The sequence below is a fragment of the Silene latifolia genome, chromosome 9 (genome assembly GCF_048544455.1).
Source record: "Silene latifolia isolate original U9 population chromosome 9, ASM4854445v1, whole genome shotgun sequence".
Lineage (NCBI taxonomy): Eukaryota > Viridiplantae > Streptophyta > Magnoliopsida > Caryophyllales > Caryophyllaceae > Silene > Silene latifolia.
The window spans coordinates 175535255-175607343 of NC_133534.1; the positions used below are offsets into that span (position 1 = coordinate 175535255).

General features: G+C 38.0%; 2 protein-coding genes across 3 annotated transcripts; one reads left to right on the forward strand and one right to left on the reverse strand.

Moving 5' to 3' along the window:
* Positions 1-5372: 5372 nt before the first annotated feature.
* Positions 5373-6104, reverse strand: LOC141601923 (uncharacterized). The gene has a single exon (XM_074422228.1). It carries the CDS (start codon positions 6102-6104, stop codon positions 5373-5375), a length of 732 nt encoding a protein of 243 aa, XP_074278329.1.
* A 25890-nt stretch (positions 6105-31994) lies between these two features.
* LOC141600236 (uncharacterized) lies at positions 31995-33148 on the forward strand. Of its 2 annotated transcripts, none has more exons than XM_074420424.1 (2): positions 31995-32150; positions 32414-33148. In XM_074420424.1, exon 2 carries the CDS (start codon positions 32471-32473, stop codon positions 33041-33043), a length of 573 nt encoding a protein of 190 aa, XP_074276525.1. In that variant the 5' UTR covers positions 31995-32150; positions 32414-32470; the 3' UTR covers positions 33044-33148. The 2 variants fall into 2 exon arrangements, with proteins under 2 accessions (XP_074276525.1, XP_074276524.1); XM_074420423.1 differs by having other exon boundaries at positions 31996-32307.
* Positions 33149-72089: the final 38941 nt, after the last annotated feature.

The window sequence follows — 72089 nt, forward strand, 5'->3', positions numbered from 1 at the left end:
TTGTTTGATCATATCTTCAACAATAATGTGCATGCATATGATATGTGACTAAGTTCTAAACTATATGATATGAAGTAATGCAATGATGTAATAGGAAAACAATATGAAAATGCTTAAATTAGTCTCTATATATGCACATGATGCCTCGATAATGCAAGTTGTACAGTATTGCTTTCAATATCCATGATTCAGAAGGATTTCGGGTTTATGAGCTCATTAATAACCATATATATGTCAACTTTTATACGGACTTATAAAGTCCAAATCCAATTGGCAATTGAATATTGGGCGCAAATGTGTATCCTTTTCATATGGATATACTTTTATGATCATATAATAAAACTTCTTTTGTTTTACCAACTTTTCACTTACTTTCTCACCCTAAGGTGGTAAAAAAACAACTATATTCAAGATAGATTGCAATCATTCACTTGACCACCTTAGAATGCGATTTCTCATGTTATATGAGATCTCATGAGTGAGCATTATTGATTATGGGGAGTAGTGTATAATGCAATTAATTATCCATTTGTTGAATAAAAATGCCCAATTAAGAAGATCAATTTGTTAACATAATAATAATCAAACTGCGGATTTTAATGGCACAAAGTACTCATATTTGTGTTATGTGGCTTTCAAACCACTTAAGATAAATATCAATTCATACAATTGAATTTACAAGGTCTTTTCGACTTTGAATACTGTTGTGCAAGTTCATTGTTTAGATCTTCTAATATCAATCATACGCAATTTTAGCGTAGGTACTTGCGTGTAATAAAATGTGTAGGCTATACTCAAAAGAGTCTAAGCACATTACTATTTGTGTACAAATTAAGGCTTATAGGAAAACAGGTATATAAGAACCCCGCTGGCCTCAATTTTATATCAGAATTTTTTACTCGTCCTTTTAAGCCCTTGTTGAACATATAAGTTCAATCATATACGAAGTTAGCTATGTCTCAATATATGTGCAATTGTGCACCCAAATGCCAAACTTGGATGCTAAAATCATGATTAGCTATTTAATATCATATATGCTCAAAATAATTTATTTCCATCTGATCAAATATATGATTTGATATAGCAATGTAAATAGCACACCTCTAATATCTCATATAAATTGGCAAGATTGATCATATATTAATATCCGTTTGGTAAATAGGACAAGTAAGAACTTAATCACATAGCACCATCCCCGGCAACGGCGCCATTTTGATGTGGGTGAGGTCGTCGGGTCACATCCAATCAAACACATTTATAATACTCAACATACAACTAGTTAGCGGTAAGTCGAGGTCGATCCATGGGACGGTGTGCTTTGGGTTCTAAGTCTATCTATCTCAATTTATGCTAGTGTCACAATTTGTTTGGGTTTGTAGTTGTGTTCAAGACTAATAAAAGCAGTAAAGTAGACAAGCAATAAAAGGAAGGATGTAAACAAATGATTAAAAGTGCTAGGATATCATGGGGTCATAGGGGATTCATGGTGTTGATCATACAAACATGTTTACAAAGTTGCAAGCAATTAATGTTGTGGAGGAACCGAGTTGGTTTATGTCTTACGGTTCTTAGTAAAAGTTGGGTCCCGGAGCCGAATCGATTAGATTGTACAACACCTACAAGTTGACTTACTTTCCTCCTAATCAACTTCTATGCATGGTCTAACAAGACTCGAGTTCGTTTATATCTTACAAGTCAAGTTGAGTAGATAAGAGATTGTTATAAATGCAAGGATTCATAGGCTTAGCATTTCATCAAACATAACATGTGCATAAAGTTGACATCACAACAAGCAAGCAATTTAATTATGAAAACATATTAGATTAAGCATGAATCTATCCCATGTCGATTTTCCTTAATTACCCACTAATCCTAGCTAAGAGACTACTCACTTATTATCATGGTAAACATGTCATTAATGGTGTCAATCATCACAACAAATGTAAACATGATAAGAGAACGAGGAAATAGACAATAAAGAGTAAAGAGTAAAGGAATTATACCGAACTTGAGATGATGTAAATAGTAAAGCAAAGAATAATAGAAGAAACTTGATTGATCGGTGAAGGGTTGTCAATCCTCCAATAATAACCCAATAATCTTCAATTACCCAAAAGTAACAAACTTGAACAATAATTAAGGAAAGATTAATGTGTAATTTGTGGAAAGATTAAAGAGCAATCTATTCTAATCTACTCCTAATTAAATATAAGAGGAATTTCTAATGTGGAGGCTTAATCTAATCTCTCACTCTCTCCCTTGATTATTTTCAAGGGGGGTATAAATAGTAGAGCTTCATTAGGTTAACTAAGGCTAATTTAGTAATTACATCTTTCAGTTTTAAGCAGGGAAATGCTAGTCTTTTTGGAGAGAAGAGCATCTCGGCTGAAGACGTTGCGGTCCGTCCGTCCAGGAAGGGAAGACGCTCGGAGTCTCGCAGGGGTGGACGGGCGTCTTTCTGCAAATCCGCTCGGATTGTGGCAGAGGAATCCGAGCGTCTTCGTGGCTTGGACGCTCGGATTGTCACCTTGGACGGGCGTCTTGCCTGTTTGGCCGCTCGAGTTCTGCTTCAGAATCCTTTTTCTTCACTTCCTTCTTATTTTTGTAGGATTGGTATTTAGTTCTCGCTTCCTCTTCATACTAGTCCATCAAATATCGTCAATAAACTCTCAAATATGCACGAAAGACGGGAATTTTCGCCTAATTATCTTCTTTCCTACAAAACATACGAAATGCACTAGGAAAGCAAATAGGAAGGTTTTGACGGATAAAATGGCCATGAAATGCTATAATAGTATGCAAAATAGGCTCAATTAGGGGACTAAATGTGCGCAAATAATGTTCACATCAATGGATGCGTCAATTCTTACAAGGACTTACGATAGTTCCTAGTTCGAATGACCCGATCACCATCTATTGTGACAATAGAGGTGCCATCTTCCAGGCTAAGGAGCCTAAGTCTAGCAACAAATCTAGACATGTACATCGGAAAGCTCACCTGATCCGTGAGTACGTGGAGCAAGAAGAGATAGTGATTGACAAGATAGCTTCGGATGACAACATCGCGGATCCTCTCACTAAACCGTTGAATCATGATAAGCATGAAAGGCACGTTATTTCCATGGGAATTAAACGTGTTCCTGAGTTGTAGTAGTTGATTATGGATTTGATACATTATCTTTTTCATATACTATTTATAACTTCATCGTTTTTATAATATTTTGTTTTTCATGTGGATTGTACTGACAACATTGAATGCCACAAAGTGAACTGAATTACATTATATTTGTTTTGGTCCATAATCGCCTTAATGAGCTGATAACTCTGGCTATTATATTGTGCAGTCGATTGATGGTGGCTTCAACGAGCCATAAGTCAATCAGTTGGCTGATCGATCATAAATACGGGTTATAACGATACCTCGTAGGACATTTTTTTGTGACAACGTAACGGAGTCCTAAATGTTTAAAAACATTCGGTGCCAGGTCGTGGATTGGACGTCCATTGTGTTCCTAGAGTCGATTCTTTTGACTATTGACTGTCTCTTGAGAGTAAGGCAGTTTTTGGGTGACTTTGGTTTCTTTCTCATGGTCTGCCGTAACAGGAGACTAAGTAGATTTTTTCTAAGGTCATTTCATACTTGTGCTTACATCTCAGGATTCGAGTTGAAGAAAATATCCAACCTTTATCAGGTTTAGTTATTTCTCAGGGCCACTCGAGGAGTTGTAACTGAAATGCATGGCCATGCTCGAATGATGATTCGTTTATCAGTTAAGTTACTCTCTAGTCGGGGAAACCACTCTTGATATTGATCACTTGTAAAATACGACCTTTGTGAATACGGATTTTGCAAATTGTTTTACATTGAGTGGGAGAAATTTTAGGATATAAGAATCGGTTATCGCACATACACTTGTGAGGACAAGTGGGAGTTTGTTGGAGCTTGTGTCCTCCACAAATTAGTGTGATAATATTTATAAATCTCTTATAGGTTCACAAGGGTATACTTCGTATTTTATCAGTTGATTAACGATTACCTAATAACGGTTGGCTTGCTAGAAAGTTTGACGTTATTATCATACTGATGGCGGTGATCAACTGGTCCCTAAAAGTCACACCTAAAGGATGTGTTTGAGAGATGTGATTATGGAAGTGTAATCACATTGATGCCTTATATGACTAAACAGTTAGTTAATGTGATGATGAGACGATTATTTAATGCCGATTAAATAATATTAGCTGAGACGAATTAACTGTCAATTCGTAAAATGAATATAATAAGTTATATTTAATTAATGTATATAATGTAAGCTTGAACGAATTAAGATGTTAATTCATAACTAAATATAATCGGTTATATTTAATTAGCAAATTATAAATATGCGATATTTATAATTAAAGTATATATTATACGATATTGACATAATAAATTATTACAGACCGGCATTAATAAATCGACTGCAAGCTGTTGTATGTAGACTTATTAATACGGAATAAAATAAATGACAATTTATAAACTATACACTTTATATTCATTTTGTGAGCTACCAAAATAAAAAGATTTAATCACCTTATCTTGGTAGGTAGGAAAACCGAAAATAAGGAGAGAATACTCCTTATTATTTCGGTTATATGGGCCGAAAAAGAGGAAAGAAAATTCTACCCTAATTCACTCCTCTTTCACGGTTTAAGAGAGTGAAGGTAGACCATTTTTTCTTAACCTAATTTTAACCTAGCACACTCTCATCAAAAATACACACAAAACCCTAAAAATTAATCAGTTAATTGTGGGATCTATTCTAGCAAGAACAAAGGCATATCTCACATTATCTTGGGTGCAACTGATAGGTGAATATCATTGCGATATTGTTCTTAGGCCGATTTTGCTAGGACTAAAGGTTGAATCTTAATCCTTTACTATTTTGTTTATGTAATTTTCATTTATGACTAGTTATCATCTTTATAATTTCGTTATAATCCTTACAATTTAAAGGGAAGTATACTGATAATTCCTACACCTACAATAACACACCGTGATTACACCACACCATAGCCTCTATCCTACCCATCGGACCTTCTATGTCTCCCTTCTTACGTCGCCAAACACCATAAGTCAAGGCAGTTCCGATTTTTTTTTGAATTTTTGTTTTTTTTTTGGTGCAAAAATTGCACACACAAATCTATGGGTTGCCTCCCAGAAGCGCTGTTGTTTAACGTCGTTGGCTCGACATCTCGCGGAGTGGTAAAACCACCTCATATAAGCTTGGAGAGAAAATTTACCTTGACTTACCAACATAAATACACGATGAAGAACGAAAGCAATATTTTACATGGATAGTTTGCACACCTTTCCCGGAGCCCTTCCGGCGAATTTATTTATCAAACCAAGCCTTCTTCTTACCTCTAGATGCCCCTGCATCCTCACGACGATCCCATAAGATGACACACCTTTGTTCTTTAGGAGGGGATCTCTGCAAAACCTCAGACACCTTGCTCGGAATAGGAGATTTTTGACACTCTAATAAATCATGGTTAGCAAAAGTGTCTATAACACACAAAGAATGAACCACAGGAGAGTGGGAGTTAGGTTTATTGATTTCAAATTTAACCACAGTCCCATCAAATTCCATGGTAAGAGAACCTTTAGAGACATAAATCTTAGTTCCTGCAGTTCTAAAAAATGGTCTCCCTAATAAGACGGGGATAATATCACTCTCACTCTTCATGTCAAGAACATAAAAGTTAGCCGGAAAGACTAACTTACCAACACCAACCATGACATTCTCTACAACCCCCTTAGGATAGACACTAGACCTATTAGCTAGTTGAATTACTACACTAGTGCCTTTTAAAGGTCCAAGTTTAAGTTTTTCATAAATATCATAAGGGATGACATTAATAGATGCCTCTAAATCTAACATGGCCTTTTCAAACCTAAGGTCTCCTATGGTACAAGGAATAGCAAACATACCAGGGTTACTACATTTAGGGGCAAACGTATTTTGAAATAGTGCATAAACATACTCACTAACCTTCCCCTTAGGACCCTTACCCTTCGGTTCATTTTGCTTTCTCTTATGGGTACACAGTTCTTTCAGAAACATAGCATAACGAGGTACAGACTTAAGAAAATTTAAAAGTGGAATATTTACCTCGTAATGGCGAAAAGTCTCATAGATATCACTATCTTTTTCAATCTTCCGCGTGGACTTGAGAGCTTATGGAAAAGGAACTTCCGGTTCATACGTTGGCAATGGTTGCTCATCCACCTTTTCATCGATCTCTTCAACTACCTTCTCTTCTTCTTCATGGATAGTAGGAGTTTTTATCTTCTTCTTCTTCTTTTCCTCTACCTCCTCCAACTGTCTTCCATTCCTCAAAGAGTCAGCACTTACACTCTCCCTTGGCGCACCGAGTCTCTTGCCTTTAATCTATTAGTAGCAGTAGCCATTTTGTTGGGGCTGGTGTCCTTTACAGTTAGTTCAATAACATTTAAATCTCTAAAAGGATCAAAGGGTATACTTTTGTATTAATATCAGTTGGTCCACGTTTATCAATAACGGTTGGCTTGCTAGATAAGTTTGACGTTATTGTCATACTGATGGCGGTGATCAACTGGTCCCTAAAAGTCACACCTATAGGATACGTTTGAGAGATGTGACGGTATGAAAATACAGTCATGTTGATGCCTAATTTGACTAAACAGTTAGTCGGAGTTATTGACTAATAATTAGTCAAACGCGATGTTGAGATATTTATTTAATACAGATTAAATAATAATGGCTAAGACGAATTAAGCGGTTAATTCGTAAATTGAATATAAACGATTATATTTAATTAATGTATATTGAATTAATTATACAATATTGTCATTGTCGGACAAGTATTAATATATCGACTGAGTCATGTTACTAGTTGATATTTTAATAACCGATAACCGATGACGATTTATAATAAAAACCCGTCATATACATTTTAGCATTTTCGTGTCGGACCATGGGTTAAAAATAAGGAGAAAGTGGAAAGCCCACTCCCTCCTCTTGAAGCTCACGGCCGAAACACACAAAGGGGGAGCTTCTCTCCTTTTGTGACCTAATGATCTCATTTGCAAAACAAATTAGGGTTTCGGGGTAATTTTCTCTGAAATTTCTAGATCTCACATCGAAAAACCTCACAACAACTCTCTCAATATTGCAAGTCAATTAGAGAGTATTTCTAGCACAAGGGGCATAGTCTCAGACGGTCTTGGGTGCAACGATTAGGAGGAAATCTACTTTGATTTCTGTTCTTAGGCCGCATTTCAAAGGACCCGAGGTTGATTCTTGTTCCTTATCATTTTCTCTTGTATTTTTGTTTTATGACGATAATCACATGTTAAAGATACGTTATAGTCCTAAATTTTAAGGGTTTTATACGGATATTATCCCACAAGTGGTATCAGAGAGAGGCCACGTAATTTTTTTCATGTTGATTTTCATTAAACAAATTGAATCGATAATTTTTTGCATAAAAAAAAAACGTGCGGCATCAATTTTTGTCTCGGCTGAAATTTTTTTACTCGGCTGTTGCGTTTTTTTGTCTTGGAAACCGTGCCATACGGTTCATGTCTGATCAGACGGTCTTTTGTTTTCGATTTGTTCTTTGCATATTGTTATTTTAAACGATTATTATTGCAATATGTTTATGTTTTATCAATTGTAAATTCATTTCTATACGGATTAGGTTAATTTGCAATTGGTTTTATCAAATCGATTTTTGTTTGGGACTTTTGTGGCTCACGGTTTAGCTGCTGAATTTTTTTTTTTTTTTCTTTCTTTTTGGTCTCGGTATTGCTGCTGGAATTTAAAAAAAAAATTTTTTTTTGGCTGTTTGTCACGGTTTAACCGTGAAAAGAAAAAAAAAAATTTGTGTTTTAATTTTTTTTTTTTGGCCATGTTTTGTGCATAATACGGATTTTATGCATTCGCTTGATAGTGAAACGGTTCACTCACGTACCATTTAGTTTTTTTAAAGCGATTTAAAGTAACGGATTGTAATGAATTAAAATTAAGTTGATTAAAGCGGTTTAGTCACATAATTTTAATTGTTAAAAGGTGGTTTGGATAAATTTAACATAATTACGGAATTATGTCACGAATAAATTTTATTTTAGTTGATGCATTTTTATTTATCGTTATTTTGAATGCCTTGAATGTTTTATTACGTATTTAATTTTTACAATCGGTTGTAACTTAGTGTGGCCTTAGTAGAACGTGTTACCGTAATGATGGAACACGGTCTTGGTTGTATTTTGAGATCTCGCATCTCCATTTTGATTTTTCCTTGTAATTACAGTTTTAATTTAGAATGTAAATAGGTTTTTTTTTGTAAATTTTAATTGTAATTTTGAGAAGACCAAAAATGGAGATCGGATGCTCACTCCCGCTGCATGGACAAAGATGGAACATCAAGACAAGCTTCTCGGGTCCAACGGTGGATTCCAAAGTTGTATTATGTTCTTTTTACTAGGATAGGCCACACTAGGAATTTTTATTTACGTTTTGCATTCTTTCATTTATTTTATCGTAACGATAGATTGCATCATATTCCGCCTAAAACCAAACCACCTAATAATTGCATGAAAACTGACTCATATAGAGGTCACGCGTTAGTTTTCTTTGATATACAGATATCACACGTTTTTATAAGCCATCACCTAAATTAATTCATTCACGCAATGCTTGTTTTTTCGTTCACTTAAAATGAATTAAAACTAAGTTGATGGGATCTTCCTCGTATAACCAAAAATTGAGAATAGTCTTTATAGGTCAAACTCCAATGAATCCCTTCTTCGTCGGTAGGCATAATATGACCCCTTCTACGTCGGGTAAGTTGGAACTGATTGACCTATTTTATCTCAACACTATGGTCACTCGTACGATCCTGTGATTATGGCGGACTATAGATAGGACTTACGGAAATCTATCGACCAAGAGTTCTAACGATAGAACTAGCTAAACAGTTGGCTTATCAATTTATGGAAATTGAGTCTTGGGATCACTTGTATTATTCTTGAGGGAGATCAATTATGCAAGTGCAATGAGTCTACACGATTAAAATGAATTTTAAATAGACTTAAATCACCTCGATGAGTTGCTTATTTCGTTTTGTTTTTCCTTTCTTTTTCAGTGTAGATCATGATCACTTAAACTGCTAATAACAAAATGGCTGGCCGTGCTGACGACCCAATGCCAAGTGCCACATTGGACCGTGAGTCCTGGCTTCGGATCTTCATGAATCAGATGAATCGGTCTACTCGATCAAGAATGATGGATCAAACTTCGCGGACCGGGAGGCGGCATTACGGAATGCTGCGCCGCCGCGACGGAAGCTCAAATATCCGACAGCCCATCCCGTCAAACCCAGGCCCCACGGCTGGAGCTAACGAGATCGCCAAGTATAACGATTTCGTCATGGAAGCGGGTGCGATTAAAAACGTACTCATTTTTGCAATGGAATCCAATTTGCAGAAACGCTTCATAGCCCAAGGTGCAAACAAGATTTTCACCACGCTCACTAAGGAATTCTCGAAAGCACCGAGAATCGTGACCTATGAGCATACCACTCGCTTCTTTGATGCGAGACTCCAGAAGGGCCAACCGGTTAGCCCACACATTCTCAGCATGATTGAGAATGTCGAGAGACTGGAGGCGCTTGATTGTAAAATCAGCGAGAACATCGTGATTGACCGCATGCTTCATTCACTCCACGATGGTTTTGCGCTCTTTAGAGCGAATTACTATATGAATGATTTGAAGAAAAGTCCTCATGAACTACACTCCCTTCTCGTACAGACCGAGAAGGATATGAAGTTTAGTGGGAGCTTGAAACAGGATGTTCTCGTTCTGTCAAACAAGGGCAAGGGTAAGGGCAAAGCTCAGGCAGACGTAGCGGTAGGTAAACCGAAGGTTAAGAAGTCGGGATCAGGTAAGAGTGGGCCTGGTGAGTCGAGCAACTCATCAGGCGCGATAAAGAGCAAGACCGAAAACATGGAATGCCATCACTGCCACAAGACTGGGCATTGGAGGCGTACATGTCCTGTTTACCATGAGGACATAAAAGCAGGTCGCGTTAAACCTGTTGGTATGTCTTCTTCCTCTTCTACTTTTATTCATATGATTGAGATTAACCACGTAAGTTACGGAACTTGGGTACTAGATACTGGTTGTGGTTCTCATCTCGTGTAATCATGTGCGGGGGCTCAAAACATCGAACCCCTCGTAAAGGGTGAGGTGGACCTGCGTGTCGGGAATGGAGCACGAGTGGCTGCCGTCTCGAGGGGAACATACGTGATCCAGCTTCCTAGCGGATTTGAGTTATTTTTATATAACTGCTATTATGTACCCAGTCTTTCTAAAAACATTATTTCAGTTTCTGCACTTGACAAACTTGGTTTTTAATTTGTAATAGAGAATAATACTTGCATTTTCTCATTACACGATATGATTTATGGCAAGGCAGTCTCCATGAATGGAATTTATGTTTTAGATCAGACCACCGAAATATTACACGTAATGAATAAGAAGTTAAAGGTTGGTGACAAAGATCAAACGTATCTATGGCACTGCCGTATGGGACACATTAATGAGAAACGCGTAAAACAGCTCATAAAGAATGGAGCTATCTCGGCCTTTGATTTTCAATCATTTGGCACGTGTGAATCATGTCTCATTGGCAAGATGACTCGAATTTCCTTCAAAGGTGTTGGAATGCGCGCTGCTGACCTATTAGGACTCATACATACGGATGTATGTGCACCTATGTCAATCACCGCACGAGAAGGCTATAGGTATTTCATCACTTTCACGGATGATTTAAGTAGATATGGCTATGTCTACTTAATGAAGCACAAAAGTGAATCCTTTGAGAAATTCAAGGAATACCAGAATCGGGTACAGAACCTACTGGGTAGAAAGATTAAAACACTGCGCTCAGACCGTGGTGGCGAGTATCTTTCTCACGAGTTTGATCAACACCACAAAGACTGTGGGATTTCCTTGCAGTTAACTCCACCTGGAACACCTCAGTTGAATGGTGTGTCCGAACGGAGAAATCGAACACTAATTGATATGGTTCGATCCATGATGAGGCACACCGTGTTGCCTGACTCATTGTGGGGTCATGCTCTTTTGTCAGCTGCTCTAATACTTAACCGAAGTCCGTCGAAAGCTGTTGACAAGACTCCATATGAACTATGGAAGGGAACGGTCCCTAACTTGTCCTTTATACGGGTTTGGGGCTGCGAGGCTTATGTCAAGTGGAGACACAAGGATAAGCTCGGCCCACGATCGGTCAAGACATACTTTATAGGTTATCCTAAAGGAACGCTTGGTCATTACTTTTATTCGCCAACCGAACAACGTGTATTTGTTGCGGCAAGTGCGACATTCTTAGAGAAGGAATTTCTCGAGAATGCAAAGAGTAATAGAACCTTCGAACTGTCGGAGATTCCAGAACCAAATACCGTGCAACCATTGGAGGAACAAATTCCTTCAATCCCGGCTGCGGTTAATATTCCTGAGGAACCTAGGAGGTCGGGAAGAATCTCTATTCTTCCGGACAGATACATTGGTATGGTCGAGGAACATGACATAGATGACATTCTACTCTTAACGAGTAGTGAACCCGCAACCTATAAAGGTGCCATGACTAGTTCCGACTCAAAGCTATGGCTTGAGGCCATGCAATCCGAGATGGACTCTATGTATGAGAACAACGTATGGGATCTTGTTGACTTACCTGCTAAGGTTCGTCCCCTTCAATGCAAATGGCTTTACAAGATAAAGCATTCTGTGGAAGGTCAACAAGATATCTATAAAGCACGACTAGTTGCTAAAGGTTTCACCCAAGTGCCAGGTTTGCACTACGATGAAATATTTGCACCCGTAGTCATGCTGCGTTCCATTCGAATTATCTTAGCGATTGCCGCTTTTCATGACTATGAAATTTGGCAGATGGATGTGAAAACCGCCTTCTTAAACGGTTTTTTGGAGGAAGAGTTGTACATGGTACAACCCGAAGGTTTCATCGATCCAGAACATCCTAAGAAAGTGTGCAAGCTTAAGCGTTCCATTTATGGACTTAAGCAAGCTTCTAGGAGTTGGAATCATCGTTTCGACCAAGTGATAAAAGAAAATGGATTTACTCGATCGGTCGAGGAACCATGTCTATATATCAAGTCGAGTGGGAGCAAGATTGTCTTCCTAATATTGTATGTCGATGACATACTCCTGATTGGGAATGACATACCTCTCTTAACTTCGGTAAAAGTATGGTTGAAGAACCATTTCCAGATGAAAGATCTGGGTGAGGCACAAAGAATTTTGGGCATCCGTATCTATCGAGATAGATCACGTCGGATGTTATCTCTCGATCGAGAGTCTTATATAGACAAGATACTAGAGAGATTCAGCATGACTAACTCCAAAAGGGGTTTCTTCCTATGGCTCCAGGGGTGCATTTGAGCAAGTCTCGGGCACCGAGACACCGAAGAGAAAGAGCGCATGACACGGATTCCTTATGCCTCGGCTATAGGATCAATCATGTATGCCATGATATGCACACGTCCGGACGTGGCATATGCATTGAGTATGACAAGTCGATTCCAACACCATCCAGGTGAATCACATTGGATGGCTGTCAAGAACATTCTTAAGTACCTACGGAGGACTAAAGATTGGGCATTGACTTATGGAGGCGATCAAAAGGTATGCGCAACCGATTCTGCAGATGCTAGATTCCAAACGGATCGAGATGACTCGAAATCTCGATCTGGATTCGTTTTTACTCTTAATGGCGTTGCGATCACCGGAAGAGTTCCAAACAAAGTGTTACAAATGCTAATTCTACGACTGAGTCCGAGTACTATGCCGCGTCTGAAGCTGCAAAGGAAGCGATATGGATGCGTCAATTCTTACAAGGACTATCTGTAGTGCCTAGTTCGAATGACCCGATCACCATCTATTGCGACAATAGAGGTGCCATCTTCCAAGCTAAGGAGCCAAAGTCTAGCAACAAGTCTAGACATGTACAACAGAAAGCTCATCTAATCCGAGATTACGTGGAGCAAAAGGAAGTAGTGATAGAAAAGATTGCTACAGATGATAATATAGCAGATCCTCTCACTAAACCATTACGACAAGATAAGCATTAAGGGCATGTTAATTCCATGGGAATTAAACGTGTTCCTGAGTTGTAGTACTCTTTTATGGATTAGATTCATTTTCTTTTGTACTCTATACGACATCATCGTTTTGATATTTATATATTTTGTTTATCATGTGGATTTGTACGACAATTTTGAACACCACAAAGTGAACTGAACAAACATTATATTTTTGGTCCTTAATTGCCCACGTGAGCTGATAACTCTGGCAATTATTTTGTGACGTTGGTTGATGGTGGGTTCAACGAGCCATAAGTCAAAAAGGTTGACCAATCACGAGAGGCGAGTTATACGGATATCTCGTAGGACACAATTGTGACATCGACGTGGAGTCCTAAATGTTTTATAACATTCGGTGCCAGGTCGTGGATAGGACCTCCATGGTGATCCTAAGAGTCGATTCTTTTGACTATCGACTGTCTCTTAAGACTAAGGCAGATTTTGGGTGACTTTGGTTTCTTTCTCACGGTCATCCGTAACAGGGGGCCAAGTAGATTTTTTCTGGGTCATTTCATGTTGTGCTTAGATCGGAAGGAGTCGAGTTGAAGGAAATATTCAGCCTTTATCGTGTACTCGATATTTCTCGGGGCCACTCGAGGAGTCAGAATCGAAATGCATGGCCATGCTCGAATACGAATTCGTTTTATCAGTTGAGTTACTCTCTAGTCGGGGAAACCACTCTTGATACAGATCGATTGTAAAATACGACCTTTGCGGATTCGGATCTGCAAATTGTTTTACATTGAGTGGGAGAAATTTTAAATGAATATGAGAATCGGTTATCGCACATACACTTGTACGGACAAGTGGGAGTTTGTTGGAGCTGTGTCCTCCAGTTAGTGCGGATAACGTTATTGCACATGCACTTGTACGGACAAGTGGGAGCTTGTTGGGGCCGGTGTCCTTTACAGTTAGTGCAATAACATTTAAATCTCTAAAAGGATCAAAGGGTATACTTTTGTATTAATATCAGTTGGTCCACGTTTATCAATAACGGTTGGCTTGCTAGATAAGTTTGACGTTATTGTCATACTGATGGCGGTGATAAACTGGTCCCTAAAAGTCACACCTATAGGATACGTTCGAGAGATGTGACGGTATGAAAATACAGTCATGTTGATGCCTACTTTGACTAAACAGTTAGTCGGAGTTATTGACTAATAATTAGTCAAACGCGATGTTGAGATATTTATTTAATACAGATTAAATAATAATGGCTAAGACGAATGAAGCGGTTAATTCGTAAATTGAATATAAACGATTATATTTAATTAATGTATATTGAATTAATTATACAATATTGTCATTGTCGGACAAGTTTTAATATATCGACTGAGTCATGTTACTAGTTGATATTTTAATAACCGATAACCGATGACGATTTATAATAAAAACCCGTCATATACATTTTAGCATTTTCGTGTCGGACCATGGGTTAAAAATAAGGAGAAAGTGGAAAGCCCACTCCCTCCTCTTGAAGCTCACGGCCGAAACACACAAAAGGGGAGCTTCTCTCCTTTTATGACCTAATGATCTCATTTGCAAAACAAATTAGGGTTTCGGGGTAATTTTCTCTGAAATTTCTAGATCTCACATCGAAAAACCTCACAACAACTCTCTCAATATTGCAAGTCAATTAGAGAGTATTTCTAGCACAAGGTCTCAGACGGTCTTGGGTGCAACGATTAGGAGGAAATCTACTTTGATTTCTGTTCTTAGGCCGCATTTCAAAGGACCCGAGGTTGATTCTTGTTCCTTATCGTTTTCTCTTGTATTTTTGTTTTATGACGATAATCACATGTTAAAGATACGTTATAGTCCTAAATTTTAAGGGTTTTATACGGATATTACCCCACACATTTGCCCCATCTGATTCTCCAAGTTTTGAATGCTAGCCTTGGTTTCTTGTTGATTTTAAACCATAGTCGATTGAAGAGTATCCTCAGTTGACATTTGATTGCTAGAAAGAGGTCCTTGTGTAGGAGCCACATGTTGAACTGGTGGTCGAGGTACAAATTGGACCTTTGGTTGACCGGATTGTCCACCTTGTCCAAATTGCTGAGTGTTTTGAGAATTTCCCCACCTAAAATTTGGATGAGCATTCCACCCTTCATTGTAAGTGTTAGAGTAAGGATCCCACTTCTTTTGAGGTGTACTCTCCCATACTCCATTTACCTCTTCTTGAGAACCTTCTTGCATGAATGGACAATGCTCACTAGGATGTCCTCTAGTGGAACAAATTCCACAGACCATCGCCATCTTCTGTCCCGTCATCATCTCCTTGAAAAGAGTGGTCAAGGTGTCAACTTTTTCTTCAAGATGGGAAGAAGATGAAGAACCCACTGAATTTACTCCCCGCTTTGTATATTTTCTAGCAAAATACCGTGAGCTCTCAGCTAACTCACCAATGATCACCCAAGCCTCATCCGGGCTTTTATTTATAATACCTCCTCCACATGCCGCATGCATGGTACGAGCATCTTCCACACTCAAACCACTATAAAAATACATAACAAGGTCTTCAACAGTGTACCCATGATAAGGGCAAGTAGCACATAATTTCTTAAACCTCTCCCACTATTATACATTGTCTCCCCATATTATTTCTGCATTACTGATCTCTTTCTTCAGCTGAGATGCTCGGGATGCAGGAAAATACTTTTCTATAAAGGCTTTCTTCATTTTGACCCATGTATCAATGCTTCTTGGTAGTAAATAATAGAGCCAATCCCTCGCAGCATCTTTTATGGAAAACGGGAAAGCTCTCAGTTTTAACTGGTCATCAGTCACTGTAGCCGGCTTCATACTAGAGCAGACAATATAAAAATCCGACAATTGTTTATTTGGATTTTCATTGCTTAGACCATGGAAAGATGGCAAATGATGAATTAGCCCTGACTTTAGCTCAAAAGTTGCGTTCTCACCTAACGCAGGAAAAGTGATACACAATGGTTGTTGTGTAAGATCAGGAGCATTAAGTGCTTTAGTCTTATTGTTTGCCATGGTGAAAGAATTATCAGTGGCTTCAGATATTTCAGAATATTATCCGACTCAGATTGGAAATCCTCAGAATCGTAACCTTTAGAAACAGCTATGATTACACCTTTCTTGTTCTTTCTCAACCTGAAAAGAGTATGCTCAATCTCTAAATCGATTGGCTCGAGATTCAAGTTAGAAGAACGAGTATTATGCATAAAATAAACAAAGCAATAATAAACACTCTACACTAACACACAAAAATTAAACTATTGTCTTCCCCGGAAACAACGCCAAATTTGACGGGCTGAAAGTCGTATGCCTATCAAAGTAAATTTATATCACTTACTCGACTACACTACTAAAAATAGCAATATAATGGAAGTAAGGGTCGAACCCACAGAGAAGGACTAAGTTAACTAATGTGTATAATAATGCAGAGTAAAGTAACTAATTTGGGGGGATTTGTTTGTTTGGTCAACTAAGACTAAATCAAGTAATAAAATTAGAGTAATTCAGATAATTAAAAGTCTTAAGTCAACTTATCTCCGCTACCAATTAAGTCAATTGATCATCGAAAGTCTAAAATACCAATTTACCTTCAAGTATCTATCGTGAAATAAATATGCAATATTAATTTCTGTTCCTTCTTAAGGGTAGTCAAATAATTCGATCAGCGATATTATAAGACCCTAACTATCAAATAATCTAACACACACGTGCGAGATTCAACCCAATAGCAGCAATAATGAATAAAGGAACCAATAGAAACAATAATTACAACCACGCAGTTATAATTCAATTGTTTGTTTAATCTCTTCCTAACCACAAATAATGATAAACTGAATCAATTACAAGGATAAAGGTTGCTACTTTAATTTAGATACCAAGCAAACTGAGTCGATAATCTAAACTAGCAAAATATTGATAATTACTAACACTATTGATCAGATAATGAAAGTAAATAAAAATCAAATAAATAAAGAACAAGAGTTTAGAACAATACTTGAAAGATAGAAGGTAAAGACAATCTCACAATCGATTAATCGGTAGCTTCAAAAGTTAAACCAAGAAGGGAGGAATTAGTTCCTCATACTAGATCTAAAATAATTAGGTTTTTTTCAAGAATTGCAAAAGTAGATTTCTAAAACTGAAAAATAAAGAGTTTAAGTACTCTCCTAAATAAAGTCAACTGAGTAACCAAAGTCAAAACAAGTCTCGGAACAAACCGAGTAAACTAAACAAATCTCGAGCCTTTATAGTCTGTTATGCGCGACAATAGCACAAACCATGGTCGAATGTCTGTCGCGCATAGGTCGCGTGTACGTCGCGCGTAGGTTGAATGTCAGTCGCGAAAAACGCTGCTGCCAAATTTGTCTTCTCTTTCGTATGCACGCATGAATAGTGCGACATATGCTCGTGCACGCCTCCCAAGGTATGTTCATAGGTATTTGAGCCCACCTATCCTCACGCTTATATTTCGTCTTTGACATACAAAACCGACCCACAAGATCTTCTTTATCGTTTCCAAGCTTCATTTTCAACTTTACTATATAGCTTATTCTTCTTCGCACTTCCAAACTTGGTATTCAATTACTCATTACCGCTTACAAATTATCGCCTTTTGTACCTTTAAACTCATTAACTCGACCTTCTTAATACATACTAAATCCGTCTTATCAGAGCTCGTCTCGGATTAATAGATATGAGATTCCCTCAAATTAAATAGATATAGGAGTCCATCTCAATTAAATAGATATGCGATTGTCTCGAATAAAAATATGAGACCGTATCAAGATTTAGGTACACCATATATTAATGCCAAACTTAAAATAATTTAATAGCACATAAATCTTATAGGTTACTTCGATCTATTAAACATGAACAAAAACTAGATCAGTTGCTATAACAATCGTAGTAACTCATGAGTCAAATACACGATCATAATGAAAATTATGCTCAATATGTGCAGAGAGATGAAACAAACATAACCCTTATAAGTATTTTATTCTTCAATATTAGTGCAAGAAAAAAAAATTCAAGATTACAGCAAAAACAAACACATTAATAGAAAAAATCATGTGGCAGAACAAAGTAGTACACACTACGAATTACGGAGTAGCATATAGACTAGATAAAAACAATACAGATGTTGAGGTATTATTATTAGTCGTAAAACTAATGCATTATATTGAATTAATGGTATTTGATATTAACGATGTCGATTAAACAATCAAACGTAGTTATTCATACCACTCTACTAAATCAATGAGAAAGTTTTAAGAAATCATACTTTTTACCCAGCCGGCTAGATTTCATGCTGATAACGTGTTATAGAATAAGAATTAGAGAAGTAAGTGTAGAGAGAAAACAAGCTGTTAGGGTGCAAACTCATGTCCCACATCGGTAGTGTAAAGGTGAAAGCTCATCTTTATAAGTACCCACTAAATATAATAGTATGAGACCTTTTGAGAAGGAGCCCAAGAGTAAATCCGTGAGAGCTTGGCCCAAAGCGGACAATATTGTACTATTATGGGTTGTGGACACATATGCAGCAGAGGCCCAACACGGGGATATTCACGCTTCCGCACAACAAGTGGTATCAGAGCCCAAGGTTCGACTTGGGCTAGACACGAGGACGCATCAGTAGGCTCAAGACTTGAAGGTGGACGTACACTATAAGACGTGGAACTCCTATAGCTCGAGGGAGAGCTAATATGTTCACGAGAAGCGACATGGTCTCACGGCGTTGAGACAAGGCCGTCCAAGAGAAGACCGTCAGCGACCCGATGTGTGGTGGGCTGAGGCTTAATGGAGGCAACAAAAGCGGTTCATGGTAAGTCCAAAAAGGCGGTCCGGTGTAATGTGCTGAGGCGGTGGATTCGGACCTAGTCCAGAGTATATTGGATGCAGAGGAATTTGGTACGCAAGTGTAGCACAAGCCCCGTGAGACACATGGTGTGTCGTTTAAGGGGAGGTTATCAAGAATTGGTGATGCGAGTGTCTAGAAGTTGGGGCTGTATGGTGTGGGAAGTTATCCATAGAGGTCAAGGTCCAAGTCAAGATGATGGTCTTTGGTTTTAGGGGAGGATTGTTAGGGTGCAAACTCATGTCCCACATCGGTAGTGTAAAGGTGAAAGCTCATCTTTATAAGTACCCACTAAATATAATAGTATGAGGCTTTTGGGAAGGAGCCTAAGAGTAAATCCGTGAGAGCTTGGCCCAAAGCGGACAATATTGTACTATTATGGGTTGTGGACACATATGCAGCAGAGGCCCAACACATGGATATTCACGCTTCCGCACAACACAAGCAAATAGATTGAGAGAGAGAAAAGAGTTGTCTATTATTCATCCCATATGTGGGTGTATATAATACGTAGATGGTGAGTGGATCTGGCCCTAATTACATGTTTAATGGCCATAATGGGTATAAGCCCAATGTATATCCACACTAACTAATATTTCATAACAGTAACAAGAATATTTTGATGATGAAAAAAGAACACGTTAAACTCATTGTCAGAAACGTTTCAAAAGGACATTGACAATAATAAAGATATGAAACACATGGTTAAGGTGGGGAGGATAGGTCCAAAAAGAAGGGAACTAAGAGGCTTAAGGGTATACTGCATTACTGCATCTATATTAGTCGTTTATCATACTTTAAATTCAATGATCAAAAGAGAGGAGGCGTACGTACATGTTGTATGTAACACATGCAATGTTAAACGAATTAAAATACGAATGGATTGTCATTTTTTGTTTTGTTTTACCAATTAAACCTCTACAAACTACTATCTAAGGGAAAAAATGTGTTATCCAATAAGTGTCGATTAGTTTAGCATTAACTACTGTTAGAACACATTAGATTGATGATGCCAAGTCCCCTTGTTATTTGATTGTTTGCTCTTAGTTGAAATAATTAGTGAATGAAGCAATCAAATGGACTTTCAACAATGATTCAAGATGATCAAGTCAATCAAGGAAGTCAAGACAATGATACTTTCCAAAGCCTTAGTCGATATGTGTAAGAGTAAGTGTAACATTCTCATTTAAGTCAAGTAATGGCAAAACCATGCAACGGTACGTTGTACCGTGGTTTCTGGTACTATCATACGGAGGAGTTTTCGTCCAAATGTTTTTAAGTGTCAAAACTTTGCAAACTTTAAACCTTAAACATTTGTATTTTCAGAAACTTGAAAACAATCTGAAATTTTGGAGTCACAAGCCCACTTGACTAAGCCTCTAGATTTGTGCAAACACCTTTTACCAAAATGGCAAAAAAGACTTGTCAAACTTCTAAAGTAAGAAAGGCTTTTTGCCATTTCGGTAAATTGTCACATGTTGAGTGTAGAAGCTTAAGTTTTCTGATTTCTTAAGCCCCAAGCCTATAAGTCTAACACTTACCATCACTCAAAGCTATTATTTATATATTGGATTTAATTCTTCAAAGTGTACTTACCTAAGACTAAATCCACTATAAATAGAGTGTCTTAGTCACATTTATTTCTTAAGACTTCCAAAGCATTTATTGTAAAAACCTTGCAAATCATTTGTGCATTGAAAGCTTTGTTCTTCAAGTATTTGCAAAACGTTTTTCTGATTTAAGTCTTCAAAATTGTTTTCGAAAAAAAAGCTGTAAAACCTCCAAGTATCAGTTCGCTGTACTGTGACATGATGAGTTTGTTCCATGATTCTCGTGTTAGATCTTCATTTTAATCTCCATGTTCATTTAGTGAACTCTTGAGATTCAAGATTCTGTAACACCTTGAGATAGAACCCATAAACTCTTGAAGCGGAGTAGCTTTAAGTTTGAGTGCAACCGGAGTAGGTTGGCGAGTTATTTTCATTGTAAGGGGTTTAGTAAGTTTGAGTAAATTTCTAAACAAGCAATAAAATAACGGTTGGACGTAGGCCTCGGAGTAGAGGCTGAACCAATTTTTTAAATGTCGTTTGTTTGTTCATTTACTTTTACGTTCTTCCACTTTGCTATCTCTCGCATGTACCTAATCAAGTTCTGTGTCACAGTCACCTATACCGTGACATAGAACTGCTGTATCTTCTTGTGAACTTACATCTAATTAAGTTTCTCAAGTCTTGTACTTTACTTATTCTTTACTTAAGTTAATTAATTAACCAAGTTAAGGATAAATTTTTAAAAGGTACACCTAATTCACCCCCTCCCCCTCTTAGGTGTTAATCGTTCTTAACTCTTCAATTGGTATCAGAGCCTTGTGCTCTTGATATTGGTTAAATCCAAAGAGTTGATCCTATAGTTATGGACGATTCAAAACACACTAAGTATCCCATTTTCAAGGGAGAAAACTATGCCTGGTGGAAACATCGCATGGAGCACTATGTCAAAAGTGCGGACTATGAATGTTGGTTAATCATTCAAAAAGGTCCCCTCAAAATCGAAGTGACTAATGCTGATGGCACTAGCTCCTTGAAAAGTGAGGATAAGTATGTTGAGGCCGACTATAAGAAAATCGAGAAAAACTCTAAGGCCATGTCCATTCTTCAATATGGGATTGGTGACCAAGAGATTAATCGTATATCTGGATGTGCCTCGGCCAAAGAGATTTGGGACACCCTAAATCTTGCCTATGAGGGAACGTCACAAGTCAAGAAATACCGTATTGATCTTCTCATGCAACAATATGAGATGTTCAATATGGAACGAGATGAGTCAATTAATAGTTTGTCTTCACGTTTTTCTAGTATTGTCAATGACCTTAAGAGTTTAGGTAGGGGTTTTCAATCCGAGGATTTAGTCCGTAAAATCCTTCGTAGCCTAACTGAAAAGTGGCAACCGAAGGTTACGGCTATTGAGGAAGCTAAGGATCTTTCATTGCTCACCCTTGATGAACTTATGGGCTCACTTATGGCTCATGAGTTAACTCTCATGAAGCGTTCTAGTGAAAGCTCTAAAGGGAAGGGACTCGCTCTTAATGCTCTCTCAAGTGATGAGGAGGATGAAGATGATGAGTTTGCAATGTTCACTAAAAACATTGTTGGCATGATCAATGGTCGAAACTCTCAAAGGTATAGCAACAACTCTAGTAAACGCCGTTTCCCTAAGAGAAGATCTAACTCCACTGTTGGTTGCTTTAAATGTGGTGACAAAGGTCATCAAATCAAAGAATGCCCAAAGTGGAACGATATCAAATCGAAGGAAAAACGTGACTTTGCAAAACGTGATTACAAAAACAAGGTAATGACTGCTATTTGGGGCATGTCTGATTCTGAAGAGGACGATGTCCTTGAGGATGAATTGGACGCCAAACTTAGCATCTCGTCCAGTTCTTCAAAAAATTCTTCCAAATCATCAAAGAAAGAAGACATCAAGTGTCTTATGGCTCACTCCGCGGATTCAGACTCCGATTCAGACCACGAGGTAATTAAGCTCAAGAAAAAGGTTCGATCTTTCTCTAAAGACAAAGTTTGTCTCCTCCTAGATCAATTCATAGATAAATGTCGTGTCCAAACTAATAAGTTGGAAGCTATGCAAATCGAAATTGAGGACATAGCTGAGGAAAATGTAGTCCTTAAAGAAAGTCTAAATGAGAATGATCAACCTAGTTCCATGTTGGGTCTTGAAAAAGAAATCAAAAAGCTTCGAAAACAAAATTTGTTTTTAGTCAACAAAGTTGATGAAACCAGTGCAACAGATCCCTGTACTGTTGCATCGAGTTCTAAAGGAAATGTGTCATCACTAACGCAAGAACGTGACCAACTTTTGATTGACTTAGCTACTTGTCACAATGAAAAAGATTATCTTGTTAAGATTACTGAGATGTTAAATGATGAGTCTAGTCATGTCAAAAGCTCCTTAGAACGAGCTCAAAAATTAAACGATGACCTTCTTGCTCAAATTGAGATGTTAAAAAGAGCTGAACAAACTCATGCCACAGAGGTCTCTACTGTGGCATCTGATTCAAGAAAAGAAATAGATACTCTCTCAAAATTAGTGTCCTCTTTAACTAAGGAACGTGAAACTCTTCTAGCTGACCTCAAATTGTGTCAAAGGGATAATAAACAATTAGAACAAATTGGAATGTTACTCAGTGATGAAGCAAGACTTGCAAAACAAGCTTTCGACAATTTAGGTAAATTGAATCTTAATCATCTTGCTAAAATCGAAACATTAACTAAAGAGCTAGATGAGGCTAAAATGTTCTACTTAAAATGGGAAGGAAGTCAGAATGTTTTGGAGTTTCTCTTGAAACAATCACAAGAATATGAAAAATTTGCAAAGAATGCTGGACTTGGTTTCAAATGCAACAGTAGCACACACTGTTGCACTCAAAACCAGGATCCAAGTCAAACTGACTTCCGAAGAAGAAAGTATGCTGGTCTTCCTGAGTACATCATTTGTAACTATTGTGGGAAAACAGGTCATGAGTTCAATGGTTGTGACAAAAGAGTCCGTGACTTAGAAAGAAACACTAAAAATGCTAAACAAGTGTGGATAAAGAAAGAGGAAGTCAAAAAGGTCGTTGTCAAGAAGGAGCCCAAACTTGTTTGGGTTCCTAAACTAAATGTTTGATTTCTTATAGGCATTAGTGAGGGGCAGCAGCAATTGGTACTTAGACAGTGGATGCTCTCGTCACATGACGGGAGATGAAAACCAATTCCTCTCGCTAGAAGCCTATGATGGTGGCATGGTGACTTTTGGCGACAACAAGAAAGGTGAAATCATTGGTATTGGAAAGGTTGGTAAGTCAAAGTCATTATGCGTGGACAAAGTGTTGCTTGTCAAAGGTTTGAAACACAATCTCTTGAGCATTTCACAACTTTGTGATCGAGGTAATATTGTTGAATTTCTTGCTAGTGAATGTAGAATCATAAATGGAAAAACTAGAGAACTCATACTTGAAGGTAAACGTGTTAAAGACGTCTACATGACTAACTTGTATGCATTGTCGGGTCAATCATTATCATGCATGAGTGTTCAAAAGAACGACCCTTGGCTTTGGCACAAACGACTTGGTCATGTAAATGCTAAGACACTTAACACCCTTAAGAAACATGATCTAGTTGACGGCATTCCTAACATTAAATTTGAATTTAAATCACTTTGTGATGATTGTGTTAAAGGAAAACAAGTTAAGTGCTCTTTTAAATCCAAAAAGGTTGTAAGCACTTCCTTACCTCTTGAACTCATTCATATTGATTTATGTGGTCCCATGCGAGTTGTGAGTAGAGGTGGAAGTCGTTTTATTTGTGTCATTGTAGATGACTTCACAAGATTTGTTTGGCTTCTCTTCTTAAGTTCTAAGGATCAAACATTTGATGAGTTCTTAATTTGGGTCAAAAAGGTTCAAAACAAATTTGAATATAAACTTGTCTCATTAAGATCCGACCATGGAACCGAGTTTGAGAACTCGTCATTTGAGTCCTATTGTAATGAGTATGGTGTTAGTCATAACTTTTCGGCCGCAAGAACTCCCCAACAGAATGGGGTTGTGGAACGAATGAACCGAACTCTTGAAAATATGGCTCGGACCATGCTCATTAGCTCTAAGGTTCCCAAGAATTTTTGGGCCGAAGCCGTAAACACATCATGTTATATTTACAACCGTGTCATGATTAGAAAAATCATTGAGAAAACTCCCTATGAACTTCTACGAGGAAGAAAACCTAATCTTTCACATTTAAAATGCTTTGGTAGTAAATGCTTTGTGCACAATAATGGAAAAGACAACCTTGGCAAATTTGATGCTCGTAGTGATGAAGGAGTTTTTGTTGGTTATTCCGATCATAGTAAAGCATATAAAGTCTATAACAAAAGGACTATGAAAATGGAAGAAAGTGTTCATGTAATCTTTGACGAATCTAGTCTTTTTGTGTCAAACACACAGGTTGATGATGAGGATGATGAATATGATGATGATTTTGAGATTGGTATGATACGACATGAAATGGATCAAGTGGTAGAAGAAGCTGAGAAACAGTTAGAGCCACTGTTGCATGAGGAGGATGTGCAAAATTCAGGGGGAACTAATCATCCTCCTACACAAAATGATGCTATCTCATCCAGGGGGAACAAGGATGGTGAAGAACAGCCCAATCTAATCATAAACGAACCACAATCACCTCCTTCAAGCATTCCTCATGTAACAGTCCCCTCGACTGTTGCAGACGAACAAACCGAATCTTCTAACTCACTTATCCCCAAGAAATGGAAACACCAAAGCTCTCATCCCTTATCAAACTTAACCAGTGACCTAACCTCTGGAATAAAAACCAGATCATCGCTTCAAAATTTCTGTGCACACAATGCCTTCATCTCAAAATCGAACTGCACCATGTCACAAAAGAGAGCCTTGACCGATGAATGCTGGATGATTGCAATGCAAGAGGAATTGGAGCAATTTGAAAGGAACAAGGTATGGCATCTTGTCCCTAGGCCATCTCAACGTACTGTAATTGGTACACGGTGGGTCTTTCGCAATAAGCTAGATGATGTTGGAGAAATCGTACGGAATAAAGCTAGACTAGTGGTGCAAGGTTTTAACCAACAAGAAGGAATTGATTACGATGAAACCTTTGCACCGGTAGCTAGGCTTGAAGCCATACGAATGCTTGTAGCTTTTGCGTCTTTTCAAGGTATAAAGCTTTTTCAAATGGATGTCAAAACCGCATTTTTAAATGGATACCTTGATGAAGAAGTGTTCGTTGAACAACCTCCGGGCTTTATAAACAACGAGTTTCCCAACCACGTTTTTAAACTAGATAAAGCACTCTATGGTTTAAAACAGGCTCCTAGGGCTTGGTATGATAGGCTTTCAAAGTTTCTATTGGAAAATGGTTTCATGCGTGGGTCCGTGGATAAAACGTTGTTTATCAAGTCACAAGGAGATGAATCGTTGCTTGTGCAAGTATATGTCGATGACATTATTTTTGGTGCAACTAACAATGTTCTTTATAAGTACTTCTGATTTGATGACTTCGAATTTGAAATGAGTATGATGGGAGAACTTGGATTCTTTCTTGGTCTTCAAATCAAACAATGTGAAAATGGAACGATGATTCACCAACAAAAGTACTTAAAAGAAATGTTAAGTAAGTTTGGGTTAACTGATTCTAAACCTATGCCTACACCAATGGTGCCTAAAAACAAGCTTGATAAGGACGAAAATGGTAAGAGCATTAGTGAAAAGATTTATCGAGGTATGATCGGTTCCTTACTTTACTTAACCGCTAGTCGACCCGACATACAATTTAGTGTGTGTGCTTGTGCCCGTTTCCAAGCAAATCCTAAGGAATCTCATTTCAAAGCCGTCAAACGGATTTTTAGGTATTTGATTGGAACACAAGGGCTATATCTTTGGTACCCAACTCACTACGAACTTGATCTTGTAGGTTTTTCGGATGCGGACTATGCCGGTGACACATTGGATAGGAAAAGCACTTCGGGCATTGCTACCTTCCTAGGACCGTGTCTCATTTCATGGGCTTCGAAGAAGCAAAACACCGTTGCATTATCCACGGCCGAAAGCGAATATGTGAGTGCCGCTCTATGTTGTGCACAAATTCTTTGGGTACGTCAACAATTGCATGATTATGGCCTTACTTTCGAGACTACCCCTATTTTTTGTGACAACACTAGTGCAATTAATATATCAAAGAATCCTATACAACACTCACGAACTAAACACATCGACATACGACATCATTTTCTACGTGATCAAGTTGAGAAAGGTCATATTTGTCTAAGCTTTTGTAAAACGGAAAATCAAATTGCGGACATTCTTACAAAACCGTTAGAAAGAGAACAATTCGAAAGACTTCGGTCGGAAATTGGTTTATTAGGTGACATACCGCTAAATTAAAATTACGTTTTCCAATGATTGATTAGAGGGAGGAATTACATGTAATTAAATGTTAGCTAATATGGTAGAGTGCATGCAAATGTCGAACAAATGTGACTGACAACCGTATGAGTGCACTTGAGTTGTTTTTACATTGAGCTTCCAAAATCACTTTATGTCCCATCACTCCTATAAACCTACACCCTAGCCTCACTCTATCAACACTCAACCGTCCCTTCACCTAGATTAATTACACCAACCCATCATTTATATCCATGTTTCCACTAAATGCTCTCCATTACCCACTAAATAAACAACCACCCTTACCTTTTTCGGATTCCCAAAACCAAAACCGCCATTTAACCTCCCTTTTTATCCTCTCTCTTAAAAATGCCTCCAAGACTCTCAAAGGAATTACTTCAACTCAGAAATTCATTTAACCCAAAATACATTGCCAAGAAAAAGATGGCTCCCAAAACCGCTGCAAAACCTGATGAAACCATCTCTACCACGGCCAAGCCAACTGTTGCACGAAAGAAGACAACCGCCAAAAAGGGCGGTGGTCGTGGCAGAGGAGAAAGAAGTAGGAATCCTCCTATTTCTCTCCAATTAGATGCTGAGGTGGACATTGACACCGATGAAGAAGACTCCTGTTCTAAGGGAACCAAAAGGAATGAAGATATTCAAAAATCAAGTGGTGTTGTCGGAACAAATGAAAAGGGAGATCACTCAAGTGAGTTGAAAGAGGGGGAACTTGATGGAGAGAAATCAGAGAAAGAAAAAGAAAGTGATGAAAAATTAGAAAAATTAGAGGGAGACAAGGAAAAGGAAAGTAAAGAAAAATCAGAGGGAGAAAAAGAAAAATCAAATGAGAATGAAGGGGATCTAAACGAAAAGGAAAGGAAGGAGGATAGTAATGTTGTAGTTGAAAAGAATGATGATGATGTGCTCTTAAAAGATTTGGTGAATGACACTTTAGAGAAGGATAAGAGGAGTGAGATTGATGCAACGGAGGTCTCCACTGTTGAAAAGGAAATCGGTTCAAATGCTGAGAAAATCGATTATGAAGTTGTTGATGTTGAGGATCGTGATGATGCCACAGTGGTGTTTGATGATGGGCTTGACCCATTATTCTCAAAACCCGCATCACGAACCCGGTCCAAGAGGAAGATGCTTGAAATATTTGGTGATGATGACGAGGATGTGACCCCGGAGGCATCCCCTCCAAAAACCAAGGTTACCCAAAGAAAAAGGGGATCCGGATCAAAATCGAAAGCACCCAAAAGGGCTCGTTATCAACGGGATTTACCGAGCATAAATGAGGATGAGATCATTGAGGAGAAGGTGCCTCTCAACACATGCATGGACCTTGTTATTGCTCCTTTTGCCGAATCATTCAAGAATGATATCCTCAACCATCTCAATTCTCTTGATCTCCCGGAGGAGATCTTCAAGATATGCCACGGTATGCTGCTTTGTTGCTTCCACAGTGGTCGTCGTTATAAGAAATCTTGGTATGACACCTCTCCTGCTTTTAAATATTTCAAAGAGGCCATGTATGCACAGGGTTGGGTGAATCTGTTGGACAAATATAGTCACATGTACTTGTCCGAAGTCATCCAATTCTATGCAACAGTCAAGGTGGATGTTGAATCTGGAACTCTCTCAGCCTTTATCAATCAGAAACCCTTTGTCCTAACCATTGACCAACTTGCTACTCATCTTGATATCTGTAATGTCGGGCTTACCTCTTTCCCAAAACGTGATTGGGGTGAAATTGATGAGGTTACCTCTACCCAGGTCATGAAGGTTCTTCGACCTCATGATGATGATGGCCCTACCAACATATATGCCTTTGAATTAACCGCACCCATCCGGTTCATCTTTAACCTGGTTTTTCGTAACCTTGTCCCTTCCAACAATAGCCGTGGGAGATGTTCTCTTCTTGACATGCTCCTAATTCATCACATTGTTAAGCACAAACCCATTAACCTTCTTCGCCTTATGTTTCATCGAATACTTGAGATGTCCACTGAGTTCCAAAGCGGCAACTTTGACAAAAATGCCGTAGTTCCTTATGGTATGTGGCTCTCGATAATTTTTATGAGGGAAGGGTTAGTGTTGAAGGGAAGCCCTGCTATTGAGAAATTAAGTGATGAGATGACACCGGGTCTTCTTTCTCGGATGAACTTGGAGATTAAGAATGGCAAATTGGAAAGGAAGAATCAGTCGGGTTCTACAGTGGGTTCTACCGTTGAAATGGGTGTGGTCCTAGCAAAGTTGGATGAGCTCCTTGGAATTGTGAACCGATTGGTCAAAGAACAGGGCAAGTTGAGGGATGAAGTTGGTGATCTTCGCACCATGAATGAAGATCTCCTTGAACGTCTTCAGAATGCCTCCTAAACTCATGCCTCTTTAAACCGTTTCTCCTCTTGAACTTTGGCTCTTTGTTTTGTTTTAAGACACTCTCTTGCACCTTCGGTTGTTTGTTTTTCTCTTGCTTGAACTATTTGCGTGTGTTTTAATCGTGTTGCTTGCCTTTTGGACATGTTTTTCTCCTCCTTTGACGATGTCAAGAGGGGGAAGTAGTTTAATTATGCCATGTGTGACCTTTTAACTCTTAGGCTAACGTCCACCTTAATTATGTCTTAGCTTCCATGATTAGATGTTTTACTTTGGCCAAGCATGTTGCACCTTTCGACTACCTTGATCATGTTTATTAATTATGCTTATGATTGAAATTGACCAAAGACCGACTAACCATGGGCTAAGGGGGAATATCACACATGTTTGGACTTGTCATCATCAAAGGGGGAATTTGTTAGAACACATTAGATTGATGATGCCAAGTCCCCTTGTTATTTGATTGTTTGCTCTTAGTTGAAATAATTAGTGAATGAAGCAATCAAATGGACTTTCAACAATGATTCAAGATGATCAAGTCAATCAAGGAAGTCAAGACAATGATACTTTCCAAAGCCTTAGTCGATATGTGTAAGAGTAAGTGTAACATTCTCATTTAAGTCAAGTAATGGCAAAACCATGCAACGGTACGTTGTACCGTGGTTTCCGGTACTATCATACGGAGGAGTTTTCGTCCAAATGTTTTTAAGTGTCAAAACTTTGCAAACTTTAAACCTTAAACATTTGTATTTTCAGAAACTTGAAAACAATCTGAAATTTTGGAGTCACAAGCCCACTTGACTAAGCCTCTAGATTTGTGCAAACACCTTTTACCAAAATGGCAAAAAAGACTTGTCAAACTTCTAAAGTAAGAAAGGCTTTTTGCCATTTCGGTAAATTGTCACATGTTGAGTGTAGAAGCTTAAGTTTTCTGATTTCTTAAGCCCCAAGCCTATAAGTCTAACACTTACCATCACTCAAAGCTATTATTTATATATTGGATTTAATTCTTCAAAGTGTACTTACCTAAGACTAAATCCACTATAAATAGAGTGTCTTAGTCACATTTATTTCTTAAGACTTCCAAAGCATTTATTGTAAAAACCTTGCAAATCATTTGTGCATTGAAAGCTTTGTTCTTCAAGTATTTGCAAAACGTTTTTCTGATTTAAGTCTTCAAAATTGTTTTCGAAAAAAAAGCTGTAAAACCTCCAAGTATCAGTTCGCTGTACTGTGACATGATGAGTTTGTTCCATGATTCTCGTGTTAGATCTTCATTTTAATCTCCATGTTCATTTAGTGAACTCTTGAGATTCAAGATTCTGTAACACCTTGAGATAGAACCCATAAACTCTTGAAGCGGAGTAGCTTTAAGTTTGAGTGCAACCGGAGTAGGTTGGCGAGTTATTTTCATTGTAAGGGGTTTAGTAAGTTTGAGTAAATTTCTAAACAAGCAATAAAATAACGGTTGGACGTAGGCCTCGGAGTAGAGGCTGAACCAATTTTTTAAATGTCGTTTGTTTGTTCATTTACTTTTACGTTCTTCCACTTTGCTATCTCTCGCATGTACCTAATCAAGTTCTGTGTCACAGTCACCTATACCGTGACATAGAACTGCTGTATCTTCTTGTGAACTTACATCTAATTAAGTTTCTCAAGTCTTGTACTTTACTTATTCTTTACTTAAGTTAATTAATTAACCAAGTTAAGGATAAATTTTTAAAAGGTACACCTAATTCACCCCCTCCCCCTCTTAGGTGTTAATCGTTCTTAACTCTTCAACTACTATATCTAAGCAATATTTATTGTTAATCAAATATGTTAGCATTAAAATTGATCTATACTCCCTTTTACACAATAAAGGCTAAAATATCCTTAAGCATTTTACATATATTTAGACAATTATTTTAGAATCCGTGCAACGCAGGGACATTACAATAGTACTTTTATAAACTCCTCTGAATTGTACTCAAATTCCCAATATGTTATGTTTTATACAGTACTCCCTCCATTATTTTATATATGACGTTTTCGTTTTACGAGGTAAGCCTTTGACTTTCGATTATATAAAAATATACTCTAGAAAAAATTATGAAAATTATATCATTAGATTCGTCATAAAATTTGCTTTCAAAAGAGTATACATTTCATATTATTAATTTATATATTTTGAGAGATATTGAAGAGAGAAGTGAGTGTCTCGAAATATGAGAATGATATATATAAAATAATGGAGGGAGTAGTACTTTTATAAACTCCTCTGAATTGTACTCAAATTCATAGGGAATTGTTTGTTAACATAAAACACTAAAACGGTCAAATTTCTCGGCAAAAGATGTTGCATTTTCTATCTTATGAAAATCCGGAGCAATGATATACTTATTGATTATGAAACTTTACACCTGAAAAATCAAGACTAGTTTTATTCATCATCCCTCATTTAATAAACCTATGACCTTCTAGCTCTATAATCCGGTATTAGATAACGACATATAAAAATGCTATCTTTAGTGTAAGACTATATTGTATTCTCATTACCTATTTTTACGCCACTTCTTATGGAGTTTCTTACCTTTCATACGTACATTTTCCTCAATTTCTTTCCTTAATCAACTAAATACTTATGTATGGTGTGAGTTTGTTTCAAAAGTTAATTAACACAATTATCATCCACAAACTCTCTTGAGAGACACTAAGAAAAATGCGTGTAATTAGTAGATCTTGAAGAATTGCTATGCAAGCTTGTGGTAAAGGATTGCAAATGATTATAAATTACTTGTGCTACCTTATATTCGTATAAACGAAATACTAAACATTGTTAATTCTTAAGAAAAACAACACGAAGTGAAAATAATTAAAGTCCCAATGGCATCATGCATATTCCACGTTATCACTTTTCTAATTGTATGTAACTTGTTAGCTAGGCTACCTCTTCCAAGATATTTAGGTTTTTTTTATAATTAAAAATGTTTATTGATGCAACTTTTCTTAATCTTGATTGATTTATCAGGTTGCAGTTACAGTGAGCGAAGCAACATTTCTTCCGGTTTTAGCTGCCGGACACACGATGATGCGTGGAAGAGGTAAAGGAGCCGGACAAGGAGATTTTGGGTTTAACGGAGGTGCTAATGCGGGAGGACGATTCGGAGGTTCTGGGCAAGCATTTGGACAATTTGGTGGTTCAGGAAGAGGTGGTGGCATGGGACAAGGATTAGGGCAATTTGGAGGAGGAGCTAGTGGCATGGGACAAGGATTAGGACAATTTGGAGGTTCGGCGGGAGTTAGTGGAGCAGGACAAGCATTTGGAGGTGCTTCGGGAAAATTTGGATTTGGTGGTTCAGGAAAAGCATCCGGACAAGGTGGATTTTCCGGAGGAGGTAGTGGCTCGGGACAAGCATCTGGTGGGGCTTCAGGCCTTGGGTCAGGCCTTGGATCAGGGGGAGCATCTGGACAATTTGGTGGAGCGGCTAGTGGTTCAGGGCAAGGACAATTCAAAGGCGGATTCTCAGGTGGGTTTTCTGGTCAAGCATCGAAATCTGGCCAATTTTCTGGTCAAGCATCAAATTCTGCTCAATACTCCGGACAAGGCTTAGGAAATGGAGGCTTAAGAAGGAAATCCAGAAAACTATTAACAATATAGAACATTTGATTTATTGAAATAGTGGTTTAGTCAAAATAAAGCTTAATTTTTACCATCACTAAGTGATACGGAGTATTTATTAATCATAAGAATTACTCCTATTATTAGTTGTTGGTCCGCGTGCAATACATGACGAGACGTTTTTTTTTTTTTTGGATTAGGTAAGACTACTTTAGCAATAACACGACGAGACGTTAGTTAGACTACTTTAGCAATAAAGTAATAGTATGCCAGTTGGATAGTATTATTTGCTTCAACTTTTACGGATAACAAACACGTTTTTATTTCCTATTTATATGAAATTTTGTTACCTCACATGTCCTAATTAATTATTATGTTTGCTTTAACATATAGATTTAAGAACACAAAAACTTTAAAGAGATGGTCTCTTAATAGCGTTATTGAGAAATCTCTCACATCTTTAAGAAATAAAGAAGAAAATTTGCATTGATTTGTGATCCTTTGGGTCTATTTAATTGTTGATATGTGACTCTTTGTGTCGTGGTAGGATATATGTGAGTTTGATTAAAGATGTGAAGGGTTCTGTAACGATTTTCAACAGATTTAAATTACAGTATTCCCAAGCCCTCATGCATGTTAAGTATTAAGATTAAATAAAAGGGGTGATTAACAAACTTACTTGGATGCGGAAGAATGAATTCCAATAATATGCTAATAATAAGAAGTATAATAAAACCCAAATCGCAGATCCTTAAATAGTAATATAATCTGTGAGACCGTCTCACAATAACGCCCCAAATGCTGCGCCTCTACCGGTATCCACACAATATGAGTATGTATGCTAGTACAAATTTAAGGGCAATTTTCTTTCTTCTTTCTCCCTTGAGGTTTTATCTTTCAGAAAAACTGATATATAAACATCTCCCCTTATATCTCTATATATAGGGAGTTCAAGGAGAATCTTATACTATCTAGGATATGGAAAGTCTAATGGAATAATCTTTTATTATTCATATTACCTTTATAATAATTAATCTATATTAATTATAATTGGCGAAAACTCATCTAGTGTGTGACCTTGTAGGACCGATTAATACTACCCGAATCCTAACTCATTTAGGACTTAGACTACAAGTGGCTCATAGTAGAACATTCTAGCCACATAGAATTAATCGGTTATACAATATTCCGGACATATGGGCACACTAACTCTTCCAGTCTCCCACTTGCACTTATGTCCTATAAGGCATCATAATCTCTTTGCTTCTATCTCTTCATATGAGAATAGGGAAGGAGAAGTGTCATCCCTATAAATCTCTATCTCTTTTCTCGAATCTCTGAGTTGAATTGTTACAACAGACGACTGACTTTCACCTCGTCTGGGCATGGCCATGCACTTATACAATTCCCACTCTTCGAGAGGCCGAAGATGATAAACTCATTTCTCAAAGGAGGAGCAAATCCCATTTTGTCTAACCACATTTTGTCACACATTCTGACACGCCTGTCGTTGACCTGTCAAAAATAAAACCTAACGGTCTCAACTAAATATGTAGTAGAGGCAGTCGAGTATCGAATCCTCAGGGAGGTAATGCAACTACAGCTGTCTATCTCTAATCCTATGGTAACAATGGGGTTGATTGAATTTTTGATTCTAAACTACGGAGTAAAAGGAAGAGAAATAAGGCAGAGAGCAGTAAACAAGAAAATGATTTAGAACTATCAATAAGAGAGGGACATGCCGGGAACTCGGTTCACTACGGTAGTTTAACAACTTAGCGAAAAATGACTCGGGACGAACTAATGCGAGACGGATATTAGAAGGTCCTTTCGGTCCACTTCCCACCCTAAAATACCACTAACTTAACTTTCGTCCTCATTAGGGCAGTCTACTTTTTATAGCAGGCCTATTTAATCCAATCTTTCGATCCAGGACTAATTGTAGCCAGTTTAATGGGTGACATAGAAGCGTGCACTCAACTAGGTCGATAATTACAGTTATATTGCTATAGTGACAGAGTCTCTTATATCAATTCGTCTAATTCATTCACTACGTCGTCATTATTCTACCGCAGATCCCCTAATCCCAACATGAGGGGAGATTAGCTACTCATACTAGTAATTAATCTAACAGCATATAAACTTCCAGCAGATGACATGACGAAATAATAATAATAATAAATGATGATGAAAATTAGGGCAAGAAAGAATAAAAGCAATAGCATAAAAACAAGAAATAAACAACAATTGAAGGTTAATTAATATTAAAGAGGGAAAGAGAATTACAATCCGAGAAATTCCGGCGTAAAGAACGAAATCCCAGTGGAAAATAATCCAACGTCGAAAGTAACAAGTCTAATGTGTATGATAGTAAAAGAGATAGTCTCGAGTAAAAAAAATGATGCCTAATTAACCTAGTAATCCTTGGTTAAATAGGAAAAGTCTAAGTGTTATTGCAGAATAAACCAAACACGGCTAATTAAAGCCCACAGCATCGAAGGCTTCTCGATCGAGTAGGGAACACCACTCGATCGGCCATCAGCTCAGGGGAAACTCCTCGATCGACCTTCAGGGAACTCGATCGAGGACTGGTCATGTGTGGATCACTCGATCGAGTAAGCAGTAGCTCGATCGAGTCTTGGGAAGCTTAGGAATCACTCGATAGACCACCAAACAGCTCGATAGACCACCTGGGTCTTCAATTCAGCTCACGTCTTCACCAAAATGCCTCGTAAAGCGTGCAACGACTCTTCAAGTACAGCATCTCACTCTGGGATAATCCCGTCTCCTCTAAATGCATGCAAAAAGGACGAAATAGAGCATGGTTTCGCTACTTCCGCGATTATTCCTACAAAAAGGACAAAATACACCAAAGTAGCCAATTCGGGGCAAAATACTATAAAAACAGTATATAAATGCATGGAAATACGTGCTGAAATAGGCCAAAAAGACCGTACATTAGGCACGTATCAAATCTCCCCAAACCAAACCTTTACTCGCCCTCGAGTAAACTCAAAACTAAACTAATGGAACGGAAATGATAACTCAGAGCTAGCCTAACTTGTCCACTTGAACCACTTTAATGCAACAAAATCAACAATTAAAGCTAGACAGTCAATACGCAAACGAATTATACGCTGTTCAAAAATAAAGCTGACCTATCGACCTTGCAAGACCAACAAAACCGGACTCTCACGTGGTCACTCTTCTCTCATGAAGCAAAGGGCAAATGTTATATGTAAAAGAGAGAAGAAAAACAGTCACTCACCTAACTGCGACCTACATAGCATGCATGCAACAAAAATGAAAGACAATTCAAGTACTAATGCACATACTCCAACCAATAATGTCCGTCACAAAATTTAGGGTTTGCAAATGATATGGGAATAGTGAGGTTCAGGTGAGAAAAGGCTAAACAAGTTATGGAAATGTGGAGGTAAAAGCGTCAAGCTAGTTCCTAACAGGACCATAATAAACCATCCGGATCTCAACTGTCTGAAAGACTAAACACGGGTGCCCTTCACTTGGCACAAAACTCGCTAGACTGGAAACACAATCTCCTCAAAAAATGTAAAATAAGAGTGGAGGAGTCAGACGGTCACAAAGTTCCCTTTTTTAAACACCGTCTGAGACAATTAACAACCAACCAACCCTCTTGTCGATTGTACATCTTCGAACATCTTCTCAACTCTGACAAGAGGGTCCAATATTTTTCACAATTTTCCTCTTTTTTTTCGTGAATCACAGCTTTTTTCATTTTCTTTTTCCTTTTTTTTTTTCTTTCTTTCTTACTTCACGTTTTTCTTCCTTTTTCAATACTTTTTTTTTTCTTTTTTTTCTTTTCACTTCCTCCTTCCTCAATTCAAACACCAACTCCAAATGAGAATTACGGACCAAACTGCAACTGAAAACATACCACAAAAGGACAGACTAACTAGCTTGACTAGGCAGGCTTAGTTTGGAATGTGGCTAATGGGTCAAAAAGGCAAGTTTTGGTCAATGTGGAGCTAAATGGGTGAAAGATATAAAGAAAGGGAAATTGCAAGACCCTCCCTGCATGTGACACCAACCGCAGACCCGAATATGTGCATTTGACAAGAAATTGAATGTCATAAATGTGCAAATGAGACGAACATGCTATGCAAGGAGTACTACTCAAAATTCCTAATGAACTGGTCATGAATGTCACCGATTATTGGCTCTAAAAACTCAGAATTTTTAAGTAGTTTGCCAGTTTATCAGGTCAAGTCTAAACAGTCAGCTATTATTTGAACAGAAATTCGTAGACTATGCGTATGACAAAGCTAAAAACCATCAATAAGGTGCAAGGCTCAAGTGAATTGACAAGTTAAGCAATATCATCACGGGAATCTACCGTTCCGACTCAACCTATATGCAAAAATAAACGTGAATATTTTTGAATTTTTAACATTTTCTAATTTTTTTGAATTTTTGATTTTTTTTTGAAAATAAACAACACATGCGAACTGAAAAATTAAACGTGAATGCAAAACAAATGCAGATGCAGACTCAAAAGGATGCAATACCCTCCCCAAACCAAAACGGACAACGCCCCCGTTGTCCTCCAAAGATACACCAAAGAGTAATATGGGGGATGGAAGTATACAACCAATAAAAAGAAAAATAAAGGAGACGAAAAATAAAAAGAGTGAGAGAACATACAAGACACGAACTTCCCCAAACCAGCCAGAAAACTGGGGAAGTGAGTAGACCAGTAGCTACTCGTCGTCGGCACCGCTATCTCTCAGATACTCCGACTCAACAAACCCGTCTCCCCAAACCAAAGAACAAACAAGGGGGAGACTCGGTCGTCATCTCCAGTCGATCATCCGGACCGGGTACGAACGGAGGGTCACTCGCATCCTCTCTGGCAGCTCTCGCGGCCGCCGCTCTGCCCCGTAACCGCACCTCTCGTTCTACTGTCTCCTCCTTCTCCTCATCTGAGTCAGAGGATAGTGGAGGGTACCCGTCCGCTGGGTATCGGTAGAAGGAAGGATGCGGCCACCCCTCTGGAATCGGTCGCCGGGCCCGGATGTGGAACTCGTAGAGAGGGAATACGGCTAAAGCCATATCCCGTCTCATCTCGAAGGTACCGCACAACTCCGGAGGCAAGGCATCACGACGCCCTTGGTCCGTGACCGCGGGCGCCTCTAAAGCGGGAGGGCAAATAAAATTGGCCGAAAAACCGAACCGGAAGGAGGGTCAAGTGGAGGTGGAGTGTGAGTCCGAGTGGGTGTGGGCCGAGGCCGAGGCGTGGGTGTCGGTCCCGGCTGGGAGCTAGAAGATGCTCCAGCCTCGCGCTTCCTCTTCTTCGAGGAAGAAGAGGGAGGGGTGAAGGTAAGGTGGTAGGTAGGTGGAGGTGGCCTCGCTCCCTCGGCGGCGGTAGGGAGCGGTGAAAGTGGCGGAAGGGTGGAGCACGGCAAGGTAGCAATGACGTGGAACTACGGATCTTCCACGTCCTCGCGCTCCCCCCTTCGCCCGGGAAACCAGGTCAAGGTAGCCATGGCATCCAGGTCAAGGTAAGCCACCTCGTCGGGTACACCGAGTCCTGGCTCGGTGGGGTAAAGGTGGCGGGCAATCCTAGTCACCACCCGCCGCAGACAATCTGCGGTCTTAACCCGAGTCCCAATACTGTTCCAATCTTTGAGCTACCGAAAGGCAATGTTCGGAACAAACGGGTACCGTAGTCAATGTTGAGGTACCCCGCGAGAATGGCTAGCTCGGTGTTGGTAACGTTATTGGGCTCGGGCGCCCAAAGATGGTCTCTGCTAGCGACGCAAGTAGTAACGGGCGCGGTAGATGCACATGAGCTCCCTTCCGTGTCCGGAAGGGAGTGTGAGAGAGAGCACCCGCAGTAGCCGAAGGGGCTCTCTAGGTGGGGCAGTGGGACCATCACTAACTAGTCCCAAAACCTCCCCAAACTTGGCCAATGTCCAGTGATGTGACTCATTACGGAGTCGGAAGTGAATGCAGGCAATGGAGTGGTCAGCCTGGTAGGTGTCGGTGTCAAAAGAGTAGGAGCTAAAAAACTCGTAAGTAAGGGTGCGAATAGTGGCCTCCTGCATGGTGATCAGACCCGACATACCCGTCCCGTTCAATAAACTACAGACCTCCTCATAGATGCCTAAGGTCTCTAAGTCAGCTCGTGCAAGGAAACGGGTGGAGGAGAGGGGGCAATGAAGTAAAGCGACTAACCGGTTCCGGTGAGCCTCTGAAGTGAAACGTACCGAAGGCATCTTCGGTAGAGGTGCGAGTGCGCCCTCCCTCGTAGAAACAGCCTCAGAAGGGCTGGAAGTAACGGCTAACTGGCTAGCCTGTGGCTGGCTAGCCTGCGGGTGTAGCCTCGGTGGTAGCATACCAGGTTGCTGGAAACGGGGTGTCCGTCCACAGTCCAGTAGAGAGAAAGGCCTGGTGGGAGTGAGGGTGATGGCCTGTGAAGCCTGAACCGAGCTCCCGGCTGTGCTAGCCGCGGAGTAAACTGTCCCTGCAGCTGAGACAAGTAAAACAGTCTTTGCAGTGGTGACCAAGGTAGAGCTAGTGGCGGCAGCGGGGGCACTTGCTCGCTCGCAGAAGAGCTGGAGGACGTACTAGTAGAAGAAGGAGAGCTCGCGTCCATCCTGCAAAGTGTCAAAAGAGCATGAATAAGAGAGTATGCTGCTAACCGTGGTTAAAACAACCCGCTAACCAACATGTGACAGCAAATGTGAGGCCCTATCAGTCGAAACAATCGACTTACAGCATACAAAACCCAACAATTCCTCAAAAAATTCGAAAGACAGCATGTAAATGGTGATGATATGATAAAACATTGACTGCAAAGGGGCTAATACATCATGAAAAACCTAAAATGGGGCATGTAGCACTCCGGCAGTCAAGAGTAACCATTTACAGCGCGAGATTCCCAAAGACTTCACAGCATATAGAGGCGAAAGGGGACGGGAGAGCAGTTAACAGCGGTTGACAACAGTGACAAACAAAGCATGGAAGCAAACAACCGTCTGACAGTCGAAATTTCGACTCACAGGAACCCTAGTCGCGGAAGTCGCGCAAAATTCGAATTTAACATGCAAAAACAGTGGGGAATTGCGAGAACATCATCAATAAGCGAAGCAAGGGCAAATAAACACAACAAAATCGAAACAAGTCGACTGTACATGGAATTTTCGAGCCCTAATTCAAATCACCTCATAAAAATTCAAAAAAATTGAAGATAAAATGCAAGGAGGTTGAATGGACACTTACTTGATGATGATTGACCTACAATGTAGCAATTAAACTCCAAACAACAAACAACAATGGCGGAAAATTGATCGACAAAACCGCAAACCCTAATCCCCTTTGAAAACCGTAAAAACGAGCAAGAAAGAGGGGGAAAATAAGGGGTTATGGAAGAATAATTGACTAACAAGAGAATGTAGGTGGTAGATTTGATGATTTTGGGCAAGAAATGGGGATTTGGGGAAAAATCAATCGCAATTAGGGTAGAGGTTAGACGGAAATTAAGGGTTAAAACAATTTAGAAATGAAAACTGAAAATAAAAAGGAGTTAAGTATAGAAAGACTCCCGTCCACTGTTCATTTCACTCGATCGAGTGATTTTAAATCACTCGATCGAGGTCTTTGCTGTTCCCCTTGCTCGATCGGGTAAGGACTCCTCGATCGACCTGTTTCCTTTTGGTCTTCCTCGATCGAGTAACCAGCCAGCTCGATCGACCCAATAGCCATTCGATCGAGTACAAAAATACTCGATCGAGGACTTCCTCGTGTATATTTCCTTGAATTTCTGCCTTTACTCCCTCGAAATGCGTGCATTTCCCCAAACCTGCATAAAACACGTCCCAAAATACCAAATATGCAGAACACAGTCTATAGTCTTAGTCTCACGCTAAAAAGAATTAAATGTCTAAACTAAATGTCCTAATTAAAACGTAATAAATAAAATAAATTCAAAAGAAATTCGACCAAAAATTTGTTACAATTTGTTACACGGGGCATTTCCCCGTTTAATTCCGTCATCATCTCGTCGAGCCCCTTCGTGGGCTTCTGACTGGAGGACGTCACTTCAGCGATGCTGACCGTCCTCTTTGACTTCCAAGAGCTTGAATTTCTGAGAGGGGGAGGAATATAATTCCAATCTACGTAGGTGCGAACTGTCTTTGTTCTCGCCCCTGCGTCAGCTTCCTTAGCCTTCTTGGCTCCAGTTTGATTGACAATGGTTCCACCGTCCTTTGATCGCTCCTTTCTTGCCTTCATCCGCACTGCAGATAAGGACAACAGACGAATTTTCCTCCTTGTTGCTCTCAATCTGAGGCGGAGGGTTAGCAATAATAGCAATATTCTCCAAACTTTCGTCTGGAGTGTCAATAATAGGGTCAACAGAAGAAAGGGCATTGCAAGGCTGAGCTTGCATGGGAGCCCTCCGGAATTGGGACTGACGAAAAGTCAACTCCTCATCCCCTACCGGAAGGTCAAAGTCTTCCCCCGACGTCTATCACTTTGCACGGGCGTGGACAAAAATGGTCTCCCTAAAATGATAGGGGTATGCACATCTTCGGGGATATCTAGGACGACAAAGTCAACGGGAATAAAGAACTTCCCGATCCTAACAGGTACGTCTTCCGCTACACCTAGTGGCCGTGATAGACTACGGTCGGCCATCTGGACAGTCATATTGGTGCAACTCAGTTTTGTTACACCAAGTCTCTTAGCCAGAGACAAAGGTAGAACACTTACGCTAGCGCCTAAATCGCATAGCGCATTATCAATCAAATTCATTCCTATGTGACAAGGGATCGAAAAACTACCCGGGTCTGATTGCTTAAGAGGTAGCTTATTTTGAGACAGGGTGGACCCCATCTCAGTCAAAGCTACAGTCTCGTTATCATTAATGGTCCTCTTACGTGCTAAAATATCTTTCATAAATCGTAAATAAGAGGGTACCTTCATGAGCAATTCAGTGAACGGCACGGAAACTTCCAAACTCTTCAACAGCTCAACAAATTTGCTAAATTGTTGATTAATCTTTGTATTCTGCAGCCGCCTCGGGAAGGGAACAGTAATTGGAATCTCAAGTCCCTTATTTCTCGCCTCCAAAGTGTCTTCCGGCGCAAGTTCGGTGTCCTTTGGGCGCTTCTTACCTCTCGAACGAGGCCTTTCTGGTAATTCATCGCTTAAACGAGCACTAGCAGGCTCTCGAATAAGCTTCCCGTCAACAATATCAGGCGATCGAGCAATGGGTCCACTCGATCAACCTGTTTCTGCATCAACTTTAGTCGATCGAGCAACAGTACCACTCGATCGACCATCTTCAACTTCCAGTTCACTCGATCGAGCAGAGTGACTACTCGATCGAGGGCTTCCCTCACCAATTCCACTCGATCGAATCGGTTCAAGCACTGGACTTGATCGATCGAGTAGCTCTTGTGTCGTGAGTCCCTTTTTCTTACCAGAACACTGTTCATCGACAGTTTCAGCTATTCCCAGGTCTGATTTCTTCATTTCTGGTCCCTCATAAGAGAGACCGCTTCTCAACTCTATCAAATGTACCGTCTCATTTGGGTTCTTGTCATTTTGAGTCGGTAAATGACCGGGCTTCCTGGAGGATTGATTTTCGGCCAATTGCGCAACTTGAGTTTCAAGCGCCTTGAATGCCGTGTCCTTCTGCTGTAACTGCTTTGCAATGGACTGCATCATGGTCTTTAGCTCACTTATCTCACTCACCCCACTAGATGACGAAGCACCTTGGTTAGGAGGGTTGAAAGACGGAGGCTTCGATAGCCTTGTTGCTTCGGTGTGGCGGAATGTAAGGTCAGCTGGCGATTTGGAGGGGGTGGGGTTAAGCACGTTGTTACGATTACTCCACCTCAGATTGGGGTGGATGTTTGACTCGTAATGAGTGTTGTTTTGCCTGTAATGTTGGAAGGCAGCACATTGCTCATAAGGAGTAGGACAGTATTCAGAGACATGTCCTTCTACCCCGCACCTCGTACAGACGAAAGGACCGTCTGTCATAGCATTAACCTGGTACATCCCGGCTTGAAAGCTCCCCTAGCTCATACTTATCGAACCTAGCGTAAGGGGCTTCTAATGCAGCCACTGAAGACGACTCAGCAGCTCTCCTTTGGTTTCCCCTCGAATTTCCGTATTCGGCCCTGTGAGTGGCCAAATCGTCAATGATTTTCCATCCTTTCGTCGGCCCCAAATTGTCGAAAAATCGACCGTTAGCTGCCGCATCTAGAATAGCTCTCTGATCATCATATAAACCATTGTAAAAATGGTTACATAGACTCCATTTCTCGAAACCGTGGTGCGGTATGGTCCGCACCAATTTCTTAAAACGAAGCCACGCCTCATGGAAATTCTCGTCGGGCCCTTGTTTGAAGCTAGTTATCTGAGCTCTGATGGCTATGGTTCTCGAAGCAGAGAAATACTTCTTATAAAACGCCGGTGCTAGCGAATTCAATCATTATGCCGTGAACAGCTTTGTCCAAATCCTGTACCACTCCCTTGCAGCATCGCGGAGTGAGAAGATGAACATAGTTTCTTTGATCCGATCACCACACACCAAATGGAGGAGGTATGGAGCGGCGAGTCGATGAAGGTCTCCATATCTTGAGCCGCATCTTCTTTCGCACTCCCCCGAACGATTTTTCTCTACCATGCTGATGTAAGAGGGCTTCGGTTCGAACTTTCGGCATCTCCCGTGATTCGAACCCCTTATAAAGATTGTCACCGTGGGCTCGGAGTGACTAGCAATGGATGCTTCCTCGGCCATTTCGGTACTTCGGAAAAGTGATAGACTCAAGTGAATAGTCGGAAACTGGAGAAGACGGCGGGTTGTCTTCGAAAAGCTCGTTCTCGTAAAAATTGCCGCGAGAACTGGGCTCTTCCTCTTCCTGTTGCTCTCGAAATAGTCTCCTCTTTGCGCGACAGATCTCTCAATCTCGGGATCAAAAGGTAGCAAAGGGGACCACCTTGCGACTGCGCATAAGACGAAACTACAGACAAGATATGAGAATAGTCTAAGGAACGATGTTCCTTAAACTAAAAAGGAGAATTAAAAATAAAAACAGCTAGTAATTGGAACAATTGCCTCCCCGGCAACGGCGCCAAAATTTGACACGCCTGTCGTTGACCTGTCAAAAATAAAACCTAACGGTCTCAACTAAATATGTAGTAGAGGCAGTCGAGTATCGAATCCTCAGGGAGGTAATGCAACTACAGCTGTCTATCTCTAATCCTATGGTAACAATGGGGTTGATTGAATTTTTGATTCTAAACTACGGAGTAAAAGGAAGAGAAATAAGGCAGAGAGCAGTAAACAAGAAAATGATTTAGAACTATCAATAAGAGAGGGACATGCCGGAACTCGGTTCACTACGGTAGTTTAACAACTTAGCAAAAATGACTCGGACGAACTAATGCGAGACGGATATTAGAAGGTCCTTTCGGTCCACTTCCCACCCTAAAATACCACTAACTTAACTTTCGTCCTCATTAGGGCGTCTCATTTTATAGCAGGCCTATTTAATCCAATCTTTCGATCCAGGACTAATTGTAGCCAGTTTAATGGGTGACATAGAAGCGTGCACTCAACTAGGTCGATAATTACAGTTATATTGCTATAGTGATAGAGTCTCTTATATCAATTCGTCTAATTCATTCACTACGTCGTCATTATTCTACCGCAGATCCCCTAATCCCAACATGAGGGGAGATTAGCTACTCATACTAGTAATTAATCTAACAGCATATAAACTTCCAGCAGATGACATGACGAAATAATAATAATAATAAATGATGATGAAAATTAGGGCAAGAAAGAATAAAAGCAATAGCATAAAAACAAGAAATAAACAACAATTGAAGGTTAATTAATATTAAAGAGGGAAAGAGAATTACAATCCGAGAAATTCCGGCGTAAAGAACGAAATCCCAGTGGAAAATAATCCAACGTCGAAAGTAACAGTAGTCTAATGTGTATGATAGTAAAAGAGATAGTCTCAGAGTAAAAAAATGATGCCTAATTAACCTAGTAATCCTTGGTTAAATAGGAAAAGTCTAAGTGTTATTGCAGAATAAACCAAACACGGCTAATTAAAGCCCACAGCATCGAAGGCTTCTCGATCGAGTAGGGAACACCACTCGATCGGCCATCAGCTCAGGGGAAACTCCTCGATCGACCTTCAGGGAACTCGATCGAGGACTGGTCATGTGTGGATCACTCGATCGAGTAAGCAGTAGCTCGATCGAGTCTTGGGAAGCTTAGGAATCACTCGATAGACCACCAAACAGCTCGATAGACCACCTGGGTCTTCAATTCAGCTCACGTCTTCACCAAAATGCCTCGTAAAGCGTGCAACGACTCTTCAAGTACAGCATCTCACTCTGGGATAATCCCGTCTCCTCTAAATGCATGCAAAAAGGACGAAATAGAGCATGGTTTCGCTACTTCCGCGATTATTCCTACAAAAAGGACAAAATACACCAAAGTAGCCAATTCGGGGCAAAATACTATAAAAACAGTATATAAATGCATGGAAATACGTGCTGAAATAGGCCAAAAAGACCGTACATTAGGCACGTATCACATTCCTTGACAAGTTCAACCATCACCTTTATTGTAATACCCCGTAATTTTATGATATGAATATATATTAAGTTTTTTAATTCGAATAATTATGAATAAATAATAATAGAGTTAATGGAATTAATAATAATAGAAGCAGAATAAGATGATAAATACGAAATAAAGATAGTATTGTTTATAAGCATTGGGCCGCGTATTTGGTGTACCCAAATACATGAGTCGGGTTGTTATTCCGAGTTACGAATAATAATAATAATAATAATAATAATAATAATAATAATGAATATTAATAATAATAATAATAGAATTTGCTATAAAACAAGTTATCGAATAAGGGAAGGATTCATACCTTCTCCTATATAAGAAGACTACCTAAAGCTATATTCTCCATAATTATAATCTGAAAGTTTACATTAAGGAGCGAGAGGGAGATTAAGAAAGTATTGGTGACGGAATTAGCAAGCGCTAATTAATTCAAGGTAACAAATTCTAATCTCGTTTTGTTTTTATTATTATTAAGCTGAATGAACCGATCTTAACTGCTTAGAAACTGACCCAAACCTTGACGGAATCAGACCAAACTTTGGGAAGTGGTACGTGGGATTGCAAGGGTTGGATTGGGTATGTTGGTGGTATCAGGGAAGGCGTAGGGTGGCGGTGCCAGAAGGGTTTTCGAGGGCTGTGAAGGCGGGTTTAAAATAGGGGAGCAGTGGACTTCGACCCAATTTGGACCCATAAACGGACCTGACTTGACCTGGGATTGGTTGGGTTGCGACCTAGGCCGTGAGACGACCAGGATGGTTGTGGTTTTCTGGTGGTGGCCGAAATTTCGTGGGTGTTGAATGGTTGTCGATCCCGCATATAGACTCGGTTTTACCCTCTTGTGTGTGTCGAATGGACTCGGGTTTGGGTTGGTTGGCGTTGTGGTGATGGGTCGTTGGTTTTGGGTTGTTGTGGGTGGTTGTAGGTGGTGGTGGGTGCAGTGGGTGCCAGAGTTGCGCGAAAACAGGGGAGGTGCAGGGGTTGCGTGCGAGTTTTCGTGACCGTCTTAAGACGACTGCCATGGCCGTGTTTAGTGATTTTACCGGGGAAAGGGGACCACCGCTGGAGTCACCGTGAGACAGTGGTGTCAACAGTGGTGTCCAGAGGTGTTGATGGTGGTTGTGGTGGTGTTGGCGAGGGGTTATGTACACGGTGTTGTCGATGTCGGGTTTTCGGCAATCAGGCATGTTCGTGATTGTTGTTGCTAGGGCGTGATTGTTGAGGGTTGTGGGGATAGTGTGGCTGGTGGTTGGAGGTTGTTGGGGTGCGCCGTGGTGCAGGCTAGGAGGTGGCAGGCTAGGACGGTACCGAAGGTGGCTAGGGGTATTGTGAAAAGTGGGTTAAAGGAAGGGGTTGAACTCGGTGGTGCGTGAGTGTGTATTGGTGTTGGTGTTTTGTTTTCACGTGTTTTCACGGGTGAATAGGTGAGGGTCTGTGGTTTTTTTTTGTTTTAAAGACGTTTTTTTTTTTTACGTAGTAATAATTTAAAAGGGAAATAATTAATATACTTAAATTGTAATTGATTAAATTAATTTGATGATAAATTGAATAATTAATAATTAAGTTATAAAAATTCTTTATAATTGCTAGGTGACGGACTTATGGAACGGATTTATTGAAGAATATTTTTAGTAGATTGCATTAATTGGAATTGCTTGCCAGGTTGGAATTTCCTACTCAACTCGGGTTTTATTATTATGTGAATATATATTGAATTGTGATAGATGACGAGGTTATTGTTAATATTATGAAACAGTAATGGAGGTGTATGCTAAGTTGTTGACGTAGCCGTATAACTGGATTGTTATTGTTAATTAATGTTGGTTATATATGGTGTGGTGCGATTGTTGTTCAGTTGAGCATAACACGGAGGGTGTTACTGCCAGTTGTGCATAGCGAGTAATCATTACTGTCAGATGTGCATAGTAAGTAATTACTACTGCCAGAGTTAGTTGTGCATAGTAAGTAATTACTACTGCCAGGTGAGTATGGTACGCAAGTACTACTGCCAGTTGAGCATAGCATGGTGTTAAGGGGGTTGTGCTACTGCCAGTGATGTAAGTGAGTTGTACGAATGAAGTGATGAGAATGAAGGAAATCATATTTTAAATATCACATATTTTGGTTTAAAGTTCTAGTCATAAAAACTTAAAGATCTTATGCATGCAAAACTAGAATAAGAGTAAGGAAAAATCGTTTCATACCATATGAATATTTCGGCCAAATGGGCACAAATGAAGTCTCCTACATCACTTGTTCTTGAGCTATAATGAATATTAGGATGATCCTCCAAAAATCCCAAAATAGAGATTCTCCTCTTGATTGCACCCAAGATTATCCCTTATCCCCACAAAATAATATTAGCTAGATATTAGTTTAGTAGTTTACCTTAAAATTGATTACTAATACTCATATATTACATTAATATTATTAGTAATTTGATTTGAACAATTTGAATCAAGATTTCTCAAGTTTTAGAGAAATATGAAGGAGAAGAGAGAAAATGCATGTGAATGAATACAAGTGAAATTAAGAGAATAAAATTCTCTCTACTTCACTTACAAAACCGGTGGAGGGAGTAATATATGACCAATGCATGGTCTTTTCTTTTACTTTTGTTCTTATTAAGTAAAGTAGGTGTAAGACTACCCCACATTATAGGTAATCATAGTGTTTTATTTATCCATTAAACAAAACACCCACTCACCCATACTACCTACAATATTTCGGTCATAGGAGATAAAATGGACCTCCAAATTATTTTGTCAATTTGTCACTTGTCACACAATATGTCACATGTAGTATGATACATGTTATTAATTAATTTGATGCATATTTATCACATAAATATCATTTTATGAATTAATTAAATTACATACAATAAATTGACTAGTGATACTTGATCACATAAATAAAATGGGTCATATAATTATAATTCGCAACATTTTGTAATCATAATTAACCATTCATTCTTATCTCTATTGTTTCTCAAACAATAAACAATTTTAGTAACACGACATTTCAATTACTAAAATAAATCTTATTTAATCTCATTACAATAAGATATCAATATTCTCTCTCACAAATGAATACAAATGAATTGTTCAATTTTAAGGAATTGATCAACTTGTATCGTCATACAATTAATCAACTTTACAGATAAGGGCATCATCCTTTAGGTGTGACCTTAAGGGATCAACTGACCACCACCGTCCCACGACAGTAACGTCAAACTCTAGCAAGCCAATCGTTACCGATTAATGTTGATCAGTTGACTATAAAATGAATCATCCTTTACATATTCTTAAAAATGAGATTTAAACATGTGATCATCATGATCGACAATTATGATCGCATTATTGTCGGGGACACTCCAACAATCTCCCACTTGTCCTCGACAAGTGTGCGTCACCAATTCTCTTGTCCTATTACTATCTCCCACTCAATGCAAGGTGTCTTTCAGGTCGTACTTGCAAGTGATTATATCGAGAGTGGTTTCCTCGATCTGGAGAATAAATGATTGACCGGAATTTATTTACCATAGATACCTTCCGAGCGTGGCCACGCATTTCCAGTTCATTACTCCTCGAGTGGCCCTGAGATATTGTTCTAACCCTGACAAGGGGGTGGACAATTCCTATCGCACTTATTCCCTTCGACTAGCCACATCCATCATAACCCAAAATATGCCCATTTGACCCCATTTACGAAGGTCGTAGTAACACAAATCAAAGTTAATCTGAAATTGTGCCACCTTAGGCGAACAGTCTTTAGTCAAAATAATAGACTCATTAGAATACTATAGTAGCTCTCGCCACGACCAGGCTATATAAATTTGCCAGAACTCTATAAGCGGTCACTGCCCGACAAAGTGTTCCTAACAGTCTGCCTATGTGATCGACTAGTCATCTCACATGACCGTATGGCACTGAACTTGCCATCAATCGCATCACACTCTAGTCACTTCGAGACGTCACCTCATACAAGTGACTATGGGCGAATACTATGTTAATCCGAGTTCACTTTAACGGGGTTCAATTGTCTCTACAACCCGTTTGGATGTAACAAAGTATAAAAGGAGTTTTTAGATTTAAAAACTCGAACGACAAATGTGATTATCACATATGAAGAGTCAATACCTGATTACTACTTCATATTTTTATAATCCATTTTCATCTTATATGTAGTTGTTCATCTCAATGCAATTGAAATGACATATGACACGACTTATCATGTTAAGCCTATGAGAAGGCTTTGGTTAGTAGGTTTTATCAATTTCTTGTACCTAACTCAACCTTACTACATACTCGTTTTCCTTTGTAACGTATACATTTGCATTATAAAACTTTCTGAGTACGTCTCTAGATCCAATCTAGACATAGGCCATCTAGCCTTAGAACAGCTCCCACTGTTTTCACAGTGTGCGGGACTCATCCTTCTTGCACATCTCATGATTGCAAGTGTACTCAATTTTTGTTGTAAATATCTCTCATTGTTCTTTATTGCCCAGAACGATTCTAGAAAATCTATTTCTTAAATAACATAGCCACAATGGTTCCTAAACCATCCTAATGTGTTTTGATTATGGTTTTGTCGGAAACCATGCAAAATCTCAATTGTCAATTGTCATTTGTGTAACACCCTTACACAAAATTGCATCAAAAACACTTTGCATTACATCCTTAATGCTTCTGCAAGCACTTAAGGGTAATAATTATGGCTTACTTGGTAAATATTACTTAAATTCGATTTGAAACAATTCATCATACTCAAAGTATATGAAGTGTTATACATCATTTCCTATTTAATTGATTCGGCAGCGGAAGTAAATGGAATCAATCAAATATGTTCAATTCGATTGAACTAGTCATGAATCTTATCAACATAAGACTCCTTATTTGACATTAATATCATGTAGATTTATCTCCATAAATCTGGATATTAAAGATGTACTATATTTCTCCAAAAGTTTTAAATCATTCCCAATGATCAATATGTCATCCATATATTAGACTAATTAAAATTACCGTAACTCCCACTAAACTCCATGTATAAACACAACTTCTCGATTTATCGAGAAATGTTTTATAACATGATCAAAACATTGATTCCAACTCCTTGATGTCCTACTTAAGACCCTCTCTTAAGTTTCACATTATCTTAGGATGGCAAGAATCTACAAAACTCAAGACATGTATTGAATACATTCCTTCTAATTGAAGAAGTGGGTATTAGATTCACTCGCTATATGTATATCATCATAATGAAATACAATCCCTAAGAAGATCCGAATAGACTTAAGCATTTCAACTAATGTAAAACCCTTTGCCACCAATCAAGCTTTGATATCTAACAATTCACTTGGAATTGATTTCGGATTTTCATGGCTCTAAGCCTTGAATTTGAGTTGTGACTTAAACACTCTCATGTAAGTCATATGTTCATTACTTTCCAGAAGTAATCAACTTGAATCAAACAATTTCTTTGTAATTTGCAAGCTCTTTTCTTTCTAAAAGTAACACTAATTCATCAACTTCAACAAGTGATGACTTTAACCTCCTAGGTTTTGAAGAAACAACGTCTTACACAAAACGTCTCATGTAGCCAAGAAAGACCAGTTTCTTGCGACATAACATTCTTTGTGGTTCTTTGTGGCTCTTGAATGATTTCTCCCACTCTGTCTTCTAGAAATAAACTTGTATTCTAGAAAGACAGATTCACGAGCGACAAACCCGTTGTACTCGTGATTATAGTAAGGAAAAATGAGCATTTGTTTCTTTTGAAAACTTACAAACATGGTACCCTACCATTTCATATCTCATATGATTCGTTTTAGATTTAGTGGAAAAATAATTTAGACAAAATGATAAAATCCCCAAAAGGATCAAGTAACTCAAGGTAACTTGATAGAAGTCCAAACCATATCGAATAGCGTTTGATTTCTTTATCCAACAACACATTATCCCATAATGTGTGCTAAGAGAGATTAATTTGTGATACTATATCACATTTCCTTTGGCTTATATCAAAGTTTTCACTTTGATAATCCCATCACGACTAAATCGTGATTCTTTGAACACTTTGAACTTCTTCAATGATTTCTTTATTTACCTTATTAAGTGAACACATTAGTGTCAACTTAAATCGTTGGTAAAAGAAAATGATCAACCTATTTTGGATCAATGATTTACAACATCGATCTCCTTTTCAACCAAAAAGGCACGAGACATCTTGCTTTGAATACAAGATACGCATATACCATAAGATCTAATAGTTTCAAGAGTACTCGATAACTCTTTGCGTTCATCATTCCAGAATCTAAGGTTCAATCTTGGGTTACCAATTTGAGTCTTGCATCATCTACATGATATATCATTCTAGTTTGGTTTAGAATATCATCACCTTAATAATGGGCTAGCCATACATCAAATCGTGGTGTATAGGGTCACAAAAGTGAAACCTCTTTTGTATCTTAACAAGTTTATATTCTTATTTAGAGTTTATGCACATTTTAGTCATAATTAAGTACAACTATAAACCCAAAACTAGATTGATTACACAATGACTTTATCTCTCAACATCATTTTTGCTAGTCGTCATATTCTAATCATCTTATGTATCAAGTACAACGATGAAAACCACCACCGGTTTCTAATATTGACGAAGTAGTACTAGCAAAATTTATGTCAATCAAATAAACATTTAAAGAAGAAGGTCCCATTAGATGTCCCACAACTAACTTGTTGATTCTTCAATAATTTGGGGTAGTTTCCTTTCTATCGTCCAACAATTAAGATAATGGAAACTATATCGGTCGGGATTGATAGGTTTAGTATCGTTATTCTTAATAACTTTACTTTTAACATTACCTTGTATCAATTCCATTCTAATTTTACTTCTTTAAAACCTTATCCTTTTCTTAACGGTTTAAGAGAATGCTCTCACTCATTTCAATGAGTCTTTGCTAAGAGAAGCAAAATTGAAATTCATGAAGACTACTCTTCATTCGTTTGTTTAGTCTTAAAACTTTCATTGAAGTGGTTGCGGTATTTTGGTCAATTTTGATTTCAAACAAATCTAGTTACCAAAATGATGTAACGTTTCAAAGTACTTAACTCAATTAAGCATATGAGAAACAATTCATTGTAAGTAGATATGTTAGTCAAGAATCAAAAACCCTTTTGATCACGAATAACTTTTATCTATACTCTTCACAAGAGATCCTTACAATGGATAATACGAGGTTTTTAGAAGAAAAATTCAAATTTTGTCTTTAGTTACGATGTTTTAATGGAGATTTGAATTAAAAAATCGAAATGATATCGTATATGAATTGTGGTAAAGAAATAGAACAATATGATAACGGAATAGTGGAAAACTTAACATTTATCGTTTTATTAATACTTGTAAATAACAAGTAAAGCATTTACATAGTGACCTCTACCCAACTATGATAAATGATTCCAAGATCCAAATTCATATTAACTTGGGGCACGGTGTGCCGAAATACCCTTTATTAACATAACTCGGTGGATTAACTCTTTAATCGATTCTACTTTTAGAACTCTTGGTCGATAAAATTACATTAATATTTATCTCTAGCCCGAAACACATCCGGAAATCGTCGTGAATACTTTCGTTGAGTTCAATCCAAATTTCGAATAAATGTGTCCATGATCCAAATTCATATTAACTTAGGGCACGGTGTGCCGAAATACCCTTTATTAACAAAAATTCGGTGGATAGACATTTATCACCCACTTCCCCTACGTAACAAGGTTTGTACCCCGGTGTGGCCGAGTGCACTCCCTCACGAAATAGGTTTTCATGGTTTCTACTTTTTAGTAAGGCTAAGTCTCAATTGTTTATTTTAGCGAGAGGTCATGTCAATTTATTATCTATCACGTTTTAAGTGAACTAAAGCGGTGAACTAAGATAATTGTAATTGACACGGTCGATAAACTCGATTTAAAATGCATGTTTAGTTATGGCGATTTAGCGATGCATGCAACATATAAATAAAATGCAAATCATAAATTAAATCCTAGTATGGTCTTCCTAAAATAGTAAATCTAATAAACTATTACAAATTCGGAAACAAACTCCATTGGTCCCTTGAACTTCGGTCTTGGCACGCATCTCGAGGTAACACCGTCTTCATGGAAACTCCGGGAAATAAATAAATTACATAATCAATTACATAATTTCCTATTATACATTTGTAATTAAAATAAAAAAAATCTATTAAATTACAAAACGGTGATACGAGATCACAATAAATTACAATCGAATCGATATTCCCATACATTTCGGGTTCCCATACATTTCGGGTAATATCAATTAAAAACTAAGGCCATACTAAGTAAAATTACATAAAATTAAACTATGACAATCATAAATAAAATGCACCATTATAATATGTATGAACATGCCCAATTTTATGCTAAATCGCCTTTAAAGAGCCAATATCGTATATTAATCGGTTTTTACGGATTTGCGTGATTTAACCTTTTAAAATCACAATAATTACATAAAATCATATTTATGTACAAGTTAATTACCCTAACCATATTAGGACTCAAAATTAGTCTCCACTAACATTTTGACAATAATTAAACTTGGTTTCTTAAAATTGTTCATAAATGGACCCAAAAATACAAAATTATGCCATAAACTTCAAATTAAATCATAAAAATTTCAAATAATTTCAAAATTTGAAATTTAAACTCATGAACATTCTGGAAAAATACCATGACACTCATAATGTTCAAAAACTTAGGTTAAAAAATTCAAAAATCTATCAAGAAAAACAATGTTGCGGTTTATCGGATTTAACAATTATGATCCTAAAAATATGAGAAAAATTATATTCATCAAATTTTCATTTTCAGATCTGAAATATATGATAAAATACAACATGTGACATTTTTCTTTAGTCATGAAGTATGTTTTAGCATTTTTACTAATTAAAGTCACTATTTATGTGATTTTTCATCAAAAGTTCATAAATCATGCATAAAGACTTCATTATAGCCAAATATTTTACACACATCTTGTAAAATTGCATGTGACAACATACTAAATTTCCATGAACAGATTCGAAATGTAACTCATATTAACCTATTTTCCCATTTAAATACGATTTTAACTTGAAAAATCCATATTTCGAGCATAACAACTCATTTTATTATGAAAATTTACAGGCCATCAGTAGATAATATATGTGAAAACATATCCAAAAACCACTGGAAAAAACGAAGTTTAGATATTTTTAGTCCAAAAATGACATTTTTATCATAAAAATCACATTTTAATGCCATTATTATATAAAATGAACAATAAAATCCATAAATAAACCCAAAAATCCTAAATACATTTTAGGACCATAAACTTTAACATGAAAATAAATTTCGTGATATATCATAATAAACACAAATTTATAAGTTTTGTTTGTTAATCTTATAACTCGGAAAAACAATAACCGATTTGCATGCAAACAACCTAAGTCTCTGATACCACTTGAAGGAAATCATATTTTAAATATCACATATTTTAGTTTAAATTTTTAGTCATAAAAACTTAAAGATCTTATGCATACAAAACTTGAATAAGAGTAAGGAAAAATCGTTTCATACCATATGAATATTTCGGCCAAATGGGCACAAATGAAGTCTCCTACATCACTTGTTCTTGAGCTATAATGAATATTAGGATGATCCTCCAAAAATCCCAAAGTAGAGATTCTCCTCTTGATTGCACCCAAGATTATCCCTTATCCCCACTAAATAATATTAGCTAGATATTAGTTTAGTAGTTTACCTTAAAATTGATTACTAATACTCATATATTACATTAATAATATTAGTAATTTGATTTGAACAATTTGAATCAAGATTTCTCAAGTTTTAGAGAAATATGAAGGAGAAGAGAGAAAATGCATGTGAATGAATACAAGTGAAATTAAGAGAATAAAATTCTCTCTACTTCACTTACAAAACCGGTGGAGGGAGTAATATATGACCAATGCATGGTCTTTTCTTTTACTTTTGTTCTTATTAAGTAAAGTAAGTGTAAGACTACCCTACATTATAGGTAATCATAGTGTTTTATTTATCCATTAAACAAAACACCCACTCACCCATACTTCCTCCAATATTTCGGTCATATGAGATATGGACCTCCATATTATTTTGTCAATTTGTCACTTGTCACACAATATGTCACATGTAGTATGATACATGTTATTAATTAATTTGATGCATATTTATCACATAAATATCATTTTATGAATTAATTAAAATACATACAACAAATTGACTAGTGATACTTGATCACATAAATAAAATGGGTCATATAATTATAATTCGCAACATTTTGTAATTATAATTAACCATTCATTCTTATCTCTATTGTTTCTCAAACAATAAACAATTTTAGTAACACGACATTTCAATTACTAAAATAAATCTTATTTAATCCCATTACAATAAGATATCAATATTCTCTCTCTTAAATGAATTGTTTAATTTTAAGGAATTGATCAACTTGTATCGTCATACAATTAATCAACTTTACAGATAAGGGCATCATCCTTTAGGTGTGACCTTAAGGGATCAACTGACCACCACCGTCCCACGACAGTAACGTCAAACTCTAGCAATCCAATCGTTACCGATTAATGTTGATCAGTTGACTATAAAATGAATCATCCCTTACGTATTCTTAAAAATGAGATTTAACCATGTGATCATCATGATCGACAATTGTGATCGCATTATTGTCGGGGACACTCCAACAGAGAATTTGCAGGATGTCTATTGTGGTTGGATTATTATTATTGTTGTTTGGTTATTCCTACTCAATCTCGTGGTTGACAGTGTATTCGTGAACACCTGTAATGAACCATAATGGGGAGCAGATTTAACAAGTACTAATGATTAGCTGACTTAGGAGCATTTCGGACGTGATCTTGACTTGGACCATAGTTGCTGTCTAGATCACTTAGATTAGTTAATAATCACTTTATTTATTCTGCTGCGAGTTGAATCAAGTTTTATATTATGTTTATATTGAACAAGTTGTAATAATATGTAATCATTAAGTTTTAATTAAAGTACTTTGGTATTGTTGTACTTTGTTATTCACTACCTCGGGAAACCGAGAAGGTAACAGTCTTATTTATTTGAGAATGTCTAGCTAAAGGCTCCTGAATAAATGGGGGTGTTACATTTATAGCAACCAGTCACGGTTGACGTTTAATGATGTCAAAACTGTGGGAAGTATCGGTATACTTCCATTAACATTATAAGGATTATAACGAAATTATTATTATGAAAACTAGTCATAAAAGAATTGCATAAACAAAATAGAAAAGAGATGAAGATTCAACCTTCGGTCCTAGCAAAATCGGCCTAAGAACAATATCGCAATGATATTTGCCTATTAGTTGCACCCAAGATGCTCCGAGAAATGCCCCTCAAATTGCTAGAATGAGATCGCCAATTTTCTGTAAATTTTAGGGTTTGTGTGTGTGATTTTCTGATGAGAGAAAATGATAAGAAAAATTAGGTTAAAAGAGAGATAGAATAAAGATCTCCCTCTGAACCCTAATTTAACCGAAAAAACAAGAGGAGGAAAATTAGGAAGATTTTTATTTATTTCTTTTTCCTTTTATTCGGTTTTGGACCGAGCAACCCAAAAATATGAGGATAAAATCCTCTTATTTTTAGTTGTTATCTTAATGTATAAAAATGTGTATCTTTTATAAATTACCAATTATATTGACATGTATTAATAAGTCCACACACAACAGCTTGCAGTCGATTTATTAATACTGGTCTGTCAACATTTATTATGACAATATTGTATAATATATATTTTAATTATAAATATCGCATATTTATAATTAGCTGATTAAATATAACCGATTACATTTAATTACGAATTAACATATTAATTCGTCCAGGCTAACATTATATACATTAATTAAATATAACTTATTATATTCAATTTACGAATTTACAGTTAATTCGTCTCAGCTAATATTATTTAATCGGCATTAAATAATCGTCTCATCAACACATTGACTAACTGTTTAGTCATATAAGGCATCAATGTGATTATATTTCCATAACCACATATCTCAAACACATCTTTTAGGTGTGACTTTTAGGGACCAGTTGATCACCGCCATCAGTATGATAATAACGTCAAACTTTCTAGCAAGCCAACCGTTATTAGGTAATCGTTAATCAACTGATAAAATACGAAGTATACCCTTGTGACCCTTTAAGAGATTTATAAATGTTATCACACTAATTTGTGGAGGACACAAGCTCCAACAAACTCCCACTTGTCCTCACAAGTGTATGTGCGATAACCGATTCTCATATCCTAAAATTTCTCCCACTCAATGTAAAATAATTTGCAAAATCTGTATTCACAAAGGTCGTATTTTACAACTGATCAATATCAAGAGTGGTTTCCCCGACTAGAGAGTAACTTAACTGATAAACGAATCATCATTCGAGCATGGCCATGCATTTCAGTTACAACTCCTCGAGTGGCCCTGAGAAATAACTAAACCTGATAAGGGTTAGATATTTTCCTCAACTCGAATCCTGCAGATGTAAGCACAGTATGAAATGACCCAGAAAAAATTTACTTAGTCTCCACTTACGGCAGATCATGAGAAAGAAACCAAAGTCACCCAAAAACTGCCTTAATCTCAAGAGACAGTCGATAGTCAAAAGAATCGACTCTAGGAACACAATGGATGTCCTATCCACGACCTGGCACCGAATGTTTTGAAACATTTAGGACTCCATTACGTTGTCACAAAAAAAATGTCCTGCGAGGTATCGTTATAATCTCGCATCTGTGATCGATCAGTCAACCGTTTGACTTATGGCTCGTTGAACCCACCATCAATCAACTGCACAATATAATAGCCAGAGTTATCAGCTCATTGAGGCGATTACGGACCAAAACAAATATAATGTAATTCAGTTCACTTTGTGGCGTTCAATATTGTCGGTACAATCCATATGAAAAACAAAATATTATAAAAACGATGAAGTTATAAATAGTATATGAAAAAGATAATGTATCAAATCCATAATCAACTACTACAACTCAGGAACACGTTTAATTCCCATGGAAATAACGTGCCCTTCATGCTTATCAAAATTCTACAGTTTAGTGAGAGGGTCCGCGATGTTATAATCCGAAGCTATCTTGTCAATCACTATCTCTTCTTGCTCCACGTAATCACGGATCAGGTGAGCTTTCCGATGTACATATCTAGAATTGTTGCTAGACTTTGGCTCCTTAGCCTGGAAGATGGCACCTCTATTGTCACAATAGATGGTGATCGGGCCATTCAAACTAGGAACTATCGTAAGTCCTTGTAAGAATTGACGCATCCATATAGCTTCCTTTGCTGCTTTCAAAGCGGCATAGTACTCGGATTCAGTGGTAGAATCTGCTACAACATCCTGTTTGGAACTCTTCCAGCTGACCGCATCACCATTAAGAGTGAAGACGAATCCGGACTGAGATTTTGAATCATCCCGATCCGTTTAGAAGCTAGCATTTGCGTAACCGATTGCGCATAGCTTAGTATCTCCTCCATAAGTCAATACCCTATCCTTAGTCGTCCGTAGGTATTTAAGGATATTTTTAACAGCTATCCAGTGTGTTTCACCTAGATTCTTTTGGTACCGACTCGTCATACTCAATGCATATGCCACGTTTGGACGTGTGGATATCATGGCATACATGATTGATCCTATTGCAGATGCATAAGGAACACGACTCATACGCTCAATCCCTTCAGGCGTCATGGGTGACTGAGACTTGCTCAACTGCATCCCAGACGTCATTGGAAGGTTCCCCTTCTTGGAGTTGGTCATGCTGAACCTCTCAAGAATCTTATCCAAATAAGACTCTTGTCTCAGTGATAACGTTCGTCGTGATCTATCTCGGTAGATACGGATTCCCAATATGCGTTGTGCCTCACCCAGATCTTTCATCTGGAAATGGTTCTTCAACCATCCTTTAACCGAAGATAAGAGAGGAATGTCATTCCCAATCAAGAGTATGTCATCGACATACAATATCAAGAATAAAATCTTGCTCCCACTCGACTTAATATATAAGCATGGTTCCTCGACCGATCGATTGTAACCATACTCTTTTATCACCTGGTCGAAACGATGATTCCAACTCCGAGAAGCTTGCTTAAGTCCATAAATGGAACGCTTAAGCTTGCATACTTTCTTAGGGTGTTCAGGATCTATGAAACCTTCAGGTTGCACCATGTACAACTCTTCCTCCAAATAACCGTTTAAGAAGGCGGTTTTCACATCCATTTGCCAAATTTCATAGTCATGAAAAGCGTCAATCGCTAAGATAATCCGAATGGAACGCAGCATAACTACGGGTGCAAAAATTTTATCATAATGCAAACCGTGCACTTGAGTGAAACCTTTTGCCACTAGTCATGCCTTATAGGTATCTGGTTGCGCGTCTACAGAATGCTTTATTTTGTAAAGCCATTTGCACTGTAGAGGTTTTACCTTATTAGGTAAATCAACTAGATCCCATACGTCATTCTCATACATGGAGTCCATCTCGGATTGCATGGCTTCAAGCCATAGCTTTGAGTCGGAACAGGCCATAGCACCTTTATAGGTAGCGGGTTCGTTACTCTGTTGGAGTAAAACGTCATTTTCCTCGACCATATCAATGTATCTGTCCGGAGGATTAGAGACGATACCCGGCCTCCTAGGTTCCTCAGGAATATTAACCGTATCATCAGTTGGAGGAACAACTTCCTCCATCCGTTCCTCGGTTGTTGGTTCTGGAATCTCCGACAGCTCGAAGGTTCTATTAGTTGTCTTGTTCTCGAGAAATTCTTTCTCTAAGAACGTCGCACTAGCCGCAACAAAAAACTCGATGTTCGGTAGGCGAATAGAAGTAATGACCAAACGTTCCTTTTGGATAATCAATAAAGTATGTCTTGACCGATCGCGGGCCGAGCTTATCCTCGTGTCTCCACTTGACATAAGCCTCGCAACCCCAAACCCGAATAAAGGACAAGTTAGGGACCGTTCCCTTCCACATTTCATATGGAGTCTTGTCGACAGCTTTAGTCGGACTTCGGTTAGGTATAAGAGCAGCTGACAAAAGAGCAAAACCCCATAATGAATCAGGTACTACCATGTGACTTATCATGGATCGAACCATATCATGTAAGGTTCGATTTCTCCGTTCGGACACACCATTTAATTGAGGTGTTCCAGGTGGAGTTAACTGCAAAACGATTCCACAGTCTTTAAGGTGTTGATCAAAGTCATTTGAAAGATATTCGCCACCCCGATCTGAACGGAGTGCTTTAACCTTTCTACCCAGTTGGTTCTCAACCTTGTTCTGGTATTCCTTGAATTTCTCAAAGGACTCACTTTTATGCTTCATCAAGTAGACATATCCGTATCTACTCAAATCGTCTGTGAAAGTGATAAAATATCTATAGCCATCTCTAGCGGTAATTGACATAGGTCCACAAACATCAGTATGTATGAGTCCTAATAGGTCACTAGCGCGCATTCCAACACCTTTGAAGGAAATTCGAGTCATTTTGCCAATGAGACATGATTCACACGTGCCATATGTAGAAAAATTGAATGCGGGAATAGTCCCATTATCGATGAGTTTCTTTACACGTTTCTCATTTATGTGTCCCATTCGACAATTCCATAGATAGGTTTGATCTTTGTCACCAACCTTTAATTTCTTATTATTCACGTGTAATACTTCCGTGGTTTGATCTAAGATGTAAATTACATTAATGGAAACTGCTTTGCCATAAATCATTTCATTTAAAAAGAAAATACAGCAATTATCCTTTATTAAAAATGAATAACCGTCCTTATCAAGTACGGAAACTGAAATAATGTTCTTAGACAAACTGGGTACATAGTAACATTTATTTAAAAATAACTCAAAACCAGTAGGGAGTTGGATTACATATGTTCCCTTCGAGACAGCAGCAACTCTAGCTCCATTCCCGACTCGCAAGTCCACATCACCCTTTCCGAGAGGTGTGATGTTTCTTAGGCCCTGCAAATGATTACACAGATGAGAACCACAACCAGTATCAAGTACCCAAGTTCCGAAACTCGCATGGTTAATCTCAATCATATGAATATAAGATGACATACCAACAGGAACGACACGGCCTGCTTTTATGTCCTCACGGTACACGGGACAGTTCCTCCTCCAATGTCCAGTCTTGTGACAATGGTGACACTCAATGTCACCGCCCTTGCTCTTTGCTTTGCCTAGTGAGCCAGTAGTCTCACCAGGCCCACTCTTACCGTTTCCTGGCTTCTTGAATTTTGGCTTACCTACAGTTAGGTCGCCTGGAGCTTTGCCCTTACCTTTATTCTTTGTTGAAATCGTAAGAACATCCTGCTTCATGCTCCCACTCAATTTCATATCCTTCTCGGTCTGTACGAGAAGTGAGTGTAGCTCATGAGGACTTTTCTTCAAGTCATTCATGTAGTAGTTTGCCCTAAAAAGGGCAAAAACATCGTGAAGAGAATGAAGCATACGGTCAATGACTATGCTCTCACTGATTTTACAATCAAGTGCCTCCAATTTCTCGACATTCTCAATCATGTTAAGAATGTGTGGGCTAACCGGTTGGCCCTTTTGGAGTTTCGCATCAAAGAAGCGACAGGTATGCTCATAATTAACGATTCTCGGTGCTTTTGAGAACTCGTTAGTGAGCGTGGTGAAAATCTTGTTTGCACCTTGGGCAATGAAGCGTCTCTGCAAATTGGTTTCCATTGCAAAGATGAGTACGTTCTTTATCGCACCCGCTTCCATGACGAAATCACTATAAGCAAGTGACTCGTTAACTCCTGCATTGGGGCCTTGGTTTAACGGTATTGGCTCAGTTAAGTACTTGAGCTTACCGTCAGCAATGGCAGCATTCCGTAGTGCTGCCTCCCAGTCCGCAAAGTTTGACCCATTATTCTTCAGTCGTGTAAACTGATTCATGTTGTCCATAAAAACTTTAAGCCAGGACTCGCGTCCAAGTGTGGCACTCGGTATTGGGATTTCGTTATTTCCAGCCATTTGTTGTAACAGTATTATTAAAATAAACGTATTCTACACTGCGAAAAGAAGAATAAAAAATAATAAGCATATGCATCATTTTGATTTTAAGTCTTAATGCAGAACTGTTATAAGCGAAGACTTGTGCATTTATACAATTGACCTCCCTCAAGAATTATGTAAATGATCCCAAGACTCAATTATCTGTAAATTGATAAGCCAACCTTTTGGCTAATTCTACTGTTAGAATTCTTGGTCGATAAATTTCTGTAACAACACAAACTACATACCCAACGTAGAAGGGGTCATATTATGCCTACCGACGAAGAAGGGATTCATAATTGTTTGCCCTTATAAAGACTAATCTCAATTTCCGTTTTAGAGGAAGATCCCATCAACTTTATTTTAATTTATTTTAAGTGAACTAATATCTAGCATGCGTGAATGAATAAATTAAGGTGATGGCTTAAACTGAGTGACATCTGTATGTCTATGAAAACTAACATACAATCTATATGAGTCAATTTTCATGCATTTTAGTAGGTGGTTTGGTTTTAGGCGGAAAATGATGCACTAACTATCATGTGAATGAAAAGTAATAAGAACGGTAAAACGTAAAACAAAAATAAAGTCCTAGTGTGGCCTATCTACCAAAATGAACATTAAATACAATTTTGGAATCCATCCTTGGACCCGAGAAGCTTGTCTTGATGTTCCATCTTGGTCCATGTAGCGGGAGTGAGCTCCAATCTCCATCTTTAGTCTTCTATAAAATTACAAATTAAAATTACATAATAAACCTATTTACATTCTAATTTCAAAACCGTAATATAAAAGAAAACCAAACGGAGATACGAGATCTCAAATTACATTAAAAATTATGTTTCCATCATTACGAAAACATAATTTAACTAAGGCCACACTAGGTATTACAAATTACAACCGGTTGCAAAAATACGTAAATAATCCATTCAACGATTCATTCAACTAAAAAAATGCATCAACTAAAAATTAAACTTGCAAGACATAATTCCTTAATTATGTAGATTAATTTCCCAAACCACCTATTTAAATGATCAAATTAAGTGACAGTTCCTCAATTAATCACATTAATTTCAATCTTAATTCACATTAAACTTGTAATATGAATTTAATCCAATATTATTTTAAACTTATTTAAAATAATTAGGTATCTAACAATTGTGAACTTCTTCACAACAATTAATCATACATTATAAACTTCAATGTATAATCAATATAGGCCAAAACAAAAACAAAAGAACCCCCCCCCCCCCCCCCCCCCCCCGTTTTTTTTTTTTTTTTTTTTTTTTTCTTATTGTCTCGGCAAACAAGAAAAAAAAAACGAAAACAAGTTTTTTTTTCTTTTCGGTAAAACAACAAAAAAACAAAAAAACAGCCCCTTTTTTTCAGCTCACGGCTTAAGCAAAAAAAACAAAAAGATACCCTTTTTTTTTCTTCTCCTCGGCATTTCAGCAATACGAAAAAAAAACAGATTTTTTTTTTTCTTTGCGGCAAAATGCCCTAAAATCAAAACATATTGATGAACAAAATAGTTTATAGTTGCTATTAACAAGATTGGCATAATCACCTTATAATTTAAACATGTAAATTTATGAAACATGATTCTAAACAACGATTTAGAACCATTAATGCCAAAAAGTATATAGCAAAAAACAATTTATCATCAATGAAACAATCTCCATTTACATTTTAATTTAATCCCGATTAAATCAAACATCAACAAATTCATCATGTAATCATTTTAACTTATTAAAACAATAAAATGAATGAATCAAAATGGAAAGAATTCAACAAAAAAAAAAAAACAAGAACAAACACTCGGCTGGAAAAAAAAACTCCTCGGCAAAAAAAAATTTCAGCCGTTTTTTTTTTTTCGATTTTGTTTAAATCCAATTTATGAAAATCATCAAAATAATTTCGTGGCCTTAGCTCTGATACCACTTGTGGGAAGTATCGCTATACTTCCATTAACATTATAAGGATTATAACGAAATTATTATTATGAAAACTAGTCATAAAAGAATTGCATAAACAAAATAGAAAAGAGATGAAGATTCAACCTTCGGTCCTAGCAAAATCGGCCTAAGAACAATATCGCAATGATATTCGCCTATTAGTTGCACCCAAGATGCTCCGAGAAATGCCCCTCAAATTGCTAGAATGAGATCCCCAATTTTCTGTAAATTTTAGGGTTTGTGTGTGTGATTTTCTGATGAGAGAAAATGATAAGAAAAATTAGGTTAAAAGAGAGATAGAATAAAGATCTCCCTCTGAACCCTAATATAACCGAAAAAACAAGAGGAGGAAAATTAGGAAGATTTTTATTTCTTTCTTTTTCCTTCCATTCGGTTTTGGACCGAGCAACCCAAAAATATGAGGATAAAATCCTCTTATTTTTAGTTGTTATCTTAATGTATAAAAATGTGTATCTTTTATAAATTGCGAATTATATTGACATGTATTAATAAGTCCACACACAACAGCTTGCAGTCGATTTATTAATACTGGTCTGTCAACATTTATTATGACAATATTGTATAATATATATTTTAATTATAAATATCGCATATTTATAATTAGCTGATTAAATATAACCGATTACATTTAATTACGAATTAACATATTAATTCGTCCAGGCTAACATTATATACATTAATTAAATATAACTTATTATATTCAATTTACGAATTTACAGTTAATTCGTCTCAGCTAATATTATTTAATCGGCATTAAATAATCGTCTCATCAACACATTGACTAACTGTTTAGTCATATAAGGCATCAATGTGATTATATTTCCATAACCACATATCTCAAACACATCCTTTAGGTGTGACTTTTAGGGACCAGTTGATCACCGCCATCAGTATGATAATAACGTCAAACTTTCTAGCAAGCCAACCGTTATTAGGTAATCGTTAATCAACTGATAAAATACGAAGTATACCCTTGTGAACCTTTAAGAGATTTATAAATGTTATCTCACTAATTTATGGAGGACACAAGCTCCAACAAACGCCCACTTGTCCTCCCAAGTGTATGTGCGATAACCGATTCTCATATCCTAAAATTTCTCCCACTCAATGTAAAACAATTTGCAAAATCTGTATTCACAAAGGTCGTATTTTACAACTGATCAATATCAAGAGTGGTTTCCCCGACTAGAGAGTAACTTAACTGATAAACGAATCATCATTCGAGCATGGCCATGCATTTCAGTTACAACTCCTCGAGTAGCCCTGAGAAATAACTAAACCTGATAAGGGTTAGATATTTTCCTCAACTCGAATCCTGCAGATGTAAGCACAGTATGAAATGACCCAGAAAAAATCTACTTAGTCTCCACTTACGGCAGACCATGAGAAAGAAACCAAAGTCACCCAAAAACTGCCTTAATCTCAAGAGACAGTCGATAGTCAAAAGAATCGACTCTAGGAACACAATGGATGTCCTATCCACGACCTGGCACCGAATGTTTTGAAACATTTAGGACTCCATTACGTTGTCACAAAAACAATGTCCTGCGAGGTATCGTTATAATCTCGCATCTGTGATCGATCAGTCAACCGTTTAACTTATGGCTCGTTGAACCCACCATCAATCGACTGCACAATATAATAGCCAGAGTTATCAGCTCATTGAGGCGATTACAGACCAAAACAAATATAATGTAATTCAGTTCACTTTGTGGCGTTCAATGTTGTCGGTACAATCCATATGAAAAACAAAATATTATAAAAACGATGAAGTTATAAATATTATATGAAAAAGATAATGTATCAAATCCATAATCAACTACTACAACTTAGGAACACGTTTAATTCCCATGGAAATAACGTGCCCTTCATGCTTATCAAAATTCAACAGTTTAGTGAGAGGGTCCGCGATGTTATAATCCGAAGCTATCTTGTCAATCACTATCTCTTCTTGCTCCACGTAATCACGGATCAGGTGAGCTTTCCGATGTACATATCTAGATTTGTTGCTAGACTTTGGCTCCTTAGCCTGGAAGATGGCACCTCTATTGTCACAATAGATGGTGATCGGGTCATTCGAACTAGGAACTATCGTAAGTCCTTGTAAGAATTGACGCATCCATATAGCTTCCTTTGCTGCTTCCGAAGCGGCATAGTACTTGGATTCAGTGGTAGAATCTGCTACAACATCCTGTTTGGAACTCTTCCAGCTGACCGCATCACCATTAAGAGTGAAGACGAATCCGGACTGAGATTTTGAATCATCCCGATCCGTTTAGAAGCTAGCATTTGCGTAACCGATTGCGCATAGCTTAGTATCTCCTCCATAAGTCGATACCCTATCCTTAGTCGTCCGTAGGTATTTAAGGATATTTTTAACAGCTATCCAGTGTGTTTCACCTAGATTCTTTTGGTACCGACTCGTCATACTCAATGTATATGCCACGTTTGGACGTGTGGATATCATGGCATACATGATTGATCCTATTGCAGATGCATAAGGAACACGACTCATACGCTCAATCCCTTCAGGCGTCATGGGTGACTGAGACTTGCTCAACTGCATCCCAGACGTCATTGGAAGGTCCCCCTTCTTGGAGTTGGTCATTCTGAACCTCTCAAGAATCTTATCCAAATAAGACTCTTGACTCAGTGATAACGTTCGTCGTGATCTATCTCGGTAGATACGGATTCCCAATATGCGTTGTGCCTCACCCAGATCTTTCATCTGGAAATGGTTCTTCAACCATCCTTTAACCGAAGATAAGAGAGGAATGTCATTCCCAATCAAGAGTATGTCATCGACATACAATATCAAAAATAAAATCTTGCTCCCACTCGACTTGATATATAAGCATGGTTCCTCGACCGATCGAGTGTAACCATACTCTTTTATCACCTGGTCGAAACGATGATTCCAACTCCGAGAAGCTTGCTTAAGTCCATAAATGGAACGCTTAAGCTTGCATACTTTCTTAGGGTGTTCAGGATCTATAAAACCTTCAGGTTGCACCATGTACAACTCTTCCTCCAAATAACCGTTTAAGAAGGCGGTTTTCACATCCATTTGCCAAATTTCATAGTCATGAAAAGCGTCAATCGCTAAGATAATCCGAATGGAACACAGCATAACTACGGGTGCAAAAATTTTATCATAATGCAAACCGTGCACTTGAGTGAAACCTTTTGCCACTAGTCGTGCCTTATAGGTATCTGGTTGCGCGTCTACAGAATGCTTTATTTTGTAAAGCCATTTGCATCAGAGAGTTTTTACCTTATTAGGTAAATCAACTAGATCCCATACGTCATTCTCATACATGGAGTCCATCTCGGATTGCATGGCTTCAAGCCATAGCTTTGAGTCGGAACAGGCCATAGCACCTTTATAGGTAGCGGGTTCATTACTCTGTAGGAGTAAAACGTCATTTTCCTCGACCATATCAATGTATCTGTCCGGAGGATTAGAGACTCTACCCGACCTCCTAGGTTCCTCAGGAATATTAACCGTATCATCAGTTGGAGGAACAACTTCCTCCATCCGTTCCTCGGTTGTTGGTTCTGGAATCTCCGACAGCTCGAAGGTTCTATTAGTTGTCTTGTTCTCGAGAAATTCTTTCTCTAAGAACGTCGCACTAGCCGCAACAAAAACTCGATGTTCGGTAGGCGAATAGAAGTAACGACCAAACGTTCCTTTTGGATAATCAATAAAGTATGTCTTGACCGATCGCGGGCCGAGCTTATCCTCGTGTCTCCACTTGACATAAGCCTTGCAGCCCCAAACCCGAATAAAGGACAAGTTAGGGACCGTTCCCTTCCACATTTCATATGGAGTCTTGTCGACAGCTTTAGTCGGACTTCTATTAAGTATAAGAGCAGCTGACAAAAGAGCAAAACCCCATAATGAATCAGGTACTACCATGTGACTCATCATGGATCGAACCATATCATGTAAGGTTCGATTTCTCCGTTTGGACACACCATTTAATTGAGGTGTTCCAGGTGGAGTTAACTACAAAACGATTCCACAGTCTTTAAGGTGTTGATCAAAGTCATTTGGAAGATATTCGCCACCCCGATCTGAACGGAGTGCTTTAACCTTTCTACCCAGTTGGTTCTCAACCTTGTTCTGGTATTCCTTGAATTTCTCAAAGGACTCACTTTTATGCTTCATCAAGTAGACATATCCGTATCTACTCAAATCGTCTGTGAAAGTGATAAAATATCTATAGCCATCTCTAGCGGTAATTGACATAGGTCCACAAACATCAGTATGTATGAGTCCTAATAGGTCACTAGCGCGCATTCCAACACCTTTGAAGGAAATTCGAGGCATTTTGCCAATGAGACATGATTCACACGTGCCATATGTAGAAAAATTGAATGCGGGAATAGTCCCATTATCGATGAGTTTCTTTACACGTTTCTCATTTATGTGTCCCATTCGACAATTCCATAGATAGGTTTGATCTTTGTCACCAACCTTTAATTTCTTATTATTCACGTGTAATACTTCCGTGGTTTGATCTAAGATGTAAATTCCATTAATGGAAACTGCTTTGCCATAAATCATTTCATTTAAAAAGAAAATACAGCTATTATCCTTTATTAAAAATGAATAACCGTCCTTATCAAGTACGGAAACTGAAATAATGTTCTTAGACAAACTGGGTACATAGTAACAGTTATTTAAAAATAACTCAAAACCAGTAGGGAGTTGGATTACATATGTTCCCTTCGAGACAACAGCAACTCTAGCTCCATTCCCGACTCGCAGGTCCACATCACCCTTTCCGAGAGGTGTGATGTTTCTTAGGCCCTGCAAATGATTACACAGATGAGAACCACAACCAGTATCAAGTACCCAAGTTCCGAAACTTGCATGGTTAATCTCAATCATATGAATATAAGATGACATACCAACAGGAACGACACGGCCTGCTTTTATGTCCTCACGGTACACGGGACAGTTCCTCCTCCAATGCCCAGTCTTGTGACAATGGTGACACTCAATGTCACCGCCCTTGATCTTTGCTTTGCCTAGTGAGCCACTAGGGTCACCAGGCCCACTCTTACCGTTTCCTGGCTTCTTGAATTTTGGCTTACCTACAGTTAGGTCGCCTGGAGCTTTGCCCTTACTTTTATTCTTGTTGGAAATCGTAAGAACATTCTGCTTCATGCTCCCACTCAATTTCGTATCCTTCTCGGTCTGTACGAGAAGTGAGTGTAGCTCATGAGGACTTTTCTTCAAGTCATTCATGTAGTAGTTTGCCCTAAAAAGGGCAAAAACATCGTGAAGAGAATGAAGCATACGGTCAATGACTATGCTCTCACTGATTTTACAATCAAGTGCCTCCAATTTCTCGACATTCTCAATCATGTTAAGAATGTGTGGGCTAACCGGTTGGCCCTTTTGGAGTTTCGCATCAAAGAAGCGACAGGTATGCTCATAATTAACGATTCTCGGTGCTTTTGAGAACTCGTTAGTGAGCGTGGTGAAAATCTTGTTTGCACCTTGGGCAATGAAGCGTCTCTGCAAATTGGTTTCCATTGCAAAGATGAGTACGTTCTTTATCGCACCCGCTTCCATGACGAAATCACTATAAGCAAGTGACTCGTTAACTCCTGCATTGGGGCCTGGGTTTAACGGTATTGGCTCAGTTAAGTACTTGAGCTTACCGTCAGCAATGGCAGCATTCCGTAGTGCTGCCTCCCAGTCCGCAAAGTTTGACCCATCATTCTTCAGTCGTGTAAACTGATTCATGTTGTCCATAAAAACTTTAAGCCAGGACTCGCGTCCAAGTGTGGCACTCGGTATTGGGATTTCGTTATTTCCAGCCATTTGTTGTAACAGTATTATCAAAATAAACGTATTCTACACTGCGAAAAGAAGAATAAAAAATAATAAGCATATGCATCGTTTTGATTTTAAGTCTTAATGCAGAACTGTTATAAGCGAAGACTTGTGCATTTATACAATTGACCTCCCTCAAGAATTATGTAAATGATCCCAAGACTCAATTATCTGTAAATTGATAAGCCAACCTTTTGGCTAATTCTACTGTTAGAATTCTTGGTCGATAAATTTCTGTAAATTCTATCTTTAGTCCATCATAATCACGAGAAACTCTTCGGACTATAATGTTGAGATAAACTAAGTCAAAACAAACTACATACCCAACGTAGAAGGGGTCATATTATGCCTATCGATGAAGAAGAGATTCATAATTGTTTGCCCTTATAAAGACTAATCTCAATTTCCGTTTTAGAGGAAGATCCCATCAACTTTATTTTAATTCATTTTAAGTGAACTAATATCTAGCATGCGTGGATGAATAAACTAAGGTGATGGCTTAAACTGAGTGACATCTGTATGTCTATGAAAACTAACATACAATCTATATGAGTCAATTTTCATGCATTTTAGTAGGTGGTTTGGTTTTAGGCGGAAAATGATGCACTAACTATCATGTGAATGAAAAGTAATAAGAACGGTAAAACGTAAAACAAAAATAAAGTCCTAGTGTGGCCTATCTACCAAAATGAACATTAAATACAATTTTGGAATCCATCCTTGGACCCGAGAAGCTTGTCTTGATGTTCCATCTTGGTCCATGTAGCGGGAGTGAGCTCCAATCTCCATCTTTAGTCTTCTATAAAAATACAAATACAAATACAAATTACATAATAAACCTATTTACATTCTAATTTCAAAACTGTAATATAAAATAAAACCAAACGGAGATACGAGATCTCAAATTACATTAAAAATTATGTTTCCATCATTACGAAAACATAATTTAACTAAGGCCACACTAGGTATTACAAATTACAACCGATTGAAAAAATACGTAAATAAATCCATTCAACGATTCATTCATCTAAAAAAATGCATCAACTAAAAATTAAACTTGCAAGACATAATTCCTTAATTATGTAGATTAATTTCCCAAACCACCTATTTAAATGATCAAATTAAGTGACAATTCTTCAATTAATCACATTAATTTCAATCTTAATTCACATTAAACTTGTAATATGAATTTAATCCAATATTATTTTAAACTTATTTAAAATAATTAGGTATCTAACAATTGTGAACTTCTTCACAACAATTAATCATACATTATAAACTTCAATGTATAATCAATATAGGCCAAAACAAAAACAAAAGAACCCCCCCCCCCCCCCCCCTTTTTTATTGTCTCGGCAAACAAGAAAAAAAAAACGAAAACAAGTTTTTTTTTCTTTTCGGCAAAACAGCAAAAAAAAACAAAAAAACAGCCCCTTTTTT

Coding starts and splice junctions, on each gene's coding strand:
- LOC141601923 (XM_074422228.1), bottom strand. CDS start 6,104: ATGTTTCTGAAAGAACTGTGTACCCATAAGAGAAAGCAAAATGAACCG.
- LOC141600236 (XM_074420423.1), top strand. CDS start 32,269: ATGGCATCATGCATATTCCACGTTATCACTTTTCTAATT. Junction 32,308..32,413: donor ACGTTATCACTTTTCTAATT/GTATGTAACTTG, acceptor TTGATTTATCAG/GTTGCAGTTACAGTGAGCGA.